At 46.2% G+C, this 72,089-nt stretch overlaps 1 protein-coding gene and 1 long non-coding RNA gene across 7 annotated transcripts; one reads left to right on the top strand and one right to left on the bottom strand.

Annotated features, from left to right (window-relative positions):
- Positions 1-35,481: 35,481 nt before the first annotated feature.
- LOC119967865 (beta-1,3-galactosyl-O-glycosyl-glycoprotein beta-1,6-N-acetylglucosaminyltransferase 3-like) lies at positions 35,482-48,234 on the top strand. 6 transcript variants are annotated; one of them, XM_038800922.1, is made up of 5 exons: positions 35,497-35,525; positions 39,992-40,014; positions 40,285-40,375; positions 41,591-42,624; positions 45,522-48,234. In XM_038800922.1, the coding sequence occupies exons 4-5, from the start codon at positions 41,845-41,847 to the stop codon at positions 46,104-46,106; spliced, it is 1,365 nt and encodes a 454-aa protein (XP_038656850.1). In that variant the 5' UTR covers positions 35,497-35,525; positions 39,992-40,014; positions 40,285-40,375; positions 41,591-41,844; the 3' UTR covers positions 46,107-48,234. The 6 variants fall into 6 exon arrangements, with proteins under 6 accessions (XP_038656849.1, XP_038656847.1, XP_038656852.1 ...); XM_038800921.1 differs by lacking the exon at positions 39,992-40,014 and having other exon boundaries at positions 35,482-35,525; XM_038800919.1 differs by lacking the exon at positions 39,992-40,014 and having other exon boundaries at positions 35,486-35,525; positions 40,238-40,375.
- Positions 48,235-52,023: 3,789 nt separating this feature from the next.
- LOC119966869 lies at positions 52,024-57,452 on the bottom strand. Its single transcript, XR_005460868.1, has 3 exons — positions 57,290-57,452; positions 56,029-56,118; positions 52,024-52,571 (listed from the first exon to the last, which is right to left on the bottom strand). It is a non-coding gene; the product is annotated as an uncharacterized LOC119966869 (long non-coding RNA).
- Between the last annotated feature and the right edge of the window lie 14,637 nt (positions 57,453-72,089).

Below are 72,089 nucleotides of genomic sequence, written 5' to 3'. Positions count from 1 at the left end.
GTGGTATATCTTTCTATGATTGTAGATTTAGGCATTATGCTCGAGCATGATTGAAAAGAACACATGTTGGAAACCAACAGAGAGCAACCAAGATCTTACCCCAACAGAATGGAGAAAGAATTAAAATACGTGTGGGAGGAAATAAAATAAATGATTTTGCGAGAAATTGATGGCTTCATTGGGAAACAGCTTGTTGTATCAGACTTTTAAACTTTTGTGTCAGTTTCAATTCAGGCAGAATCGCTGTCACTGAATGAATTGGTCGCCCTTGGACAGGATCTGTTAGTTCCCAACCCTACTGTATCTTTGGTAGGGGAGACAGAACGAAAGGATTTGGGAATAAATTGAACTTATTATTTTTCTGTGAAAGTGCATTATGCAGACTTTAATCATGATCTTTCAGAATTTGAATGCGAATTGATAAGCACCAGTCGAGTTGCTTCAATGGTCACGGCGTCTCTCAGTGCCTCCCGAAAAAAAGAAGCAAAATCCAGATCTGAGTCAATTAATGAAATATCTTTGGTTTCCATTGGTCCGTCGGCCATGGATTCCCACAATCCCTCTCAGAAACCACCTGCTTTTCTATCCATGGTATTTGCCAATGTCTATGAAAAGGTAAGTGACAAATAAAAGAGTTTTGCTCTCTCTGAAGACGATGGCCAAACTTGTATGAGGGAGTTGGAGACAGTTAATGCTAATCCCCCTGTTGGAGTGAATAGCTAATCCCCCTGTTGGTGATACATCATGTGGCGTCAATCCGCATTGGAAAATATAGTTTCAAGCAGAATTTGGAGCGAGACAGGATCAGCTGCAAACTGATCTTTTTGATTTGTGTCCGGCTTTGATTGTTGAGTCAGTTCAATTTAGTTCGCATTTTAGCTTTTTTGGGGCGTTATTGCAAGCAAGATTTTTCTTGTGTTTAATTTCCGAGCGAAAACATATTAGAAATTAGAATGGGAGAGAACTTTAAGGTATTTTGAAAGAGTCATGACCGACTACGCTTCTGTGTGACTTCAGGAGTATTTAGATCCGCCCTGCAGATTCTGCAGGAAAGTTAAACATTTCAGCAGAAAGTTGAATTGATAAAAACTGCACACAGATATTTTGATAAAGTAACTTGCTAAAATTAAATTTTAATTTTAAATTTTAAATGGCAGGAAGTATGTGCCAGGTATTATTTATATATGTTACTTCATTGTGTCCCGGGCACGTGTCACACAGATTTATGTTTTATTTCGATTCCACTTGATGCTGTTGAACGTAATAAATAAGAGACATTCCATTTTTTTTATGAAGCAAAGCCAATAAATATTTTTATTGTAACTTCAGGTAAACAAACGTTATTTTGGAGAACGATCAAATGGAGGAAAAATGAACACTGTGTCCAATAATAACATTTGAATTGATGCCAGTTTGTCACTTAAAACTTCTAGTGCTATTCAGTAATTTGGTTTGAGAACTGAAAATGACAACTAATAACAGAATTAACAAAGAAACATTTTATGCCTGAAAACAAAGGCAACCCATTGATTTCTGCTTTACAAATTATTTCCAGGATAGCTTTTGTACTGTAAGGTTTCTCCGGGGCTCACACGAATTAAGTTGGCAAGAAGTTCATATGCATAATAGTACAACGAAACAGAGTTAGGGAAACAAATATACAATCAAAGGGGAATTGGAATCATTCACATTGGATACAGTTCATTCACTAATTTGATAATGATTTGTGGTCCAATGAAACGAAACGCGAGCTGAGAGTAATGAATTCAACATATTCATTTTGGAGACACTTATGTACTTTCCCGGAACTTTTCTTTTGAGAGGATTGAATTTGATGGTCTGCTCACTTCCATTAGGACATTAGGAATCCAAATTGAAAGATGGGCAAAGACTTCAAAATATTTCCATAAGACCACCTGACAGTGAAGAATGTATTGACATGATATTCAGCTAACTCAGAATAATACAGATGGGCTAATGGGCACGAGTGAAGTAACAAACAATATGTGGAAGAGCAGTTCAAACATGGGCTCGTTCAAAGGTGTCGAGATACTTCGTCGAATTCAGTGACAAAGAGGGACTTTGTCAGGTGCGACTACGGCATGAACTGATCCCTTAAGCGAGAAGAGCGAGGAAACACACTTATATACGTAAAGCAGAGGCGCAGTCAACATGGGAAAACTTTCTTTAAAAAATCAGAATGATAATACCTGCCTTGATAAATTAATTTTGGACTCGACAAATAAAGTGGGACAATCTTGATACGGAGTAAGAAATATCCACAAATTATATACAACGTTTAGGAATGCGCACTGGAGGATTTGTTAAATTAATTTCATTCGATTTTACAGATAAGAGATAAAAACTGATATATAATTAACTTCGGCTAACGAATACATTTGCAGAAATTGTATTACTTGAGGAAAGTTTTAGGTGAGGATAATCTGTGCAGACAGAAAGTGACCAAGAGTCACATTTTTACTGAGAAAAATATTCACGTTCAAAATGCCTTGAAAGCAAACGTTGCATCAGCCCCCACCAGAACCGTTCTGGGGTGGTGGTGAGGGGGAACAGAATCTTACATTCAAAACTGAAACGCTGTGCACAGATTAAACCAGTGGGGTAATATGTCACAAGCATAAAAGGCCAACTGAAGGCAGAGAAACAAATGGTACCGCGTGGATCAGGTATACTGTGAATGAGAAAAGACTGCACTTTGTTTTCTGACAAATGAACGTCCTGGAACGCCACTTCCTGATATAGACCACCCACCTGAATTTTCATTATGATTATCCAAAGAATAGGGAAGGGGGCCCGGAATGTATGACACCTCCGAGGAGACGATCTGACTGGACCAATGTTGGCTGGACTGGACGTTGATGGAAATGTTGTGATATACTGTATAATGGTGGCAAGCTGTTGCTAATGCACGCGAACACCTCTGGGTAAGAACTATATCCACCACTTTGGGCTGATGCAAATGAAAACCAGAGTTGTGGTTCGGTTCATCAGTTGATTCCTGAGAACCCTGCCCAGGAGGCGACAAAGTTGTGCAGTTTTTTTTACTCGTAATGTCACGATTTTGTTTGTCTTAAGTAGCAGCGTGTATATGGCAGAACTTGTTTTGAAGCTTATGTTTCGTTCTAATAAAAAAATGTCCAATACACAGAAAATATAAAAGGAGGGTATTCGCTACGCGGAGAGGCAGAATAGACTCGGACTATTTTCACTGGAACAACGGATGTTGAGGTGTGACCTGATAGAGGTCACCTCGCAAGCTTATGAGAGGCAGGCACTCTTTCACAGTGTGGAGGGGTCAGTCATCAGGGCACATCGGTTTCAAGTCCGTGAAGCAAATTTTAGAGGAGGGGCAGGGTTTTTACAAAGAGGGTGGTGAGTGCCTGGAATACGCTCCCAGGGGAGGTTAGGGAAGCAGATACATTAACAGCGTTCAAAAGGAATCTCGACAAAAAAATGGATAGGATGTGTATAGAGGGATCCGGAATTGGCAATGCTGAGGGTTTTGGACAATGGTCATATCCTGACCGGTACAGGCTTGGAGGGCCGAAGGGCCTGTTCCTGCGCTGTATTGTTCTTTGTTTTTCGAAGTTATTTATCATGCCCGAGAGAAGCCCCGGCGATAATTCGAATCATGAGAGATCAATATATGTTGACATTATATATCTGACCCTCAATCTGGCCGGGAAACTTTTAAGTACCTAAGAGAAGTGGAAGCAATTTCGGGTCGTCTGGTTGGTGGGTGCAGCTTTCTGGCATCTGGGAATTGATTTTCGGACATCCCGCTACTGAAGCGCAGGAGATCGGACATCGGGGTGAGGTGTTATCCTATCGCACATCGTGGGTCTGAGGATTGGATATCAGTGTGTTGTCATTTGGAACGTGCAGTATTGGGGAGGAACCCTTTAACTGTGGGGGTTGCGGTTTGGCCTTCGGGGTGTTTTCTGTATGGACAGTGTTGGATGAGAGGGTGTTTGGTGTTAGACATTGGGAGTGGTGTTCGCAAATCTTGGGGTCACATCAAACAGGTTCCTCGCATGAACGGTATGTGCAGTTCGGAATTTGTTGTTTGGGTGACGGAAATCCACCGTTTGTAGTCTGTGGAGCTTCCGGAAGGATCAGATAGAGTGGGTATCATGTTTGAGGCTGGCTTTCAGGGCGTATCCGGTGTCGTATCGAAATAGGGGCTATGTGTGTTTGAGAGTGGGATGTGACCAGCCGTTTATTGATCGGGACCGACCGGTAGTCGGATTCTTCTGTTGAAATTCTGTGCAGGTGATATTTCGGCTGAGGGGAACACTATATCTTAGCTGCTTGACATATTTTTTAAAAATCTTAGTCATATTTCATTATGTGTCTTTCTTAACATCTTAATTTAATGAATTTCTAGTGAACACCTGAGAACTCGTCATTGCATTAAAGATCAAATAGATGCACACACAGACACGCACACGCATGTGCACAATCACACATGTACAAGCACAGGCGCGCACATACAGACACACACACAGACACACACACAGACACGCACACAGGCACAGCACACGCACACACAGGTAGTGACAGACAGAAACGCATACACACATACTTGAAAATAAAACTTGTACAGCCCCCTGGCTTTTGAAGTTCGCTGTGTAATTTATTTCGCCTCCTTCGAATGTGTTCTTCATTTGTTCGTGTGGAATCAGAGGGCTTCGCTGATTTGTAATTAATTTGTTGTCACGATGCAATAGAACTATAGATTTTTGATGGTTTAATTCAGATTATCTTTCCGGTAATATTATCTTTCCCTTTCGGTAAGGTGTGTCTGCGAATGATCTGAAAGACATGCGTCCATCATTGCCGAACCAGTCAGGTAACGATTCGGAACAGCATGCAGAGAAGGCGGAAAATTAAACTGACATTTTTGAAGCCAATCCTCACAATACTGATTTAGAAATAATTCCCTTTCCTTCACTGTCGGCTCGGTCAAAATGCTGAAACTTCCTCCCTGACAGCACTGCAGGTATGATTACACTTCAGGGACTGCAGCAATCCAATATGGCAGCTCACCATCACCTTCTCAAGGGCAGCTGGAAATGGACAATAAATACTGGCCGAGACAGTAACGCCCACATTCCGCCAATGAATTCAAGAACCGTGTTAGATGTGAGGTATGACCTGAAACAGGATAGTTCTGTCTTGCGATATGCCTAATTGCCTTCACTTGTAGATACGAAGTGGCATAATGGTTATCATAGACTATCATAGATTATCATAGAATTTGCAGTGCCATTCGACCCATCGAGTCTGCAACGGCTCTTGAAAAGAGCACCCTACCCAGGTCAACACTTCCACCCTATCCCTATAACCCAGTAACCCCACCCAACACTAAGGCCAATTTTGGACATTACGGGCAATTCATCATGGCCAATCCACCTAACCTGCACATCCTTGGTCCCCTGAAGCCGATCACAAAAGGTTTATCGTGTAGCTGTGGTCAACAGAGATTTGACGCTGTCGTTCACCCCAGTAAACAAAAATCTAAGTAAGGATAAGGCGCATTAAGCAATTATTAGCAGTTGCGAGCAGCTCGTTCATTTCAACAAGTTATGCTCACATTTACTGTAGTGCACACAATAAACCGCTAGAGGGCAGCCATAATGGAACGTGTGGCGTTGTGAGTTGATACAGCAAGTGGTGATAAACGGTTAACTGTAAACACTAACAAATAAAACATTTCATATAGGTTCTCGAGGAAAACTAAATACTTGAACACTTCAGGAACCATCGGGGAAATGCTAGCATTAAACAGATTCAGATATCTTTCACCCTTACAATATTGAGACAAATTTCCGCTCGAAATACATTCAAGAAAATATTAAATGCAAGTACATCTTCAAAGTTGATTCATGCTGATTCATAGGTGATACATTTGCTTTCTTACGGCCAGATTACAAACCTCTGTCTCCTCTATCCACCTCTGTTTATTCTGTTGATCGCCTACTTAGTGAACTTCATCCAATCGACATTACTCACCGTCAATGACTCTGTCAGAACTACTCCAAAGCTTCGGAAACCTATCAGTTTTTAAAAATGTCTGCCTGACATTACCTGTTCCGAACGGAACAGCTATTACTTCGGAGGTTTCTGCAAGTAACTGAATTGCCTCCTTCTTAAAACTGTCCAGACAATCTTCAAACCATTAAAAAATATATCGTGATATGCATGGCACAAATTCTGGCTAAGGTTTTGGACAGGTCATAAGTCTGATTCAATTCGCTTGAGAAGATAAGTGATGCTTAACTTAATTTATCTAACAGCAAAACCAATGGGCAGAGTAGTTTTTTGTGGCAGATTTTCCTGCAACATTCAAAACTGTTACTCAGTTCTCGGTGTCCCATGAAACCTCTCTTTTAAAATGACTAAAATTCCCATATTCTGCCTTTCAACATTATTTTTTGTCAAGTTGTATAAATCTATGTATTCTCTCTGAAATGCTCAAAACACGTTACAAGTTAGTCCCTGTCCTCCTGAAATATGTCCTTGCCACATCGTGCAGTATTTTTGTGTGTACTGAATTAATGATCCGCAGGTACGTCGGTGCAGCCACGTGAGTTGCCAATGCTTTTATTTAATTCTCTCATGGAATGGGGAACTCGCTGGAAAGGCCATCATTAGTACCCATACCACATTGCCCTGGAACTGAGTGGCTTGCCAGGGCATTTGAAGAAGAAAGTTAAGAGTTGACCACATTTCTGTGGATCTAGTGTCCGGTTGGGTCACGATGGTGGAGTTTCTTCCCTAAAATGCACTACGGAGTCAGATTTTTGAAACAAATTTTACAATCCAGACTTTAAAAATTAAAGTTACGTTTCATCATATATCGTGGTGATTCCACATACCCATGTCTACAGAGGATTAGTTTGGCCGTTTGTATTATTAGCCAAATGACATAATTCTACCCCATGTCCTCTTAACTCAGCACTTCCGTACAGTATTAAAAGATACGTATTCCGATGCTCTGATTTTGCTGCCCGTGTTAACATTGGACTTTTAAATTATGATATCGATATTAAGAATGGGGAAATTTAAGATTTAGAAAATTATATTTAGTTCAAAGAATAAATTATAAAGAGGACCTGTAGAGTTCAGCTGCCTGCAGTGGTTTTCATATCGAAATTGGAAAAATATTGAGAAAAGGATGTGTTTATCTAAGTCATTGGGGAAAAGCAGTTGGAGCAGAGCCAATTCCATAGGGGAGAGATTAAGAAACGGGCACATAGATAGTAAATGCCTCGTGCAAAAGTGAGCAATTTCAAACAGAAAAAATGGTAAAGCCAAAACTTTATTACAAAAACGGCACCCGGTTAAAATCTGAAACTGGAACTGTAAAGATTAGTCCTTCACTAAAACTGACTTCGTTTTCCCTAAATGTGGAGTAACAAGCTTCTGCTGAGTAAATATCTACTTAATTCATCACATAGAGTTATATTCCTATTGATGTTCATTTGGAACAAAAGGGGGGTCTCAGCGTCCAAAAAACATTGGTCGCCCTGGACGCTGGTCTTAAAGAGTAAACACCCAGGTCGTGCAAATGTATCTCTGAACCAATTGCAGAGGAAAATTGCGAAGTGTGATATAGGATAAAACGGTTTATTGAGTGCGTATGGGTTAGTACCGGAGCCGTACAGACAAAGGGCTGGAGTATCCATTCCTGAGAAAAAGTGTGGATGCCGGGGTTGGAATAATGGACTTCGACCACAGCAAAACTGGCTCTGCACCTGGACAATTCAATGCCAGTTGTAGGGATGGCACCGGCGCCAACTGCATCATGTTTGATTCCGATCAGGAATGTTGCTGGATTCACGGGGTTCTGCATTCACACGCGGGAGGCTGACTCGCTGCAGCCGCTTATACACACTGCAATCACCAAATGTCCTTATCACTGCCAACAAAATCACAGCAATATGTGCCGCACTAATGCTTACTGATGCAGAACTGTAGACCTTACTGGACACCGTATATGAGAGGTGGGCGTCCATGTACCGGACTGAAAACGATGCTGTCACCACGGCGGTACGTCGGGCCTGGACGCTGAGGTCGTCAACCACATATGCAACACCGTCAGGATGGCCGGAAGTGCCGAAAGAAACTGCAAGAAGTCCCAACGGCGGCCTGGGTCAGTAGGGAGCTCTATGGTCTAAGCACCATAATCACCCCCATACAGTGATAACCCCACCCACCCCGCCAGGATGGTGGCCGAAAGACCACTCTGCATCACATCCCGGCAGCCGTACCCTCCCCCGAGGCCGGATGCACTAGTCACTGAATCACTAGCTACCAACACCCTGGGCTGCATAAGTCAGACTGTCGACCATTGTGTATTTTCTATGCGCATGGGTGGAAGTGAGACTCCACTGTGTTGCGGTACCACACGTCTTGTGTCACCCCATTACCATATCCACACGCACCCACAGCGACCACCAGACCACGATGGCCACCCCTACACCACAGCTCTAACGCCATCACCACCACACACCCCTGTTCCACCATCATCAGACCCACACCGTCTATCCATAAGCGCACGGCATCCCAGCTCCCCTGACGCCCCCTCCCCCGTCCACCACATAACTCCTCCACCCCCAACTACCCACGGCCCATGACGCCATATAGAATTTTGTCTTGCAGGAGCGCCTCGTGATGAGGCGGGCACTTCTGGTGTCCCGCACAGCCCACCGCAACCACAACCACAACAAATGCGAGATGACAATGACGGGAGCCATCGACCCGCATCCCATGGCACATTGTAGCTCGAGACCGGGGAAGACACAGACTTCCCATCACAGTTGTATCCAACACCACCCATGAGCACAAATAATCTCATCTTTAGTGAAAAGGAAACTGGGACACTATCTCAAGCGCACCGCACACGTGCTGCGGTACATCAAGCGGAAACAAGAAACCCGATGGGGTGTAACCTTAGAAGGATGGACCGATGACAGGGGCTAACTGTAGTCCAGAAGGTTTTTGGCTTCCGAAGCGAAAGTACTCGCTGTGTGCGTGCAGAGCAGGCGACTGAAAGGATCCCGGCTATGGAGACGGCCGCAGGAAGTCTTGATGCTGGGGCAGAATTCATTTCATTCATCTCATTCACTCATTCATTCATTCAGAATCTATGAACTTCAATAACCAATAAAGTGGCGTAGGTCCCAGAACAATTCATAATCAATTAATGGGCACGAGCTACATGGAACTCAAGCAATTCCGATGACAAACAGTGTCTGATTCGCAGTGGTCGGGTTGCCACTCGAGGGGCTGACAAGCCGCAGCCACATATCAACAGTCCACGGTCCGCACACACTCATCACCGTCAACACGGTGAGAACACAAGAAGTGGCACACCGCTTCACGGTCATGGAGCTCGAGACACTTTTGGATACCGTAATGAGACGTGGGTGACCCTGTTCCCCAGGGAACGAGGAGGCTACCACTACCGCAAGGGCAACTAGATGTGCTGGAAGAAGCTGCACTACCTTGTCAGAGCACCGAGGGTGAAAATCGTAAAGATTATAGTGCACAAAGAGGCCATTCGGCCCATCGAGTCTGCACCGGCATTTGGTGGAGCACCCTACCTAAGCCCCCACCCTATGTCCGTAAGCCAGTAACTCCATCCAGCACATTTTCAGACTAAGGGTAATTTAGCAGGGCCAATCCCCCTATCCTGCTGATCTTTGGACGGTGGGAAAAAACCGCAGCAGCCGGAGGAAATCGACGCAGACACGGGGAGAACGTGCGGACTCCGTGCATACAGTTACCCAAGCCGGGAATTGGTCCTGGGATCTTAGAGCTGCGATGCAACTCGGCTAACGAGTGTGCTACCCCGCCGCCAGCAGCATGCATCTGGCACCAACTCCCGTCTCACACACCAGTAACCCCCTTCCCTCCCACCCCTGAGTGCAACCGAATCCCACCCGCACTCTACTCAAAGCCAGCGTGCATCAAATGCCAACATTCATACCGCCCGTTTTGGCTGGTTCCCCTGTCCAGAATGGACACCAACTACCAACACCTCTGCTGCATGCTTTCGACTGCCGAGAACTTTGCCCTTTCTTCCCCCATCCCCAGGAGAAGTTGGCACACTACCACAAGGTTGGAGAGATGACGGGTTGGTGTCCACCCGCACTACAGCCGGTCAGCGTAATGGAACCATAGGCAATGAAACTGGACTGTGGAGCTAGAGAGAGCGTAATTGCCATGATGGAAGTCAGCATTGGGGAAGAAAGGGCGACATATCTGGCTTTAAAAACAGACCAAAGCAGGCCAGCAGCGCGGTTCAATTCCCAACCAGCCTCCCCGAACAGGCACGGGAATGTGGCGACTCCGTGCTTTTCACAGTGACTTCATCCGAATCCTACTTGTGACAATAAGCGATTTTGATTTCATTTATTTGGATCCGTGGCACATTGCCTACCACCGCCGCACCATGCCTTCACCCAATACCACCCACCGTCTCCATACCACCACAATTCAGAATCCAAACTTAACGTCTTGTGTTTTGCAGAATAACCTGGTGATGAGGCGAAACCTTCTCGTGTCCCCCGCCGCCAGCCACAACTTTCAGCGATGAGGTAGCAATGGACAGCAGCACAATTCCACAGATACAATCCCACGACACCCCGCAGCACCAGTCCAAATATGACACTGCTGTTCCCTCACAGCTAGCTCCAACACTCTTCACCATCGCAAAGACACACAGCTCAGTTATGTACTTCAGTAAAGAGGCTCCTGCGCACCTATCTGGAGCACACAACAGCACCAGCAGTCGCTCAGATGGAGTTAGGAACTACAGAGGGGTCGGCCCGACCCCACCGACTACCTGGCATCCAGAGAGATTGCAGGCTTCTCTAAGCTCGTTGGTGGACATGCAGAAACTGAGACGGGGACTAAGGGGTGTTGTCAGCGACCGTCCAGGGCCTGCAGGTGAAGTTGGTAGGTGCCACCCGCCTGCAGCGGCAGCAAACGGTGCCGAAGATGCGTGCTACCCAGGCAAAATTCGCAAATTTGCGATCCATGGCGGAGACATTAGGAGAGAAGTTATTGGCCATGAACCAGGATTTCAAAGGACGGGCACTCTGTGCGGTGATGGCTGAGGCGCAGCATAGGACAGATCTGGCACAACCATCTATGTGCCAGGGTCATCTGGACGTAGCAAATGTGCACCAACGATTCACCCAGTGCAAACGGGTGATGGCGGCAGGCGTCGATGGCCGCTGGCTGACCTGACCCAGTCCCAGGTGATCCTGGCAAAGTCTGGATGTGATATGGCACAATCTCATTGCTCCATGGCAGCGAGCTTTTAGAATCTGGTCGGGATCTTAGTGGCCTCCTGGAATACCAGGTGATAGTGGAGCCACCGGAGTTCGCTCCAGCCACACTCGTATCTTAAGGAGTAACACCGCGATCACTAGTCAGCCAATGTCCTATCGAGGCCGTGCTGCTAATTCCGCTGGGGAGGTGCCTGAGCACCACAGTGCCTCGGAGTTCGCCATTTTGTCCCTGGAGCATTCGATGGGCAGAAGGCAGAACGTGCTGTTGCACGGTGGCTGGATCACATGAAGGAATGTTGGGCCCGTCCAGGCATTGTTATCCCAGGGGTCAGGAGCAAAAGTGTTCCAAAGACACAGGGCAGGCATCAGTAGATCGCCTCCACCCTTTATGTACAGTCCAGGGTCCCATTTCGATGTAGCGGTCGGGCCCGTAGCACAAGAGGGTTTGTCACCAGTGAGGTTGACAGGGACGCAGCCGGAGGATAGCGTGATGGGCTAGGGAAAAGCCTTGTACAAAAATGTTCACCTTTTCCCAATATGTTCCTGTGCACAATGTTTCAACTTCCCTCAGTGGTCTGTCAGAAGTGTTTGAGAGATATACTGGGCTGGTCTTGGCTCGGTGCACAAAGGGGTCACTGGAGAAGGGCGATTGGATATGCGGCCATTGGTGGTGGCAGGGGCCAAATCACCTGGTTCAGCCACCGCTCACCATCCCGGTACCCGGCGCCATCCCCATGGCTCTCCATTCCAATGCCCTCCCCACCTCCGCCCCCAACGCAGCACATCCGTAATCAGCCACCCCACGGGCCTCATGGGATCATGTGATGGATTAGTCATCTCGCATGCAGCGTCAATTCACGTGGATTGTGAAAAGGGCTAGAAGAGTCAGATGTTGGTTAATGGTGCATCGCACCCGATCTGATCTTGTAACATGTCACCATTATTCTCCATGCCATGGACCCGACCGGCTATGATTGCCGAAGCAAAGCACTTACCCCGTAGTAAGGGATGTAGGAATCAAGGAGGGGTTTGGAGGTGTGTGTGTGTGTGTGTTTATGCAGAGTATGGACATGGGAGGCGGTGGTCGGATGGTGGTAGGGGGACTGTGGGAGTGCGACTGGATGTTTGTGCCGCCATTAGGCCTCCTAGTCAGCAAATCTGTTTGTGGCGAGTGTGCCCAATGTTCGCTGGCTCAGGCGCACATGTTTTGCGGCCGCCTGTGTCTGTCCGGGCCCGATGTCTTGCCTATCCTTAACTCACCCCGCCTCTTCCCTCTCAGACAAGGTCTTGCCTTCATCCTCATCCTCCTACATGTCAACCCTCTACTGTACGATGTTTGTGAGGACGCAGCTGGCCAGCACAATATGGGAGACTCTCCGATCGAAATACCGGAGTGACATACCCCAGCGTTCCAGGTACCTGAACCGCATCGTCAGGACACCAATTGCGAGCAGAAATAGATCCGAAAGAATCAATCGACTCTCGGGTTTGTTCCAATCGTCAAACAGTTAATTGAGGTTACACCGGCGTGGAGCGAGCCTCAGTGCGATTCAGATAGTTCTCTGGGGAACAAAAAAAAAAGCGAATTATCGTTATCCAATTTCAAACAGTTACTCCGTCCGTCCTGGCTGACATAATCCAATAATACTGATTCTAATAACATTCATTGCCCTTTTGAACCAATTAAATAGTTTCCGAAGCAGCAAGGAACTACGTGATCATCCCATGGTCACTTGAAGAGTAGAGGGTGTATGAATTACTCATTGCCTTACGACATCTTCCAGGCCACCTTCTTGACCGTCCTTGGTTCTTTATGCACACGTAGTTGCATTGTGTTAATCTCATTACAGGCTGGTATCATTGTCAGTGTTATACAAGAATATCTTCCCGAGAATAGGTGATTCGGGAAACTCTTACTGAGTATGCCTTGTTGTGACGACTGTTTTTGAGACAGCCTACATAAGGAGTCGGCAAGTTAATCACCTAATTTCCTTGATGCTTTGCGAACATCTCATAATCAGTTGCAAATATATATGCTAATATAGAGATATTTAGATAGAAGTACATGTGGTTGAACGGCATTTATTCGAGGTGACTTTGAAAACGCACATCAACAATCAACCCTTTCGGTAGGGGCTAACCCTAGCCCCGATAACCGCCACAGTTCATTTGTCTACTATTATTAATAGGGGCAATTGCTAAGATGTTCACTGTAAGTTTTAAGAAGGTTAACTTGAGTTATTGAATAAACATTGTTTTGCTTTAAAAAATATTTCTCTATTTCTGCTTTACCGCACCTGAAGAGTGGGCCGTGTGGTCCCCATACCACAATCTATTAAAATTTGTGTGTCAGGTGAACTCCATGAAACACTTTGTGGTTCCCTACACCCTGGCCCATAACAATGATCATTGGTTATGCTCTGCTAAGTCCCTTCAGAGTGCAATAACCAGTGTTCCCTGTCGTTTGGCTAACTGATCCAGGTGTGGTCTATCTATTCATTATGGCACCTCCCCACTTTGGATTTAATCGGGTTCGTGTCATATCTGTCCAACCAGACATAAGCGTGACAACGTTTTTTTAAAAAAAAATTCAGAGTTCCCAATTCAGTTTTTCTAATTACCGGGCAATTTAGTGTGACCAATACATCTACCCTGCACATCCTTGAGTTGTGGGGGAGAAACTCACGCAAACACAGGGGAGAATGTAGAAACGCCACAAGAAGAGTGACCCAGAGACGGGGTCCGACGTGGAACCTCGGCGCCCTCAGACAGCAGCACGAACCACTGCGCCATTGTGCTGCCCTACAAGCGTGACAGAGTTGACCCTGCATGACATTTCCGGCATACTAATTTTCTCCATCGGTGAGGCGTTTAATTGCTTCCGTATGAGCATCTAATTTTGCGATCCCAACTATTTGTATTCCCATGCCCTCTGCTCCAAGGCTAGCCTGGCCTTCCTGATATATTTCTGGCCGCTTTAGTTTGTTCCGCCTTTCCGTCTAACCCATGCATATCCAGTGAGTTTATTACCGAAGTCCCGGTATTGAACCGGCAGCAACGTTGTTAACTATTCCCCTTTTTGCTCTCTGAATCTGCTTCAGTCCTGGGAATCGAGTGGCACCAATGACATCAGTAGGCTTCTGCAATACAATCGCACTTAATACATCATATATATTTGTTGCATCTTTTGAACAGTATTCGAACAGTTGTATTACTCAAATATTGATCAGAACAGACATATTTTCATGCTTAACATTATCATATAATATATCTCCTTTTTAAAAAAGGTACAATTCTTTCTCTGGGCACTTTTTGCAGTTCTTTTTTTAAAAATCCAATTGAGGGGAAATTGAGCATTGGTAATTCACCCTGCAGTACTTTAGGATTGTGGGGTGACACCCACGCAGCCTCTGGAGAATATGTAAACTCCACACAGAAAGTGACGCGGGGTCACTATAGAACGCAGGTCCGCAACGCTGTGAGGCAGCAGTGCTCAACTGTGCCGCCGTGCCACCCTCTCTGAACCCTTCATGGTTGAAGGCATGGCACAATTTAGTTGGCTGTCATTATGGGATGTGGCAGAGCAGCACAGTGGCACAGTAGGTTAGACCTGCTGCTTCACGGAGCCGAGGTCCGAAGTTCGATCCCGGCTCTGTGTTCCTGTCCATGTGGAGTTTGCACATTCTCCCCGTGATTGCTTGGGTTGCCCCCACAGCCCAAAGATGTGCAGGCTCGGTGGATTGGCCACGCTAAATTGCCCCTTAATTGGAAAATATTAATGGGGTCTCTAAGTAAAAAAAACAAAATATGGGACGTGGTGTCCAAAGGGAAGGACAGCATTCCAAAAACACATCTTACCTCCCCCCATCTGATGCAGTTGATCCACGTATCTGTAGAACACTGTGCACACTCTGTCTTTCCCAAGTGTAATTGACGTCATGCATTTAAATATGTCCTGCCTTTGCTCTAGTCTTTCGCTGATGGGATACATATCCCACCGCGGTAATTATTCAAAGCCTCATAATTCATGTAAATATGTTCTTCCTTCATTTGTTGCAAGTCCTGCTGCAGATCTTCATTCTTGGGTATCTGCATCTCGAGCTCCGGGTAGCTAGAGGTATCCCAAAAGCTGCTGTGACCCCTTCATTGGCGTAGGTTATCATCTGAAAATTTAGAGAGAGTAAGAGTCCTGGTCGTCACCAGCAGATAGGTTTTGGCCATGTGACATTCCCCCTGTATGAGCTGAACACGTTCTGTTAATCATCTGTTAGGAATTTGCATATTTCACAATCGTATTATTCTTACTTTTGGGCCTTCTTCTGTTGACATTGGTCCCGACACTGATGTGCTTGTGCCTGTATTATTATCCACCTTGTAAACAAAACTTTAGTTCTCTGCTCAGTACATAACCTTGTCACCGAAAGATGCTGCGTATTATACAATAACATTGATTGCTCTGCAAAAAGCCTGTGATTATCTGGTTATTTGATTACCCAGATAATGACTCCACTGCTGTGTGTCTAATTGTATTTCCTCCTGTAACAGTGTACACGAGGTTTGCTTCATCTGTGTCTCTGTGACTCACAAACCGTTTAAAACAAGCAAACTGACCAGTTCCTGTTATTAGTTTCTTGGCGCTGGAAGTGCATGGTAAAATAGGTCTCAATGAGCACGGCTTTGTCAAAGGCAGGTCGTGTCTGACGAATCTGTTAGAGTTCTAGGAGGAGGTAAAATGCAAGTTAGACAAAGGAGAACCAGTGGACGTGATTTATTTAGATTTCCAGAAGGCCTTCGGCAAGGTGTCTCATGGAGACAGTTAAATAAGTTAAGAGGTCGTGGTGTTCAGGGTAAGACCCTGGCATTGATAGTGGATTGGCTGACTGGCAGAAGGCGAAGAGTGGGGACAAAGTGGTCTTTTTCAGAATGGCAACCGATGACTAATGGTGTGTCTCAGGGGTCTGTGCTGGGACCACAACATTTTACAATACACCTTAATGATCTGGAAGAATGCACTGAAGGCACTGTTGTGAAGTTTACAGATGATACAAAAGTCTGTTGAGGGACAGTTAGTATTGAGGAAGCCGGGGGCTGTAGAGGGACTTGGCCACGCGATGACAGTGGGCAATGAAGTGGCAAATGAAATACAATGTGGAAAAGTGTGAGGTTATGCACTTTGGAAGGGGGAAAATAGGCATAGACTATTTATTTTTTGTATAGGGAAATGCTTCGGAAAGCGGAAGCACAAAGGGACTTGGGAATCCTTGTTTACGATTTTCTTAAGGTTAATGTGCATGTTCAATCTGCAGTTAAGAAGGCAAATGCAATGTTAGCTTTCATGTCGAGGGCTAGATTACAAGACCAGTGATGTACTTTTGAGGCTGCATAAGGCTCTGGTCAGACCCCATCTGGAGTACTGTGAGCAATTTTGGACACCATATCGATGGAAAGATTTGCTAGCCTTGGAAAGGGTCAAGAGGAGTTTCACAAGAATGATCCGAGGAATGAAGAACTTGTCGTATGAGGAACGTTCGAGGACTATGGGTCTTTACTCGTTGGAGTTTAGAAGGATGAGAGGGGATTGTATTTAAACGTACGAGATACTGCGAGGACTGGATAGAGTGGACGTGGAGAGGTTATTCCACTTGTAGGAAAACCTATAACCTGAGTACACAATCTCAGATCAAAGGGGCGATCCTTTAAAACAGAGATGGGGTGAATCTGTGGAACTCTGCCTCAGAAGTCTGCGGAGGTCAATTCACTGAGTGTCTTTAAGACAGAGATAGATGGTTTATTTGTTAATAATGGGACCAGGGGTTATGGGGAGAAGGCAGGAGAATGGGGATGAGAACATATCATTGAATGGCGGAGCAGGATCGATGGGTCAAGTGGCCTAATTCTTCTCGTCTGTCTTGTGGTCTTATGGTCTATCCTCGGTGTCTTAGTCCTATTCCAATCACGAGCCCTGTATATTTCTGTATCTTCATGACATCTTTTAAACAATATTCTGATATTTCAGATTCCTCAGAACACTACCCTCAGTGAAGGTCACTGCACATACCTCTGCCCCCTGATTCTCCTGGAGTTCTGGCATCCCTCTGGTGTCTTCCATCGTGAAGACTGATGCAAAGTAACTATTCAGTTTTTCTTCCATTTCTTTCTTTCCTATTATTACTCCTCCAGCCACGTTTTCTAGTGGTCTCATGTTTATTTTTGCCTCTCTCATACCTTTTATATATTGAAAAAATCTCTTCCTATCTCCGTTTATGTTACTAGCCAGCTTGCACTCATATTTCATATTCTCACCCCTTATTGTTTTTTTTAGATTTCCTCGGCTCGCTTTTAAATGCTTCACAATCCTCTGGCTTCTTACTAATCCTCGCCAATTTGTTTAATTTTTCTTTTGCTTTTATACCGTTCAAGACTTCCCTCGTCACCCATGGATGCCTTGTCTTCCCCTTAGCATGTTTCCTCCTTCTTGGGATGAATGTCTGCTGTGTCTCCCGAATAACCCCTCAAAACTCCGGCCATTGTTATTCCACTGTCTTCCCTGATAGGCTCCCTTTCCAATAAACTCAGGTCAGCTCCTCTCTAATATATCTGCAGCTACCCCTATTTAATTGTAATACCTTTACGTCTGATTCCAGATTCCCAATGTCAAACTACAGGGTAGTTTTTAGTCACAATGTGGTCTCTGCTCCCTGACTGTTCCTTCAACTTAAGATCCCTAATCAAGTCTGCCTCTTTTCACATCACCAAGCCTAGAATTGTCTGTTCCCTAGTTTGCTCTGCCACATGCTGCTCCAAAACGCATATCTTAATCATTCCACAAATTCATTTTCTTTGGATGAACTACCAACATGATTTTCCCCGTCGACCTGCATATTGAAGCCCCTCCCCATGATTATTGTGATATTGAATTTTTTACGTGCTTTCTCTAGCTCCTGATTTATTTTCTGCTCCACATCCTGACTACTGCGATGGGGTCATTACATAACTCCCACCAGTGTAGTATTGCCTTTGCGATTCCTCAACTGTATCAACTGAGATTCTATGCCTTCTGATCAAATATCGCTCCTTGCTATCGACCAAAATTTATTCCTTACTAACAATGCCAGCCCGCCACCTTTGCCCGACTACCTGTCCTTTCGATAGAACAAATATCCTTGTATAATTAGATCCCAGCCCTGATCCCTTTGCAGCAAAATCTCTGTGACGCCCACAACATTGTAACGGCCAATGTCACTGTTCGCAACAAGCTCATTTCCCTTAATCTGTATATTACGCGCATTAAGGTACGATAAACTAAGTCCTGCAGTGACCACCTCCCTTCTAACACTTGTCACTTTTTTGCTCTGTCTGAGGGTGATGTTGTTGTCTGATTTTTGTTATCTATTTGTTCTTCAGCTGTGACACCTTCTAAGCTTACACTCCGGTTCCAACCCCACTGCTGTACACGTTTAAATCCTGCGGAGTGACTGCGACGAACCTCCCAGCCAGGATATTGGTGCTTTCCGTGTTTGGATGCAACCCGCCCTTCTAGTACCGGTACTACCTGCCCCACAAGAATCCTAAATGGTCCAAAAATGTGAAAATGTTTCTTCTACAGCACTGGTTTAGCCACCTGTTAGCAGCACTATCCTCCTATTTCTAGAGTCACTGTAACTGGCCAATTACCATGGTAATCATGTCTGCATGCATTCTGATATCCATTGGCTGCAGGCGGTGAAAGGAAACCACGTTATCATGGTGCATTTCCCATGTCCGATCAGATCCAACAGTCTGGGCAGTGGCCCTAACCTGCATTGCAGCCCCTAAGCCCGCATGTCTCTCTCCCCTCCCTCCTCTCAAATCACCACGCCGACCCCCAGTGGTTCCTCCTGGCAGCCTGCTCTCCATCCGTTCCTGAAAACTTGGTGGCCTCTGGCCACAGCACCCATTTCTGTACGGTGATTGTCACTCCCCAGAAGGCTGAGGCGGCCCCCATCCGGGTCTATCTTGTAAGGACTACCATGGGCGGTCCCCTTGCATGGGTAACGTGATGTATAATTATGAATGGTGAGTGGTTTGTGGGGTGGAATTGTGTGGAGGTTGTGTTTGGGGATGGAGGGATCGGTGGAGTTGTGTTGGTGTGGAAGGATTGCTTTGGCCTGAGGAGGGTAGGGTGGTGCATCAATATGGCCAGTGTCAATTCAGCGTATTTACAGGCCACGGTGGCAATAGATAGCAAGATGGCTGTCCTACAGGTCACGGCAATGGCGGTCTGTGACTGGACACCACCACAGTCACTCGGGTGAACCAGACAGCATGGCACATCGCCTGGCCACCCTCCGTCACATCGAGCTAAACTCTCTCTCGGGCCGAGCAGACAGCATTCCCACAGACTGACATGTGAATCGCAGGACAGGCATCCAACGGTCGTGGGAACATGTCCGAACAACTCTCTCCCAGAGCAGTGACTCGCCTCCTTTCTAATTTTTAAAGTACAAGTGAAACCTGTTGTCAGGAATTCTTCCTGTCTGAGGCAGAAGATCGCAAACGCCCTACAGAATATTGGGTTGAGTCCGTTAACGATATACCAATGGTATTTACTGTGCATCTTGAGCATAATGCATTTACGTTGCTTTCCATGCACGGAAGCATGGCATTCCATGGGAATCCCGTCGCTGGCCACGATTTTTATCTCAGGTGCAATTGAGCACCCAATCACATTTCATGGTTTCGGACTCGTTGGATGTGGAATGTCACCCAGTCTTTTGAGTCAGAGTTCCATTCTGGAATCTTCCCCTCCAGTCGTAAGGTCAAGTGGGTTCGAATTGTTGCTTCACAGCGCCAGTGATCTGGGTTTGATTTCCGGGTTTGATCACTGTCTGTTTGAAAAAAGGCATAGATTATTTGATTTAGACAAAATATGGAAGATGAAATTTCAGAACGCCCGGCCGGGAGAAACGCCGTTAATCGATTCACAAGCCTGTTGGATCACGATCCGGAGGCAGAAGGTGAGGGGGACGGCGTGGGGTCATACAGTTGGCGAGACTGCCAGGGGCTTGGCTGGGGGGCGACGGGATTACGGGGGGGAGGGTTCGGGGTGGGGGATGGGAGCGTGGGAAGGACAGCACCGCCGTCCGGGAACGGCCCATAATGGCAGGCACGGACTGAAGCGACGGCCGTCATTACGGCGTCTGGACCTATTGGCAGCGACCCTGGGCGCTGGCTGAGCGCGAACCGCCGGCCGAGCGCATGGGCCCCGGACCCCGCAGGGGGCAGCTCTCGCAGCTGGTCGCACCAAACGGCTGGTACCCATGGCATCCCACAGTGAGGGCAATGCCATCCATCGGTGGCGACATCATGAGGAACGGGCACCAGGAGTCGGGGCACACATTGTGCGTCCAGGTGTGGGTGTGCATGCATGTGTGTGCCGCAGGCGTGGCGCAACCGCCAACCAGGGCGGCCATGAAGCCCATGGCATTTGGTTGTGGAGGGGGCCATGTTTAATCCTGTCGTCTACCCCCACCGCCTGCAGATCATAATGTTTGGGTACCAGCCAGCGATGTTGGCCGCCGAGGAGGGGGCGTTGCCCTGCAGGCAGCACTCTCTCAGCGTCGGCGCAGGCGGCTCAGAGAGGTGTTGGCATCGGCGGCTGCAGCAGTGGGACAGGCTGCAGAGGGTCAAGTGGCAACCGCTCAGGCTGATGGGCCACCCGACCGACAGACGCAGGAGAAGGACAGCGACATGGGAGAGGTACAGGATAGGAATAACGATGTTGATGGGGGAGAGGAAGAGGTTGAGGAGGAGGTGCCACGCGTGGGATGCATCCAATGAGGCCTTGTGTCTTCCGGCGCCGCATATGCTTCGAGGACCTGCCAGACATGGCCTGCAGGAAGGGTCTTCAGATGAGCCTGGAAACCACAAGCCATATCTGCCATTTGATGGCCCACCTGGTACCAGGGGGAGGGCATGCTTGTCTTGTGGCAGTTAAGGTGACGGTGGCCCGGAACATCTATGCCGCGGCGTCGTTCCAGTCGCTGAGTGGGGACCTGTACAGTATCGCCCCAGTTTCGGTGCACAGGTGCATCCATGCAGTGACAACATCGCGGCATGCTACATCCAGTTCCCTGAGGACCGGGTACACCAGAATGCCCGAGCAGTGAGATTCGCAACAGTGGTCCGGGGAGTGCTCGATGGGGTGCACAACACCTCCAGTGTAGAACAGCACGTGTTCATGAACAGGAAGGGGACCTACCCATAAACTTTCAGGTGATCAGCGACCACCAGATGAAGGTCCTGCATGTCTGCGGCCGGTACCCGGGCAGTGTAAATGATGCGTTTATCCTGGCACAGGTTAATGCCCGCCATGTCTGAGGGTCACCTCCCCCCACAACCCTCGCCCCCCCCCCCCCCGAAAGGCTGAGGGGCTGGTTGCTGGGCGGCAAGTTACCTGTTCCAGTCACGGCAGATGACGCCTATACGGAGGCCACAGACCAACGGAGGGAACCGCTACAATGAGGCCCATACAGCGACCAGGGATGTGGTCGAGAGGATGGGGATGGGGTGGGCGGGTGGGGTGGGGCAATGGTCGGGACAAGGACGAGGATATGAATGAAACGATGCACGATGCCGCAGTCATGTCCAGCGAGCACTGGAAGCGTTGATTGCCACGCGTTTCATAAACTAGGTGGTATGGACTTGCTAAGCACGAGCACTGACCACAATTGATGGCACCAACTCACCACCCCGTACCCCACGTCTCAAAACGCACATGAGGCTCACCACCCATACCAATCTTCGCCCCCACACGACCTCACGCACAACACCCCTCCATTGCACATCCACCCGACGCACAATGGGCTGGGCTCACATGGTTGTGTGCTGAAGCGGGTGTGCTCGATGCCATGCAGGATGGTGACACCCTGCTCTGCCATGAGATGTGAGCGCAACCTCGTTATACAATGGCGGACTCATGTCCACATTTACACCCTGTACCTGCGTGGTCCCTGTTTTGGTACTGTGCACTCCATCGCATGGCCATTTCGAATCGCTGGATGAGGGTGCTGTGGATGTCTGGTGGAGGGCTCACATTACAACCACCGGGGATCAAGTTCGTTCACCCCTCACCTACAGTGGCACTCAGTCCCCTATCCACTCCACAGGCATCGGACATTGCACGGAGGCAGTGAGTTTAATTAGAAAGGTTATATACATATGCCCTGGCCCCTATAACTAAACTGTGAACTGCACCCGTGTCAAGTTACCAGCTGTCCAACGTCCTAGTCTCATGGTCCCTCCCACTATGTCTCTGTGCTTCTCCATACAGTACAGCAGGACTGGGGGCGGACTGCTGAGACGCCTGCCCTGCGACTTGGCCTCCCGTCGGGGCTTATTTATTGGGTCGTCCCAACTTGGATGGACCAGGTTGCTCCTCGGGCATCCTGGATGGCGTGTGCCACACTGCCATACCCGCTGCCCAAAAGATGCACCAAGGATGGAACGGGGGGAGTCCGAGGTGCTGCGTTGTTCCGGGACATCCCCTGCAGGAGTTTACAGGCACAGGACCCTGCCCCTCCTCATCTCCCGGGGTGCCCGTTTGACCCCGAGGCTCTCTATGGGACTGGGATGTGAGCGACGTCAGGTCCCGAGGCACCATGGACACCTGGCGCTGCCAGTACTTGAGGGCCGCTAAGATATTGACCAGGGTCTGAATGCTAGCAGCAATGGAGCTCAGGGAGTTGACCATGTCTGTCTGCTACTGTGTCATCACCCTCTGGGCTTGTGCAACGCCACCCATCATCTGGGCCAGGCCGCCAATGGGCTTATCAGTGGCCTATTGAGACTGGGCCACCATCTGGGCAATGCCACCGATGCTCTCAGCGATGGCCTGTTGAGACACTGCCAGACTGCGGAGCACGGTTGCAACGTCCAGCTGGCTCTGGCACATGGTTGCTCTGCGAGGGCAGACCTGTCATTGGGCACGGATGACGCATGCCCATGAAGCCCCACGCCTTGTATAACCTGACCCATGATCGATACCATTGCCCCATTACCTCCAACGTGGACACAACCCACGTCGACAGCACACGGCCATCACCGGCACAACTGCCTGCTCCTGGACGCTGATGGACTCGTCCACGTGCGTCTGCAGTTGATGCAAGCCGTCCATCATCACGTTGTCTATTGCTGGGTGTCTAGCGGGTCCAGAAAATCAAAGAACCTGGGAACTGTCTGGGCGGCAGCTGGCTGCTGGCGCTGTGCTGCCCTCCAACCGACCGGCCTGACGGCTGCGCCAACATCCAACTGCTCTTGGTAAAGCTGTGTGGAGCGCACCAGTCAGTGACCCGGGGCCTCATCACTAAAGTGCCCAACCGAGGTGATAGACTCTGCGATGGTGGAAGCTGTGGGTGAATGAAATTCCGAGAAGTTAACGTAATTGTCTGAGCAAAAGTCCAGAGTGCCAAGCCTCGACCCCAGGACCAAAGGCCCCTGATTCGTCCCGTCTGTGTTTCACTGTTCGGTCTGTCAGTCCTCTGGGTTGCCGTCCTCTGTGCGTCTGTCCTCGGGAATGACGTGCTCTGTGTGTCAGTCCTCTGTGAATCACTGGCCTGGGTGTCAGTCCTCAGTGCGTTCGTTTTCTGGGCTTGAGTCCTCTGTGTATCATGTGTCGTGGCATGCGCATCAGGGTTGTGGGTATCCTTGTCCGAACTTTCGGTGTCCTGGGCGTCCGTCGACTCTGTTTCTGTCTCCTGGGTCTCCGTGTCAGTGCACGTGCTTCCATGGCGGCTGGCCTCCCCACCGTGGCATACGTACTGGGCCTTGTACAGCACAAGGGCCTGCAATGCCAGACGAGACGGGACAACCGGCGACTGATCCTGCAGGACCCAAGACAGCACGTAGCATTAGACAGGCGGCTGGTAATGCGGGGTGGTGCAGGGGGGCATGGGGTGATGGATGGGAATGGGGAGATGCGGTTCTTACATACATGTTCGCCTCCAACCGGACAGCCGGCAGCATCCGTCTACGAGGTGCAATGCACTCTGCTCATGAACGGTGAGAGGGTGCAGTATGGGTGGACCCTCTCCAGTTCATCCTTGCTCCCTATGTTTGACCTCAGTCTCCTGGGGGGACGGGGACGAAAAACATCAGTGTTATGCGGTCCGACGCAGGCAGCGCAGATTTTGGGTATATGATGGCATGGCAGGGCAGGGCACGCGGCCAAAGCGCCTGGCATGGGTGGATGCAGCCCGTGCTTCAGGTAGGAAGTTGTGTGGTCCCCCAAGGGGGGTGGGAGGGCGCCTTTCATATGTGTTGGTGGTATGCGGGGGTGGTGGTGCTAGGGGAACGTCACTGTGCACTCACCATGCCTGCCTCATAAGGTCGTGCATCTTCTTCCTGTACTGTTCGCCGGTATGTGGGCTGTGCTTCCTTCCACAAACCCCGCAAAGTGGTGCGCCGTGTTGGCGTCCACGTCTGGGGCACAAGAATCACTCTCCTCTCCTCCCGGCTTCCAGCATCTTGCACATTTGATGGTCACACGCCAGCTGCACGTTCATTGCGTCGAGCCCCTATTGGATTGTGAAAATCGGCCTGTGAATCTCAGGTGCTCGTAGGTGACATGCATCCAGTCAATCAGATCCTGGATCCGGGATATCTCGATGTTGGCAGTAAACTCCGCTGTCCGGGCATCCTGGTGAGCTTTGCTCACATTGAACTGGCTGTGTTGTGCGGACTTTGCATAAAGGTCCTCCATGACGGTGTAGATACTCCTATGCACCAAGCTGTGCCAGATTCCAGACAGGCACCCACTTGATACCTGGAAGGGCATGCGGCGTTAATATTGAGGCCACTGTCAGTGTGACGGCCACTGGAAGCGTGTGTCCTCCCGCATTTGTATACCATGGCAAGTGTGTAATGATTGGGCAGAATGGTCTCACCGTCTACTCAGCCAATGTTTTGTTGCTCGTTTTACTGGACTGTAATTAACACGCCTCCGTTTAAAGGCTGTGTGCTTAACACTACTATGGCTCTGTATGTGTAATTATGCTCGGAGTCGCCAGGTGTCGTATTGAGCCACCGTCACAAGTATATCAATGTCAGGTTCAAAGTAATAAATCCATACACCGATTAGTAAGTCCAAACGATTGGTGTTTATTATAACAAATATAATAAATACTCATGCATACGCTAAAGGGACTAACTTACTTCTAATACTAAACAACTAAATACTTATCTAGACAGGAACAGACAAGGTCAGGGAGCAAAGCCTTCGTCCCGTTCTTGGTCTGTAACTTTCTGATCGGCAAAGTTGTCAAGAGCTAGCAAGGTCTGGATCACGTAGCGATCGATGCGTTGGCACTTACAGTTCGATGGCTGATGCTCAACGGCCGGTGATGAAACTGGAGTCAGGATGCGATGTAACAGATCTGGGCCGGAGTCTGGAAGCAAGAGTTGGAGCAAACAGATCTGGGAGCAACAGCAGATCTGGGCCGGAGCAATGACGTGGGGGAAACATGACTTGCTTCCACATGTACAAATACAACAACGTTTCAAACTAATAGGTAGCCTTCCATCATGGTCTTCTCTTCGTTCTCTTTGTCCTCTTCCTTCTGTATGGCCGATCCTTGCCGTGAACCCTCCTTCGACTTTTCGAAAGCTATGGGATCAAGCACAGTATCTGTCAATACACAGTTTAATATCCGTACTGTTAGTGTATCTGTCCTCTCATTCCAATTGACCCTTAAATGACTGGCCAAGTCACTGCCTGTGATTCCCCTCATTTTTTTTTTCAAAAGCGAATTTAGGAGCAGAAATACAACTAACAACTTTCCTCCTGCGAGCCGTCTCGCAGGCTTTGCCAATTTACCATCCGAATGTTCCTGGATGTAAATAGCATGTGGGATGGTGGCCTAAGGGCTACCTAACGAAAAATGAAAGCAAGTTTTGAAACGAAAAGGTCGAATGAGTTGCATATGGGCCTCTACGGGTAAGATTTGGATGGAATCCCCGGGTAAGGCGTGCTGTGCCGTACCCGAGCTTGGCTGATCAAAGGGGGGTTCTCAGACAGGGCGGGTCCTCAGTGCCGTTTCTCCACTGCCTGAGTAACCTGGGATGAACGGGTAAGAATGTGTTAACCGTGGGATTGCAGCCTCTATTCACTGAATAGAGGGGCACCTAAAAACAAGTGTGGAGCCAAGATGCTCCAACATCTGAAAACAGGGAATAAGTCGTGAACCGTGTCGGTTCACCAGAGGAATACATGTGAGGTTCTCAGAAGTTTCTGCGGATAAATTACTGTGCGTGTAAGGCGGTCACAAGCCATACAGCGGAAAAGATCTCCAATCAAACCATTGGATTGGGAACTGAAGTTCTCAAAGGTATCGGCGGACAAGCTAAAGTGCTTGTGAGGCGGTCACAAGCTTTTCAGCCGAAAAGAAGATGGCCAACCTCCAACTGAACCATTAACATTAAAAAGACAAACAGACGCAAAATTACAAACAAAACATACGTGCAGGTTCCATCAGAAAGGAGATCGCTTCCCTCAAGTGGTTCATATTTTACATAATCTGGACACCTCACTTTTCCTCTGCCTCTGTGAACAGGGTCACAAAGGGGTTGCCGTATCGGGAGTCAGACACCGTGTTGTCCTGCTCTCCCGCATCCCACACCCTTGTGTGGATCAGGCATGCAATCTTAGAATTATGTGACCGGGGGTCACTTTCATCATTACGGACAAGTCTGCATGAATTGTCCCTGTGCCAAAGTGTGGGGTCTAAACTTGAAGGGGCATTGTCGGGGTCGTCGGGGTCGGGTGGTGGGTCTGGGTATTTAACGTAGGTGACCTCCATGGGGTCACTGGAGTCGAGGTCGTAGTCGCTAAAGTGGGGGCTGTAGGGTTGTCTGCTGTTGCTGTCCTGAAAGCCAGTGTCAGTTTTGCTGTCTCTGCTGTGGCAGCTTGTGGGGGTTTCGGGGCGTGGTCTGAAGTCAGTGGGCGGAGTCGTGGGCGAGTCCAATGAGGAACTGGTCGAGGGGGATGGTGGAAACGTGTCTCTAGTGGGCGGGGCGAGATGTTCTGCTGCGTCTAGCAGGACTAGGTGTACGTGGTTAGACTGTGTTCCATATGCCTTTAGCTGGTTGATATGAAACCACACAGTCTTTCCATTGGGGTATTTTATCCTGTAAACTGAGGGGCTAATTTTGTCCGAAATTGAGTACGGGCCGGAATATTTTGGTGCCAAAAAACTGCTGGGGTTACACACAGATAGCATTACCTGTTGCCCAACCTGAAATTCTGTGGGGTGTACATTTTTGTTAAAACAAGCTGTGCTCTGTTTTCGTAGTTTTCCCAGTTGAACTGCGGCTGCAATCTGTGCAGACCTCACAGTCTCAGCTAGGTATTTAACAGCTTTCTCATGGGTGAGGGCCGTCACTTCGGGGCTAGTCATGTCCAGTCCTAAAAGGAATTCTGTACCTTTCATAGGGCGTCCGGTCATGAGCGTGTGTGGGGTGAAACCTGCGGATGTTGAAACCGTGTTGCGGATCAACGTTAGTGCAAATGGGAGCACTGAATCCCATGTTGAATTGTTCTCCTGAACCATTTTTCTGAGGGTCGATTTTAGGGTCCGATTCATGCGCTCTACAATCCTGCTTGACTGTGGGTGATACGCAATGTGAAAATTTTGTTTAATGCCGAATATGGTCAGGACGTTCTTCATGACACGTCCTGTGAAGTGAGATCCCTGGTCTGAATCTATACATCTGGGTAGACCCCATCTCATGAAGATGTGGTTGTTCAGGACCTTCGCAGCTGTCTTAGCTGTATTGGTTCTTGATGGGAATGCCTCTACCCATTTGATAAAGGTATCAATCACAAACAGCACGTATTTATAGCCATTCCTACAAGGGGGCAATGGTCCTATAAAGTCGATCTGGAAGTTTGTCCAGGGGCCATTAACTGGTCGAGTATGCTGAAGCTGTGCCTTTTTGGAATACCTCTCCGGGTTATTCTGAGCGCAAATAAGGCAATTCTCGGTGTAATGGGTAACATCGGTCCTTAAATTAGGCCACCAACAGAGTTGCCTGAGGTGCCTCGTGGTCGGGTCGATCCCTTGATGTCCATGACCGTCATGAAACAAGGCAATCATTTGATTTCTATCCTGTTGCAGGACCACATAAAGCTGGTCCTTGATGATCACACCCTCATGTGTGGTCAGAGCGTGTCGGAACTTATCGTACTGTGGCACAACATTTCCTTTAAAAATCTCCCTGAGATCTCCATCCTGCTTCTGTGCCTCGGCTAAATCTTTAATGTCCGTCTGTGAGACTTGAACTGCACTCACAGGGGCGCTAGCTGGTGCGCTAGCTGGGGGTGTCCAAAAGTGTCCTCGCCTGGAACCTGCTTTTGCCAGTGCGTCGGCTTTTACATTTCCAGGGGGGGATGACCAATGGTGACTTCTAACTTTGATAATGCCAAAGGACCTATCCTTCACTTTGTCTAGGATGTGGCGGAGTAAAGGGGCTGATGGAAGGGGTTTCCCGTCTGCGGAGACAAAACCTCGTGTCTTCCACAGGGGTAGAAAATCCGTTAAACTGTTGCAGACATATAGATTGTCTGAATATATGTCTGCCGGGCTGGGGAAAGAATCGGGGTGGTCCACTATGTAAGCTATGGCCGCGAGCTCTGCTGCCTGCGCGCCTAAGTGACCTGGCAATTTTAATGCAATCTCCTCTAAAGCGCGACCCTGCGCTTCCTCGACATAGATGACGCATCCAGTGAAACGCTCACCATCTAAAACTGTGCATGAACCGTCCACGTATATTTTCAATGGGTCACACGTGTCTGTGTGTTGGGGGCTTTGTCTTGGGTTCCTTATCTTCCTGGGGGGGTGTCTTCGCTATGAAGGGTCCTGTGTTTTGTTGGGGTGCTACAATTTCGCAATCATGGGGCTGTCCTGGATATTGGAGGTTGTCGGCTAAATATGTGTGTGTCCGGGTCCGTTTAACCGTAATGTCCCGTCCTTGTAAAAGTAATGTCCACCTAGCTGTCCTAATCTGTCTAACTGAACCGTCCTTCAGTCGACCGTCTAGGAGTAACTGTGGGGTTGTTCTCGGTCAAAATGGTGATGGGGTTGAGTCCGGTAATGTAGGAAAAGTATTGAACTTCCCAGAAAACTGCTAGGAGGTGCCTCTCGCAGGCTGAGAATCCTTGTTCTACTGGGTCTAAAAGTCTTGAGGCATAAGCCACGGGTCGTAGCTTTTCGTGCCGTTCCTGGAGTAGTACGGCCGAGAGGGTTAGATCTGTGCTCGCTACCTCTATAGCATAGGGGGAGAGTTGGTCTGGGACTTGTAGCGCGGGTGCTGCGCTAAGGGCTTTCTTTAAATCTTCCACAGCCTCTGTATGCTGTGGAAGCCATTTTCATGGGGCTCCTTTCTTAAGGAGGTCTGAGAGTGGGGCTGCCTTTGTCGCGAAGCCATCAATATGGTTCCGACAGTACCCAACCAGTCCTAAAAACGACCGGAGGGCTGAAACATTCTGGGGAAGGGGCAATTTGACAATCGAATCAATCCTTTTGAATTCGATCATGCGTTTGCCGTGCGTGATGACTGTACCCAAATACATCACTTTGTTTTCTAATATCTGGGCCTTTCTGGGGTTAATTTTACATCCAATCGAGGTAAAAGGTTCCAGGAGCTCGGCCAGAAGCGTAATGTGCTCTGCCTTTGTGTCTGTCTGCAGTAATAGGTCGTCCACATACTGTACCAGACATTCGGGGCGGGAAAATTTTACTAAACCATTTGCCAGCTGTCGGTGGAAAATGGAGGGTGAATTGTGGAATCATTGTGGGAGGCATGTACACGTATACTGCTGTCCTTTGAATGTGAAGGCAAATTTGTACTGGCACGCCTTTGCCAATGGTATTGACCAGAAGCCATTGCTAATGTCCAATACCATGAAATATTTGGAGTGGAGTCCCTGTTTGAGCATGGTCTCGGGACGTTGCTACCGTGGGGGCTACTGCTGGGGTTACTTTGTTGAGCTCCCGATAATCGATGGTCAGATGCCATGATCCGTCGGGCTTTCTCACTGGCCAAATAGGAGCATTATTGGTCGAGGCTAGTGTTCTAAGTACCCCTTGCTCCAATAAGCTATCTATTACTTTCGCTATTTCTCCCTCTGCTTCTAGGGGAAATCTGTACTGTTTCTGTGGTCTGGGGTCAGGTCCGGTAACTTGAACTTGTCCAGTCATTCTGCCGCAGTCGTGCCGGTGACTGGCAAATGCTGTCCTGTGTTTATTTAAAACTGCTCTCACTTGTTTGTCCGTGCTTAGTGTAGTCAGGTCGAAAGAATAGTCGCCTACTGCGCTAATCCGATTAGCATACTCTCCTACTGTGAGAGTAGCGGGTGCTCTGTCTGACCTTGCCATTCGCCAGACACACTGGTTTAGTTGGTCGAACGACAGGCTATGGGCATTCATGAAGTCTATTCCCAATATGTGTTCTGTGGTACGGGGAAGATTTACTAAAACGACGGGGTGTTTGGTAGAGATGTTCCCTAGCTGGATTGCTACGGGGGCTGTAATGTGTCCCTGCTGTGAGTGTCCTGTAAAACCGCTGTGTGATGGTGGAGGTGGTCGGCCACGTGTCTGCCTGTGCCGTGGTGGTGGAATTAATTGTGGTGCGGGACCCTCCTGTGTCCCAAAGTAACTCTATGGGCTTCCCTCGAAACTTTGCTGTGACTACCGGTCTCCCGGATTGGTCCCAGAGGGTGTCACAGACACAAGTGGGGGAGCCCGAACACCGTCAGTTCATTCCGTCCACATTGGTCTGTCCTGACTGCTTCTCTATACTGTGGATAGGCTTAGATTCGTTCCTGTTCAGAGTGCCTGTCTGCTGGCCTCTCTGCGATCTTTGGGGTGCATTGCATTCCTTTGCAAAATGTCCCAATTGGCCACAGTTGTAGCATTCGAGCGACTTCTGTGGAGGGCTGTTCTTACCTTCATTTACCCATGCGGGGCTTTGGTGCGCTTTTACTGCTTGAATGTCCACTGCAGCCTGAGCTTCCTCTGGGGTCTTTATTTTACTTTTGCCCTGAACCGATTGTTCCCAAGCACGGGACAATCTTTTCAGAACCCATTTCTCGTTATGGGCCTCTTCTGAGGGGTCATAGCTATTGCAAGCACTCTGTCCTGCATCTGTGGCATGGGAGATTATGGTGCGCGTCCATTTGACCATATTGTCACGGTTCAAATGCGCTCTATCTGACTCGCCGAAAACTGCGGTGATATAGTTCCACAGCCTTCCTGCAAATGCTGTGGGATGCTCTGTCCTCTTTTGTCGGCACTTATTTAGTCCTTCGACTGGGTCTCCTCTATTGTATCCTATTGCATCTAAAATGGCGGTGTTCATTTCTTCTAGGGTGCCTCCGCCAACGTTCTGCGGGTCGGGGAGGGCTGCTACTACAGACGGGTCTAAGCTCAGAACCGTGAGCTTAACCTGCTCTCTCTCGTCCAGGCCGTACATGGTCGCCTTTTGTTTTCACAAAAATTGGTGGGGTCTGCGGTGGGGAGAAACGGAGTGATTTTCTCACACGCGTCCCTGAGTTGGGTTACAGTTAAGGGGGTGATGTAGGTGATATCAGGTGCGCATTCTGTGGTCGCTTTCCTTTGGGTGGTGACTGGATTCATAGGTGTGGTAGCGATTTGATCTGTGGGGGGTTGGGGTGCTTTCCATTTCTGCTGCGCTGCTGGCGCACATGTTCCTTGAACATAGCGCTGCTCTGTCTCACTTAATTCTTGCCAGTCTGGGGCATTCTCCTCATCTAGCTGTGTTCCAAAAGTACTTTGGAACCCATTCTGTACGGAAAGCAGAGATTGCAGATCCGCAATCTGCTTCCTACACTTGGCATGATCCACTGTGCTTTGTCTTTGTTCTGTGGTGGCAGCATGGAGTGCTCTTAACGCTGCCTTAAGGTCAGAGCATTGCCTCTACAATGCCTCTACCTGCTTTTTCGATTCCTCTCTTATCAAGACGTTGCACGTCTTGATAGGCTTTTTCATACTGGGTCTGGGAACTGCTCAGATGGGCTAGACATGACTGATGTGCCCTCTTGGCATCATCCACCTCTCTACCCTTCTCTGCCAGCTTCCCTCTTAGTTCCATGTTTTCCTTTTCTATGTTCCTGACATCGACTTTGCTCGTCCTATCTCTCTCTTATAACTCTACTCGGAGCGTCTGAACGACCTCCTCAGTGCCTCGCAACTGTGCCAAACAGGACACGATTGCCATCGGCTTGCGTGACTTACTAAGACTTTTCTTATGAATTTGAGAGAGGTTCTCCCACCAAGTATGTCCTATACTTCCGGGACCTGTCTCCTCATTCATACAGAACTCGTTCCAAAGGGGCCATCCCTTTCCTTTCAGATACTTGCGGAGTTCCAGCTCCCACACGGGTCACTGACCTCCTTGGCTACTGCTGGTTGCTGGGACCACAAACCGTTCTGGGTTCATGAGGCGTTCCATTGCCTGCATGGCCATTTTCTCTTTCTCTCTTAATTTAGGACAGGGGGTGTTGAGGTAATGTTTTACAAGACGGGTATGGCTTTCGCTATGTTCCGCTTAAAAAACTCCCGACAGTTTGTCGCAACAAAAAAGCTCTCAGGTTAACCTTACAACCCTGTTAGTACGCATGCACAAAACACACTTCCGAATTATCTTTATTGGTTTGAACACCTTGATTACTTGTGATTTTTCCTTTTTCTCAATTGGATTTCTAAACCAAATTTCTGGGTACTCGACGGAGTGGGGGTGCCACTTGTAACCGCATCCCATCAGGATGTCGCCACTAAATGTTGCTCGTTTTACTGGAGTGTGATTAACACGCCTCCATTTAAAGGCCGCATGCTTAACACTACTATGGCTCTGTATGTGTAATTATGCTCGGAGTCGCCAGGTGTCGTATTGAGACACCGTCACAAGTATATCAAGGTCAGGTTCAAAGTAATAAATCCATACACCGATTAGTAAGTCCAAACGATTGGTGTTTATTATAACAAATATAATAAATACTCATGCATACGCTAAAGAGACTAACTTACTTCTTATACTAAACAACTAAATACTTATCTAGACAGGAACAGGCAAGGTCAGGGAGCAAGGCCTTCGTCCCGTTCTTGGTCTGTAACTTTCTGATCGGCAAAGTTGTCAAGAGCTAGCAAGGTCTGGATCCCGTAGCGATCGTTGTGTTGGCACTTACAGTTCGTTGGTTGATGCTCAACGGCCGGTGATGAAACTGGAGTCAGGATGCGATGTAACAGATCTGGGCCAGAGTCTGGAAGCAACAGTTGGAGCAAACAGATCTGGGAGCAACAGCAGATCTGAGCCGGAGCAAAACAGACCGAACCATGTGCGGGACCTACTCTTATAGGTCCCAGGAGGTTCAGGCCCCCTTGGGGCAGCTCCCTCATCGATTGGGTCTTTCCCAATCGATATCTTTCAAACTCCCCAATCCTTGGGTCGTTCCTCGATGGATGGGGCGGTCCCTACAGCTCTTTGTTTTTGGTTGCTTTGGCGCCATTCTGTCTGGGCGTCTATGGAAAAGTATCCATTGATACTTAAATGTTTCTATTGTACCTGAGCCTGGGCCGGGATCACCTCATTAATATGCAGATCTGTTTCCCATTTGCACCTTTGGCTGAAACTCTGCACCTGGCTTCTGTACGTGCAAAATGTAAAACAGTCTTCTGCAAGCTGTTTGTCCTCACTATGACTGTTTTTCCCTGCAGTCTTATCAGTTCTCCATTTTGTAGCCCAGTGTCCATCTTAGATGGCTACAGTGTACAACGGCATGTCCAGTCCATCAGGTCTGTGAATGTCTGGCACTGATAGCACACTTAAGGCCTCATATGGTGCATAATTTGCGCCTCCTCCTTATCGGCCGGCTCTCCATCCTCAGTGGCTCTCTTTTGTTACTCTGGAGTGCACACTGATGTTGCAGCTTCCTGCTACTCGAGCAACTCTACCTCAGGCAGTCTCAGTGAATCCCCAGAGGCACGGCGGCGAGGAGGAGGGCCATGAATACTGTTTGAATTTCAAAACCCATTTTCTGTCTGGGATGAAAGGAAGACTGTTAGAATGGTGTTTACCTACGTGCCTAATTAGGTCCGCAAGGCAACACAGTAGCCCCGCTTGCCTCTGCGGACTCTGCCGCCACAAGTCCACCCCTTCCCCGCTCACTCCATTTCCGCGTCGCTGGCTCTGTGGGTGCCGGTCCCTCTGAAAGCCACTGGTCCTGGCGCCCGTCCCTGTTGCTTAAGGAAACATGAGCTACCGAGACCCTTGCCACTAGTACGCTCTGCGGCCCCTGCCTGGCGTCCCTCTATAGGGGCTACTGCAGGCGTTGCCCGTCTGAGGTTCGTTTGTTTCTTCCATTTGCCTTTCCAGAGAATATTGGAGACTGATTACTCAATCTATTAAATGCTGAACTCTGCAGCGTTTTACCATGCCAGATAGTTATTGCTTTTTGTGCAGTAAAATATGTAAAGCAGGATCAGCTAAGCAGTAGTGTTATTGAGGGGTGTCCTCCAGCTCTGCAGCACAGGAATTATTCTAACTCCCTACGTAATAAAATGCTGTACCTACCACAGATGACTTCCAATATATTGAACGGTGGAAATTAAACCCTCATTCTCACAGTTGCTTTTTAGCATTGTTGCTCAGCCAAAATTAAACAGGCACATTAAATATTTTCCTCATGCACAGACCGAAGTTCCTGTCGATGCCTATGATGACATTCACACTTCAACACTGGGAAGAAGTCACAAACATCAGATCAATGGTCAGTTAAGTGCACAGAGTCACACTATGATCATATCAAATCTATTTCCTGCTTCATTCAAATTCCTGAAACAGAATTACAATCAATGTTCCGAACAAAATGTGTTGCAGATTAACCTGTCGAAGCGGATGAACTTGATATCATTGGAATTAATGCACTTCCCGGTTGTGATGCAAATCAGGAATTTGTACGGGTATAGACTAGTCCTCCCTGAGGGAGGTGCTCAGTTTCACACAGAGTAACTATCTGTCTAATCTACATTTCGTGACGTTCTAAAAATACACGAACGCGCTCCTGATTGGCTATGGGGTAATAAGCAGGATATAATCTGGAAATAATACTCAGAAGTCAGAAGGAGTTTTTCTCTCCGTAGGATCGAGGTATGTCCGTGTAGTTTCTTATACATTTTAGTACATTTTATTACACCAAATCACTGTGATGTATTTTTAATTGTGTTATCCAACACTCGTGCTTCCTCCAGAAATTCGAGTACATGCCGTGTTTTTCGGTTTTGCTAATTATATCATTCAATTTTCCTTGTCTTCAATTGTTTGCTCGCCCCAGATAGAATGTGCAATATTTCTCTGGATGCAATTTTACTGGCCGATTTAGCTTTACATGCCCGTTCAGGGCACCGATCTAAATCAGAATGAGAGCTCTTCTGATCTGCTCAAGAGAGTGTAGTGTGGCCCACGTTTCGCTGGTTCCACTAACTCCACAAGCGGACTGTTAGTGCAGGAGGGGAGAAAGAAGGAAGCGAAAACGGTTGGGGAAGTGGACTAATTAGTTAGGGGAACAGACGGTGTGTGTGCCGGACCAGGCGTGACTCCACTCTGGGGCCTTCAGGGATATCCATAAACGGCTGCAGATCATCCTAAATAGCTACAGTGCTGACACGTCTGTCGGAGACACCTTGGTACGAATTATATATGTCGAATGTGGAATCAGGTTCTGCCTCAACAAATCCGGAAGATAAGCAGAAGATTAAAAAGCAGAACCTAAAAGGTTGGTATCTCTCGATTATTCATTTTGCCACCTGCTAACGAAGACCGAAGTAAGAGAATAGGGAAGTTGATTACTGGATCATTGCCACAATTATAAGTCACATGGAAACTGTGCTGACTGGAATATATGTGGAAGAACCAGAATGGAAACGATCGTGCACCTGCTATTGGGAGGAGTTTCAACTCGTTCGCCAGGAGGAGGGAATGTCAGTACAATAGGGATACAGCATACTGTCCAAAGGAGCCAAGGCAGAGGGAGTTCAGCCATTTGCGTTATTAGGGGAGTGAGGCAAGGCTGAATGACCTATATTTTAAAGTTGTGCCTATCATAGATAAAACGCATAAATTGAGGGTGTGGAATCGTAATCCGACAGTCGTTATTTGAGGGAGGGGCAGGATTGTCAATTCAACATTTCAGCTAAACAAGCTATTCAGAGCTTCAATGAAAAGCGCCGTGGCTCGTTACTGGTGTGAAAAAGAGGAAATTGTGTCGATTGTTTTTATTTAAGCAGTCAGTTTGCAGTAAGTCAGGTGATACATTGGAAGAATGCAATGGAGGCAAAATCATTGTGCACTAAGTCTTTAAGAGGTGCAGACGGTTTAGCCAAAGGCGGTATCATGACTGGTACAGGTTTGAAGGGCCGATTTCAATAACGCCTTTGACAAGGTGCCGCAGAAGAAATTTAAGCAAGTTGAAAATGAAAATCGCTTATTGTCACGAGTAGGCTTCAATGAAGTTACTGTGAAAAGCCCCTAGTCGCCACATTCCGGCGCCTGTCCGGGAGGCTGGTACGGGAATCGAACCGTGCTGGTGGCCTGCTTGATCTGCTTGCAAAGCCAGCGATTTAGCTGAGTGAGCTAAAGCAGCCCAGTTAGGAGCCCATTATCGGAAAAGTAATATCCTGACATAAATAGAGGATTGACTGACTAACAGAAGGCAGCGAGTGAGGATAAAGGGCTCTTTTTCAGGATGGCAGCCCGTGTGCCTGAGGGGTCGTTGCTGGGACGACTACTTTTCACAACATACATTACTGGTCTTGAAGAAGAAACTGAGGGCCCTGTTGCCAAGCTTGCAGTTGATAAAAAATCTGTCGAGGGAAACTTAGTATTGAGGAAGAATACGGGCTACTGGAGGACATGCACTTGCTAAGAGAGTAGGCAAAACGTAACAGATGTGGGCATCACGGTGGCGCAGAGCGTTAGCCCTGCTACCTCACAGCGCTGAAGTCCCAGGCTCGATCCCGGCTCTGGGTTACTGTACGTGTAGAGTTTGCACATTTTCCCGTGTTTGCTTGGGTTTCGCCCCCACAACCCAAAAATGAACAGGGTAGGTGGATTAGCCACGCTAAATTGACCTTTGATTAGAAAAAAATAATTATTTGCACTAAATTAATAAAAAATATATTAAAAGTAACAGATGGAAAAATATGAATTTATGCACTTTAGATGGAGGAATGGAGGGATAGTCTAAATGGAGGGATTATCTAAATGGGGAAATGTTTAGGAAACCAGGAGCACAAAGGGACTAGGAAGTCCTTGGTCAAGATTATCTTTATGTTAACGTGCAAGTTCAGTTGGCAGTTGGGAAGGCAAATACAATGTTTGCATTAATGTCGAGAGGGGTAGCATAAAATACCAGGCTCCATAAGGTTCTGCTGAGACCCCTTTTGGAGTATTGTGATCAGTTTTGGGCCCTGTATCTATCGGAGGATATGCTGGCCGTGGAAAGGATCCTGAGGATGTTCACAAGAATGGTCCCTGGACTGATCAGATTGTCGCATAAGGAACGGTTCGGGACTCTGGTCTGCGTTCATTGGAGCTTAGAAGAACGAGGAGGGATCATATTGAAACTTACAGGATACTGCGAGCCCTGATGGTGGACGTGGAGAGGATGTTTCCACTTCAGGAGAAGTTTGAACCTGAGGACACAATCTCAGACCAAAGGGACGATCTTTTCAAACAGAGATGAGGAGGAATTTATTCAGCAAGAGGATGGCGAATCTGTGGAACTCTGCCACAGAAGGCAGTGGAGGCCAAATATGTGAGTCTCTTTAAGACAGAAATTGATAGGTTCTTGATTAACAAGGGGATCGGGGGTTATGGGGAGAAAATAGAGAATGGGGATGAGAAAATGACAGCCATGATTGAATGGCTGTGCAGGTTAGATGGGCCTTGCGGCATAATTCTGCTCCTGTGTCATATGGTCTTATTCTATCATGTAATACTAACAATGCTGATCTGACACGTCAATGCCCTTTGCCACATATCCCGATATGACTCTATGGTACTGTCAGTCAACAATTCATAAATCACTGTTTAAAATATACACAATAGGTATGTTAGCTTCCACTACCGTCTCAGATACAAAAATTCTAAATTTCACAGCACTTCGAGGAAATACATTTATCTCTCTCTCGGTCCGTGTACCACCTGGTTGTGGACCTTCCAAAGAAGTGAATCATCGTACTTGACTGTACATGCAAATTATTTGAAATAGTTTGGAGGTTAGAATAAGATCACCTCACAATCTTCAGAATCTGGGAGAATATAGGCTCAGTTTTTCAAATTTCTCATGATAAAACGGTCCCGTTATCCCCAGAACAAGTCTGGTGAACGGTTGTAGCAATACCTCTTGGCAATAATATAACTTCTGCAGCAAGCATACCATAACTGTATTGCTTACTCCAGATGCGGTCGAATAAAACTCAGATGAACGTGAAGCAATACGTCACTACTCCTTGACCCAAGTAATTTTGTTTTCCTTACGGCCTGACATTCCCTTCGCCTTCCTTGCGTGCTGCACGTGCATGGTAGCATTCAGTGACTTATGGGGAAAGACACGAAGATCCTTCTGTAAATGGACCCTTTCTAACGTTGTAACTTTTCGAAATAATTTGTAGATCTGCTTCTTCAACAAAATAGATAACTCGACATTGTTTCCACGTTATATTTCATCTGCTATGTTCTTGGTCACTCAATATATCTTTTCAAATCCTCCTGTTACCGTTTTACATTCATCGCGCAAAAAAACTTTCTCCCCATGGTCTGTAGAGCCCATAAATTGCAAAGATTATATTGCATCACCACATCAAAGTCATAGATATGTATTGTGAACAGCTGGGACCCAGGTAATGATCCTCGAATTACGCCACTCGCCAGTCTCCCAACGTGCGAATGACCCTTTTTTTGCATTGTTTATTTGCTAGCTTGCGTTCATATCATGTTCAACGTATCAGTATCAGTTTGTCGGCCACTCTTTTTCCGTATTCTAAAATCCTCGAAATCCACAGAGTTTTATGCTTTTTCTGGCAACTCCATATGCCTTTTAATAAAATCTCATTCAATACATAAATTCCTTTGTCAGGCACTGTGTACTCGCTTCATAATAAAAAGGCATCCTGAAGGAATGTATAAGGGCTGCAAGCTAAGTATTTTTAAAAGAATATTCATTGTCGATGAACAGTCAGACATTTAATGCATTTCCCAATCCACCTAAACCAATGCGTTCCTCGTGCGTTCATCAGTATCTCAATCCAGCTTTAACACCTTGGCTGCTGATTGAATTTCTTTACTTTAAAACATAAAGTGAGATTCTATCGTATTGTGGTTTGTCATGAATGAAAATTCTTTTACATCTAGATTGTGAATTAGCTCTCCACAATAGATAATACTACATCCGGATTAGCTTGTCCCTGAGTTGGCTCCTCAACATACTGCTCTGCAACTTCAGAAATTCCACTGAACAGAGTCCAGATGTGGGAACGCAATGTTATTGTTTACCTTGAAAATAGAACACGTTTGATCTAATCATTTATCTTCTTCTCCTTGAAATCCTCCCAAAGGTTCCATGCCGCTTGACATGCAGGTACCTATTTCAAGATCATTTTTAGCAAAATCATATTTCAGCATCATACACGGTTTGGTATAATATCAACTGTTAACTCCATATCGTTGCATCTTTCCATAACGACATGAAATGTAACTGAACTTGAATAGCTGACGTCAAGTGTTCTGACACTGACGCCCCATCCACTGGTGGAACGTAATATCTTAAAGCTAATTCATTTAATGCACATTGTCTTATTCAGAACTGTAAATCAAATTGAAAATGCGACTCCCTTCACCTTCTATGCAGAGTGGAACCATACATTCCATCGCATTGCTGCAACACAAGAAGCAGAATTCGGCAGCACATTGCATAGACGAAACGTCCAACACCTCGAAAGGTAAGAACAACAGATGCATAGAAACACCAGCTCCTGCAACTACGGTCAAGAATTCACACCAAACAGTCTTGGAATCATAGTGACATAGAGAAATGTATTTTCCATTGGCTGGAGAAGCTTTGGGGCGGGGCTGGGTGTCGAGAGGTTGGTGGCGTGTCCAGAACCAGAAAAGGCAGCCTCGGAACGAGGGCCTCGCTATTACTGTCTGAGGCTCATAGGGTTCCATCGTTCGGAAAGCGTTAAATTCTTTGACTTCACTGTCGTTGGATCAACAGGCAACAACTCCCTCTCGACTTGCAGCAACAGAACGGTCAAATTCGGTGCACAGCGGTCATTTCTGCTGCAGAGGGAAGGAGCATAGAGCGTGGGACTGCAAGAGGCATATGGAATCCAATTGCAAGGGGGTTGGATAGGGGTTTCTGTGGCCGTAAACGAGACTCCATGATGGTATGTTGTTTCCCAGGTGAAAGCGTCAAGGAGGACTCGGAGCTATTAAGGGAGCTTTTGGGTGGCGAGGATCAGTGGCCATGGTGAAAATTGTTACCCACAACATAGATTTAAAAAACGACGTCATGGAAGCATAATATATGGAATTTGGAAGCAAAGCGAAAAGTCTTACCACAGATGCGGTGATCTCAAGATTACTACCAGTGTCACGTGCAAGTCAGAGTAGAAATAAGATGTATTGGATGAATGTGTGGCTGACCAGATGGTGTGAGGTGGACGGTTTCAGATTCTTGGGGCATTGGGACCGGTTCTGGGAGAGGTGGGACCTGAACAAACTAGACAGGTTACTCAAGAGGAGGGCAGGGACTGATCTTCATGGGACTGATCACCATGGGTGGAAGCGGTACTTGCTCGTGTGTTTGTGGCCGGCATGAAAAGACTCCAACGTGCTGCACGGCAGCTGTATTAAACAGCAATTGTAGTAGAGGTATTGCTAGCTACTTTTTAAGGTCTGTTTAAAACTAATAAAATAGGAAAAGAGGAATCGTGGATTAAGAGGTGACTTCGAGAGATTGATAAAGGACATTACGGCATTGCCGGCAAACTGAATCATTTAAAATTGAGGACGCACAACTCTTCAAATGTGACGCAGCTCTCAAATAGTTAAATGATTTGCTGGTGCGATTTGAGACAATAGGGGGCTAACAAAACAAGGATGCAACGTATTACAGTAGAATCTTATGTTAATTAACTTGTTTTGTTTTTCAGCATACATACTTTCACTGAACAGTCAACACATTGTTTCTTTTGTTCGTTTGGTGAAACCTTCAAGAAGTGGGTAGGGCTTGTTCAACCAAAAGTGTTCTACAAATATTTGCAATGCGTCAACTCAAAGTTCAACGTCGCCAAGAAAGGGGACTGAAACACAGTTAAGAAAATCAAAACGTTCTCCCGGAAGGGCATACACAGAATTACACATCCATCTTTGTACGACACAGAACAATAACGTTACATCGGCCAAAATGAAGGCGATTTTTGGACTGCCTTATCTGAAAGTTAAAGCATTGATTCTTATTCTAGCTGTTTTAATGATGTGTTATTTCGTTGTATTAAACCTGGGCGAAATATCCGGCAGCCTCTCGAAGAGTTTCTCGATACTTTCACTGACTCTCTCAATGGCATGTAGCAGAATTAATGTTGATGCGCTTGAAATCGCTGACAAGCATTCGGTTTGCTCCAATACAATGACCAATAAAACCGTCGAGAAAGTGGACAATGCAACTGGATCCGAAGACAGATATCGACCATTGACAGAAATGGATTATGCAAGGTTGACGTCAGATTGTGCTACTTTCCTTCAAAGCCGCAAGTACATCACTTTCACACTAAATAACGAAGACAGGGATTTTCCAATTGCCTATTCCATTTTAGTTCATTATAAGATTGAAATGTTTGAGAGACTTTTAAGAACAATATACGCACCGCAAAATGTGTACTGTGTTCACGTGGATAGAAAGTCTCCGAAAACGTTCCACTTGGCAGTTTCTTCTATTGCTTCCTGTTTTCAGAACGTCTTTATTGCCAGCCGAATAGAACAAGTTACGTATGGATCATGGTCCAGAGTTCAGGCCGACCTGAACTGTATGAGCGATCTAGTGATGAGCGCTACTCCATGGAAATATCTCATCAACTTATGCGGACAAGATCTCCCTATCAAAACAAATAGAGAGATTATAGAAAAGCTCCTGTCCATCCAAAATCAAAACATAATATTATCTTATCCTCCATCAGCAGCAAAAAAGGTATGTTGTCACCAGAGCAGGAATAGATGATTATTGTCTCCAGATGGAATCAGCGAGTAATTTAAATTTAAGGCAAATAAACCCTTACCGTAGACAGTGAAAATGTGTTATGCAAGGGGTGGCAGGAACGGCGTGGTATGATTGTTCGACTAGTAATCCAGAGGCACAGAATCATGATCTGGGGACCCGTGTTCAAATGCAGACTTGGGAAACGTTGAAATTGGAATTTAATGCATATCTGGAATTAGGAGTCAAGAGGTAAATTAAATCATTGGCAGTTGTGTAAAATCCCATGTGATTCATTTTTGCCTTTAGAAATGAAAACCTGACTTCCTTAGCTGTTCTGTCCTACATGTGACTCCAGATACACAGCAATCTGGTTGACTCTTAAGTGCTCTCAGAGAAAGACAATAAATGCTGGCCTTGGTAGCGAGGCACACATCCAATGGACGAATAAACAACGACTAAGATAAATTTTCAGCTCAGGCATGGTATCCAAAGTTTTGGAAACCTGGTCCGCGATATGCTGAAATAATGACTCCTACTCTTACTATCCTTTCAGACAGTACAGTAATTGCATCCATCGCCCCAATAGTCGAGGATTCCCTAAAGGTAAACATGCAGGTTGAATCTGTGATTAAGAAAGCGAATGCAATGTTGTCATTTATCTCAAGAGGGTTGGAATATAAAAGCAGCGATGTGCTACTGAGCCTTTATAAGGCTCTGGTTAGGCCCCATTTGGAGTACTGTGTCCAGTTTTGGGCCCCACATCTCAGGAAGGACATACTGGCACTGGAGCGTGTCCAGCGGAGATTCACACGGATGATCCCTGGAATGGCGGGTCTAACATATGATGAACGGCTGAGGATCCTGGGATTGTATTCATTGGAGTTTAGAAGGTTAAGGGGAGATCTAATAGAAACTTACAAGATAATACATGGCTTAGAAAGGGTGGACGCAAAGAAACTGTTTCCGTTAGGCGAGGAGACGAGGACCCGTGGGCACAGCCTTAGAATTAGGGGGGGTAAATTCAGAACAGAAATGCGGAGACATTTCTTCAGCCAGAGAGTGGTGGGCCTGTGGAATTCATTGCCGCGGAGTGCAGTGGAGGCCGGGACGCTAAATGGCTTCAAGGCAGAGATAGATAAATTCTTGATGTCGCGAGGAATTAAGGGCTACGGGGAGAATACTGGTAGGTGGAGTTGAAATGCCCATTAGCCATGATTGAATGGCGGAGTGGACTCGATGGGCCGAATGGCCTTACTTCCACTCCTATGTCTTATGGTCTTATGGTCTTAATACTGAAAGCAAACTGCATAGTTGTTACGAAGGGGCATCCAAGGATCATGCAATCAAAACAGCAACTGGTGGCACCAAGCCAAAGGTACGCGGCATGGTGTGGCAGAATATCGAAAAATGAAGTTATAGATGGCAATATCAAGAATTTCGAGCAGTCTACTTTATTCAGTGTCCAATTTTTTTTGTCCAATTAAGGGACAATTTAAAGTGAGCAATTCACCGACCCTGCCTATCTTTGGGTTGTGGGCGTGAGACCAACACAGGCACGGGAATAACCTGTAAAATTGACAGGGACAGTAATCCTGGGCCGCGATCACACCTGGGTCCTCGCCATTGTGTGTCAACAATTCTATACCGCGCCACTGTTCCGCATCAACTGAAGGTGTTACTGTCCTTCATGTAAATTAAAAATTTATACTTGTCAAACCAGCCCGTGTTTACTTAGCAAACCTCAGTTAAATACTCCCTCAGCTCCTCCTTATTAAGAAAATATGCAAAACTACCATACGCTGATCATTATTGAAATTCTCCCAGATTATCGAATGGTAAACCCGTTGCAGCGCGAAAGAAAAATATCGACCCAACAAAGTCGCTGTCGGCTTGACAATAATAATTGATTTTTAGCCAGCAAGATTCTACTGTTTTTATTCCCAGAGCCGTTTGCATTCCTCCTTTTCAAGTAACAATCCAAAGCGCCTTTTAAGGCTTTGACTGAATGTGCTTCCATTACATTCTCGAGCAGCGTTTTCCGCATCTTAGTCACTCGCTATTTTATGTCCCTTCTTTAGTAAGCCCCGTGACATATCTATACAGAGTGATAAATGATCGTCCTTGAAGGAACTCATGGAACCACTGACAACATTTTGGGAAATGAGCTCCGCTCCTCGTCCCGCCACCCACCTTTCACTTTCAGAAGGCAAGTAGCTAATTCATTTGGAAAACATCCCCGCTCATACAAACACCAAATATCCATGATACCACAACTTCGCTGCCAGATGTTAATGAGTACACAACTCCATACTCAGAATGACATGCCTCTTTCCGACGCACCAATTATTAACCTCATCACCCATTCAGAACGACTGACAGAGAGATAGTGGGCCCAAAAGAAGTTCAGATCTCCAACACCTGAGAAAACATCATGTGAATATTAGGAGGGAAATATGTATGCTTATTTGCAGATGTACAATTACCCATGCGAATCGTATAATCTTAAAACGCGCTGTTGGGATCGTTCTCATCAATTAAAATAACTTATTTTATACTGTTTAACATATGAAATTATGAAGCAACCTGCTCCTGTAACCAGCTAAAACATATATTTATTTCCTACTTTCCCATTAATTATGACATTACATTTGGTGCAGGAGGGATCAATCCAGACTCCCTTTAACCAATTGTTTTTTTGCACTAATATCTGCTTGCAGTGATTCATTAACCTGAATTACACGAGGAATTTAAAATAAATAAACACGATTTGTCCCTGCACACTCTGCAAGTTCAAAAATATGTTTTCTTCACGATTGTACACACTTTGCATTGAGCATTTTGTCGTTGATAATGTTCGATCAATCACTCCATGTTTGTGTCACTTTCAGAGACGATGGCTTTACCAATATGAAGTTGGTCGAGAGATTAAAAAAAGTGCACGATTGAAGAAGAAACCACGGAATATTACAATGTTCGTAGGGAACACATATATTGCCGTTACGAGGGCATTTGTTAACTACGTGCTGAGTAATTTTGAGATCCAGCAATTTTTCAAGTGGTCAAAAGATACCTACAGTCCCGATGAACATGTTTGGGCGACGATCCACAATATTCGCGGCGTGCCAGGTTCCAAATGGTCTAACGGCAAGACTCACATCTTGCAAGACCCGGTGATCAGCCATTTGATTAAATGGAGATTCCTTCAAGATGTCGGTGAAAATCGAGAGACATGTGCAGGAATATATCGGCATAATATTTGTGTCTATGGCACTGGAGACTTGCACTGGATACTGCGGCATCCAAACCACCTCTTTGCCAATAAATTTGATTCCGCAATGGACAACACGGCGGTTAGATGCATTGAGGAATATCTCAGACAAAAGGTTATCAAGGAAATCAATTTCTCGACGTGCAAGCTTGAAGAAACGATTGAGAATGCTACAGATAACAATGTTGTGGATACAACTGAATGATGCAAGCAGGGTGACCTTTGGTTGACTGTTTGAAATAAAATGCCGGACATTTGTGTTTTCTGTATGCATCGTACAGTTTTCGATTTGTTCGCTGATCTGCACATGAACCGCAAATTCCAATGTTATTTGATAACTGCTAAAATATGCAATTACTTCATGTATGGCTTTGGATTTTTAAAAAAAATAGAGTACCCAATTCATTTTTTCAAATTAAGGGGCAATTTAGTGTGGCCAATCCACCAAGTTTGCACATTTTTGAGTTGTGGGTCGAAACCGATGCAAACATGGACAGAATGCGTAAACCCCACATAGACATTCACCATGGATGAGCTCTAATATTTATCTATTGCATTCGCTTGGTTTCCAATATCTTCGTAAGTGGAAAACCGTTATCCTCTCTAGCCGATTGAATACTTTGTCATACTAAAACATACGATCATGCTACTCATCAAGAACTTTTGCAGAACAAAATACAGCGATGGTTAGGTGACACTGCACCGTATTGGTTAACACTGCTGCTTCGTAACTCCAGGGACCGGTTTGAATTCCAGTCTCGAGTGACTGTCTGTCTGCAGGTTACAATTTCGCCATGTCTGTGATGGGTTCCTCCAAAAGCTTCGGTTTCCTCCCACCGTATAAAGATGTGCAGGTTAGCTGTATTGGCCAATGATATCGTGTCCGATAAAGGTTAGGTTAGGTGGGGTTATTGGGTTATCCAGATAGTATGGGGGACTGTCACTATGTAGGGCCCTTTCAGAGGGACGGTGTAGACTTGATGGGCTGAATTATTACCTTCTGCATTGTAATGATTCAATGATTCTATGTACACACGTCCTACTAATTGCACAACTGTAGCTCCCAATGTAACGCCAGGATATTGTAATTAATCGTCAAGGCAAAAGTACCAAAACAGAAGCACAAGTCAATCCAATCAGGACTGATGTAACAACTGCAGTACTATTAAAGTTTTGTGTTTTAAATTTTTTCAGTTAAAAGCTGATGCTGGCAGCATGATGAACGGAGGTCCGGCTACCCTCTCTCGAAGGCAACAGTAAATTCTCGCGAGAAGGATCTAGATATCTCTCTCCAGTAGGTCTCTGTCATGGCTAATTTCCTGCACAAAAAGCCTATGGGTGCTGTTTTCCAGAAACTTTGCACGGTGGGAGGAAACCGGAGAACTCAGAGAAACCCAACACAGGCATGGCGAGATTACAACCTGCAAAGGCTTGTAGACAAATGGCGATCTTAAAGAACAGTTTTTTGCGAAAGAAGGTGCATCTCCCGGTAAAGATGAGTGACGCATTTCTAATCTTCAGACGAATTAATCTACAAAATGATCAAAAATGGTCTTGAACTCAAAGAGTTCGATTTGTCAGCTTGCTGTGAGGAAATATGTGGTAAAACCATCCTCTGGAACAAAGATCCTTTCATCTCTCAACATATGATTGGCGCTCTTTCCATCCGTCTGTGTTTATCTGGTGTGTGTGCACGCGGGGGAACGGGCAAGTTACGCAGGGAATTGGATATAAACAAATAGGTAACCAGTTGTATTGCCATAACGTAAACATTATGTCTAATGCTATGAATAAACAGTAATTGTGTTTACAGTTACAGACCTGGTGACTGATTATTGCCAACAGCCAACAACCTCATACTTCGAGTATGTTTTTCAATAATCATTGGTTGATTCACTTGTTTTGTCACTGTGGTTTCCTTAGGGCTGTACTTTATCGTATACTAGCTCAGGGTAGCGAAGCACATTTTTGACCAGGCCTCCGACACTGGAAAATCAATGATGAACTGGCAATCTCCAACATTGGGCATTTGACGGTTTGGAGGTAAATCTCGCTGATGTAAGCAGAAACCCCCTCCCAGCTCACTCCAAAATGAATGATTGAAACAGTCCTTCGAGAAAATGTTTCAGTTCCCAATTTCTGGCAAAAAACTGACTTGAGTTTTTGTGTGGATGAGAATGATTTAAATTGATTCAACAGGAAATTGTGGTTAAAGATTTGTTTTAATATTAGGCACGGCTAATATCTTCAGCATAACGTAATATGCCGTGTAGAATTTGACTACTAGGCCCATTCCTTTTCATCATTGTCATTAAATTACTTCTTGCTTTAAAGTTTGTAAGTTTCAGTTTATTTTTTACACCACAAAGGTAAGGTGTTGCCTTTCGACAAAAATACCTATTGATCTAAAGCAAAAGCCAACACACTTGCCACATTATTTGTCAAAAGGAATTCCTCTCTGATTCAACCACACTCGTGCAGCGTTTTGCGGGCAAGAGCAAATGATGGACGAATTCACCAGAGAACCAGAGTAATGCTCTGGCAGCCCAGGTTCGAGTAATGATGAAAATGAAAATGAAAATGAAATGAATATTTTTGTTTAATTAAAAAATAAAATAAAATTTAAAGTACCCAACTATTTTTCCAATTAAGGGGCAATTTAGCGTGGCCAATCCACCTATCATGCACATATTTTTTGGGTTGTGGGGGTGAAACCCACGCAGACACGGAGAGAATGCGCAAACTACTCGCGGACAGTAACCCGGATTCGAACCCTGTCCTCAGGCAGTAGACCGTAGGCAGCAATGCTAACCACTGTGCCATAGAATTTACAGTGCATAAGGTGGCCACTCGGCACCTTGCAAAACGTATCCTACTTAAGCCGACGCCTTCACCCTATATTTAAAAATTCATGAGAGAAAGGGTTTGATTTTTTAAATTTTCCGAACAGAAAATGTAGAAATTAGAATAGGATAGGTTCAAAGAGAACCATGTTGGGCTACGCAACTGTCTGACTCCGAGAATATTAAACCACGCCCTTAAGACTCCGAAGATAGTTCACCCTTTCTGCAGACAGCTGTTATAATTTAAATATATCAACAGAGTTTTAATAAATTAACTTTCTAAAATTATGTTGTTGGAACTTTTTGATCGGTATGATTTATATTTGCAAAATCATTAGACTCCTGACCGAAATCACAATTTGTTCATTTTTTGTTTCCATCTTCGAAGTATTTTATTCGACAAGAATGTTAGACAAGGAAATTTGCATGTTTATTTAAAGATAAAACAGCAAATACATATATTTACACACAATTTTTTGGAATTTTTGTTAATATTTTGAAAAAATCTATTTAATCGCAGCAAATTATAAACTAGAGATAGACAATGAGATATCTTAACAATGAAATTGTCATTTGAATTTATATCAATTTCGACTGTAAAACGTCTACTGTTATATTGTAAGTTGATTTTCAGAAATGGAAATGATATTTGGGTGAACAATGATCAAGAATAAAATGTTCTCATGCATGGAAACAAGGCGAAATATGTAATGTATAGTCGTAGAGTCATAGAGGCTTACAGCATGACACAGACCCTTCGGCCCAACATGCCCATGCCAGCTAAATGCTTTGTAAAACACAAAATTGTACTTCTGCCTCTGAAAGCTCGTTCCAGATACTTGCCACTCACGGAACCATATAATTTACAGTACAGAAGGAAGCCAATTGGGCCTATCGAGTGTACATCGGCTCTTCGAAAGAGCCACTTAATTCGCACAAATCCACCCTATCCAGTAACCCCACCCAACAATAAGGGCAATTCTCAACACTGAGGGCAATTTATCATGGCCAATCCCCACCTAACCTGCACATCTTTGTGCTGCGTGAGGAAACCGCAGCACCCAGGGAAAACCCACGCACACAGGGGAAAAGCATACAGACTCCTCACAGACATTTACCCTAACCAGGAATCGAACCTGGGACCCTGGAGCTGTCAAACAATTTTGCAAACCAGTATGCTACCGTTCTGTCCCTGGAACAATTTCCACTCACCTCTGTAAAGTTTCTCCAGGGCCCACAAATTAAATAAGTGTCTAATTTTGCTCTCGTTTTTTTGTGTGAGGAAATAGTTTGGGAATAAAAAAAAGATGCAGCATCAAATAGGAACTTGAACAATAAAAATTGGGTGTTAGTTCAATGTTTTAATTTGAAACTGGTTTATTTCCAATGAAATGAAAATGCAGATGAAAATGTTGATTTTTATTTGTTTTTATCTTCTCCAATAAAGGGTCAATTTAGAATGGTCAATCCACGCACACAGCATATCTTTTGAATTGTGGGGGTGAGGCACTAACTGGCACGTGCAGAATGTGCAAACTCCACACGACAGTGAGCCGGGGCCAGAATCGAAACCGAGTCCATTCTGTTAGAACATAGTAAACGTAATATAACCTTTTCTCCAGACTGCCCCTCAGTCTAGTGCTTTAGAAAACGATCCGTAATGCACATCAGGAACTCGTTCAGGCAGTACGAGTGCTTATTTGTTTTTAACGATATTATATACAAGTTGAGCAAATCCAATGCGGAATGAATCTCTGATCTCCTAACAAATGCCACAGAGATCACCCCTGTGAAATCGAAAAAATATCTTCAAGCAGTGTAAATTTTTAAGTTACAAAAAGAGATAGAGAACGTATTGCACCCTATTATTATATTGTTCTTTTCTGACAACTACTTGGCCAGTCAGATTCAGCATGCCAAGCATAGGACGAGCCGAGCATTCAGCATGAAAGACATTCAACATGCCTAGCAATCAACAGCTATGTTATCAGATTGTTTTCATTGTGGCCATCGTTTGAAATATGGTTATTGTGCTTCTATCAATGAGTGCAAAGTAGAAAGTTATTTTCAACGTTTTACGGTTTCATAGTAAACACTATTTCACAGATCTCGCTCTCTCACAATTCATGTTTGGCAGAGCAGCTGTTTTCATGTTTTCACTCCGGATTGAAACAATTTACTAATAACAACGTTACTTTGCCTAAAATCAGAACAAAGTCGTTCTCGCTAGCTAAACAGTTGAGCTCAGTTGCATCCAATTTGGTGATATATGAAACAAAAATAGTAGGGACTCAGAGCAATGAATGCAAATCTCCACATTTTTATTTTAGCGTGTGTACTATTAATGATAGAAAACATCCAGTTCGAGTATGGGTACATCATCAGCACAAGAGCATCAATCTGCGAGATGTTGAAATTGCTTTAAATGCATAACGTCCTGTTGCCCCAACCTAGGGTCACTGGGTACTCCAAAAAGGCGCTGGTAAATTCAGAGTAAGGATTTACCCAGCGATTGCGTAGAAGTGCTTACTTCCACTGGTAAGTTCAGCTGGGTTGTGAACCATCCCACAGAAGCGATTTCAGCCTCTAACTTCGGATGATTCTCCCAATTGTACCCTGAAAATTATGCTGAAAGAGTTAGAGGATAAATTATATCTTATCATTCCATTTTATGTATATTAGAACCCCAGATCCAAACTAAACGGAGAATTCCCCCACCAAAAAAAAGAATTACTCCTTTTGACCGACCAGCTACCGCCGCTTGCTGACTTTGTACCCCCGGTGCCACCTGAGCCATTTTCGTATCGACCCAAGCCTCCTCTCCCCCCCCCCTCCCCTACCCGCCCCCTCTCTCTCCTCTCCAACTCAAAAGGCCAATCAAGTCCCAAGTCGCCGGACAGATCTGCTCTTAACCTCCGTCCAAAACCACCGGGCAAAGACACCTCCTGGTATAACTGGTTCGAATCCGTCTCCAGGTTCGACCGCGTTCGACACCCATCTCACCTACTGACATCTCCATTGTCAAAAACAGCATCGCTGCGATCCGGCAACCTCCCATGCCCGGACAGAAGCAATCCCTTCCTGGACTAACCACCGCCCCAGGTCCAATCACCACTTCAGACTGAATTCGGATCGTCCCCCGCTCCTCCACCTCTCAGACCCGATTTCCCCTCTCGATGCCCGCCACTCCCCTAACCTCCGGCTTCACCAATGCAATCTCCGCGATTGACAACCCCCCTTGCTAATCTACGCCCCATACCCGCCCGATCCCATCCCTCCTGGTTGTGTCTCCCCGAATATCCTTTGAGCTAAGCCGACACAACACACCCTCCGGCAGTTTTCCCTTAATATATGTGAATGCTCTCTTCCAATTCCCGATACCTCTCCCCTCCCCACGCTTTCCCACCTCTCCTCCACCCCAGGTCTGTACTCCGCACTACCCTCCCGTCACCTTCACCCAGGTCAGCCACAACCCCTCACCTCCGAAACCCCCTGCCCCTCTTGGTTTTTTCCTCGATCACCCTTACTACTTACTTGTCGGATTTTACCGCTGCCCTTTAACTGAGCCTTTGAACCTAGTTTTCTAAGAATGCTAAATTATGATGCTGCGCTCCATGTACTTCACGTGATTTTCCGGGGGCAGGCTTTGCTGCTACAATCTCATCCAGTCTGAGTGAAGAATGTGCGGCGCGACAGGACCATCGGAATGCCAGCGAAGGTAAATCTGTCGAGTGATGTAAGGAGACGGGCATCACCAGCCTTTATGCTTGCTGTTGAGCTGACTTATGCCACTGCCAGCAGATTTGCTTCCCGAGTTTCCTGTCAAACTGATGTCAAAAATAGAAAATAATGAGTAACGGAGCAAATGTATTTTGATGCGAGATCGTTAGCTCCTTTAAGAACATAAAGAAGCAAATAGTTTTAGCAAATGTATGCAGATATTTCACTATCACCGCGAATTAAGCTCAAATGTGATGAACTTTAGCATTCGAGCAGAGGATTATGAAGTGGTATCCGATGGACCATCCGTTCTACACAGCTCTCCATAATCCATTCCCAATAAGACAATTGACAATTAAGGTGGTTGAGCGTGAAATTAGCAATAATTCAGCATCGCTTGTTTCAATTTACCGGACCAGACCAATTTCGTCCGGAAGTACGTATCATATGTATTAACAATAGAGCAACACATTAATGCTGTGACTTTCTATGGTTACTGCGAATAAATAAATACTATAAAATTGATACGACTAACATCCGCATGAGCCCTCATTCTCAGTGTCTTTCCGGACATTGGAAGTATCTCCTTTAAAATATATTGTGAGGCGAATCATGGAATATTTTTAGAACAGATATAGATAGGTTCTTGATAAGGATAAACAAGGTCAAATCTCCGCAGATCCACAGGGAATGGGCGTGGTTACAGATGAATATTTCACTTCAGTATTTACTGTTGAGAACGCAACAAATGTTAGTGAAATTTGGGAAATACAAAAATTGCTGTCTTCCGAAGCGTTCATATTACAGAGAAGGAGGTGCTGGAGATATTAAAACGCATCAAGATATATGAATCCCCGGGTTCTGACGAAATCTTTTCCAGAACGTTGTGGGAGTCTATGAGAAATTGCCTGCCACCTGGCTGAGATATTTCAATCATCGAAAGTGACAGGAGAGGTCCATGAAGGTTGAAGGGTAACAAAAATTGTGCCCTTGATCAAGAAGAGCTGCATGGATAAGCCTGGGAACTAGAGGCCAGTTAGCCTTACTTCTGCAGTCGGTAATTTGTTGAAAGGTATTCTGAGGGATAGGATCTACCTGTATTTCGACAGGCAAGGTCTAATTTGTGAAATTCAGCATGGCTTTGAAAGGGTAAATCACGTTTCATCAATTTGATTGAGTTTTCTGAAGGTGTAACCACGAAGGTAAATGCAGGCAGTACAATCGACGTTGTCTACATGGACTTCAGGACGACCTTTGACAAGGTACTGCATGGTAGGCTGTTTCAAAAGTTTAAATCTCACGGACTCAGGGTGCAATAACCATTTGGATACAAAATTGGCTTCGAGACCGAAGCGAAAGCTGGTTGTGGAAGGTTATTTTTTCAAACTGGAGGCCAATGACCAGCATTGTGCCTCAGGGAAAGCTGCTTGGTCCACTTGTATTCTGGATATATAGTAATGATTAAAAAAAGAATGTAGGAGGCATGGTTTGTAAGTTTGGAGATTACATCAAGATTGGTGGGCATAGTGGATAATAATGAAGGCTATATAAAATTGCAACAGGATCAATTGGGATAGTGGACCGATGAATGGCAGATGGAGTTCAATTTGGATACCTGTGAGGTGATGCATTTTATTAGGTCAAATTAAGGCAGGACCTACTCAGTTAATGGTAGCCAGGTGGGGAGATGTTCAGAACAAATAGATCTAGCAGTACAGGTTCAAATGTCCTTGAAGGTGGAGTTGCAGATGGACAGGATGGTGAAGAAGGAATTCCACATGCAACGTTTTATCAGCGAGAATATTGAATACAGGAGTTGGGGACGTCTTGTTGAAGTTGTACAAGACATTGATAAGACCACACATGGACTATTATTTTCAGTTCTGGTTACCCTAATAAAGGTAGGATATTATTAAACAAGAAAGAGTGCAGATGAGATTGAAGAGGATGCTTCCACGTCATAATGATCTGAGCAATAAGGAAAGGCTGAATAGGCTGTGACACGTTTCCCCTGTAGCGTACGAAGTTGAGGGCACCGGGCAACACGGTAGCATTGTGGATAGCACAATGGCTTCACAGCTCCAGGGTCCCAGGTTCGATTCCTGCTTGGGTCACTGTCTGTGCGGAGTCTGCACATCCTCCCCGTGTGTGCGTGTGTTTCCTCCGGGTGCTCCGGGTTCCTCCCACAGTCCAAATATGTGCAGGTTAGGTGGATTGGCCCTGATAAATTGCCCATAGTGTCCAAAATTGCCCTTAGTGTCGTGTGGGGTTACTGGGTTATTGGGATATGGGGAGGTATTGACCTTGGGTAGGGTGCTCTTTCCAAGAGCTGGTTTAGTCTCGATGGGCCGAATGGCCTCCTTATGCACTGTATATTCTATAATTCTATAAGTGCTGATCTGATAGATGTTTATAGAATAATGTGGGGCATAAAGAAACGGAGAGAGTGAATATATTTTCCCAAAGGTAGAGGGATATAGAACTAGAGGGCATCGATTTAAGGTGAGAGATAAAAAAGAGATCAGAGGGGAATTTTATTTTCACACAGAGGGTGCAAGCAGCTGCCAGAGGCAGTGGTAGAGGTGGTACAATGTTTTCCTTTAAAACACAGTTAGATAGTTACATTGGCAGAGTTGTTGTCGATGGATATGGGCCAAATGCAGGCAAGTGGGACTAACTTTAGGATAGAAACTTGGCGGCATGGACATGCTGGGCCAAAGGCCCGCTTTCTGTAATGTAAATATCTCTGACTATCTAAGAAAGGGATGAAAGGTTAGCGAAGATACGGAGGCATGCTGGGTTGAGATTTAAATCAGACCTGCCACGGCTTATTGAATAGCGGCGATGGCATTTGGCCTACTCGTTCTGCTAATGTACATGTCTGTGTCTATGTTCCAATGTTCGTTGGGTTCACATTGCACATGAGGCATTAACACTGATTTTCTCTCTACCTATGCGTCACCTGTTTTCCCGCACTTTCTGTTGTTACCTGGAACATTGAAATTAGTGTTAATTGTTTGGAGGAATGTGCAACATATAAATAAACGTTCTTCAGAACTCCAAATTTGATGGGGGGCCTCCAAAGCTTTTCAAAATTTTATTAGTTTTGTTTCAATCTCTGAGTTCTGGCATCCGCAGTTATTAACTCGTGATGCATATTTACTGACGCCTTCATATTCAAACATCTGGGGCTATGTGTATGCACGGGAATGTGGTGGTGGGGTTGGCGCTCGGAGCAGGGTGCGTTTAATAAGAACAACTCAAATTTGGAATGAATGATAAAAGCATTTCCCATTACAAATGGTAGTGAGGGATTTTATTATTAGATAACAATTTGGGTTACCTCAATATTGCTCAAAGTGATACATAGTCACACGCACATTCCTCCCTGCGAATAGTACAGGCAGTTTGTTCGTAGCAAAGCTTCAATGATGGTGGGTGAGGACTAGTATGTTTCGGCAATATGAATGCCTTTTATGTTTTATTTCTGAATTCGACACTTTTTTACATGGGTCCTGTGGCATTAAATATTTGAATACATTTCAGCGGTGCAGGCCCACTTACCAGATGTTGATCTGAGAAGTGATTTTTTTTAATGTATCCTCGGGAGTCTTCCGGAGTGAAATTTGGCTCTGTCCTCAAACCGTATTCCACCTAAAACATTGAAAAAGTTTGCACAGGTTCATCGAGGCTCCCAGGAACGTCAAGGAGAAGAAATAATTTGTGCACACATTGTAACAAATCCCCGATTATTATTTCCGCCGCTCGCTTGCACGGTGGCTGGTATGGCTGCCTCACTCAGCTAGGAACACGGGTTCAATTCGGATATCGTTCTGCAGTTTGCATTTTCACCCATTCTTTACATTCCATTCCTCCGGCTGCTCTGGTTTCCTCTCGCAGTGTAAAATGCGCAGGTTCGGTGCATTGGTCCGAGAAAATGCTCCTTTATTTGCAACAATGTTTGGGTTCGGTGTGGTAATTGGTTTAGGGCCGTGTACTGAGCATTGGTAGCTTATCATAGAATGTACAGTGCAGAAGGAGACAATTCGGCCCATCCAGTCTGCACCGGCTCCTGTAAAGAGCACCCTACACAAGGTCAACACCTCCAACTTATCCCCATAACCCAGTAACTGCACCCAACACAAAGGGAACTTTTGGACACTAAGGACAATTTATCATGGCCAATCCACCTAACCTGCACATCTTTGGACTGTGGGAGGAAACCGGAGCACCCGGAGGAAACCCACGCACACACGGCGAGGATGTGCAGACTCCGCACAGACAGTGACCCAAGATGGAATCGAACCTGCGACCGTGGAGCTGTGAAGCAATTGTGTTGGCCACAATGCTACCATGCTGCCATAAACATTGACCTTTTGGCTTCCAGGCTTTTCATCTCTGGACTCGTGTCTCGTGAATTTTCTCAGCGTTACAATTTACAATTTTTTTTATTGAATTCAAATTTCACCACCTGCTGTGATGGGATTTGAACCTGGGTCCCCAGAGCATTACCCTGGGTCACTAGCCCAATGACAATACCTCTACACAGCCGACGCAGGTCCGATGGGAAATTCGCCGTTTTTCTGCACTCTAGGAATTCCATGGTTTTATGAGCTGACTATTGCAATACTCGAAGTTACAGAGACCATGGTGTCTTAGGTCACCGTCAAAAAGAGCGAAGCAACAAGCAAGTTAGGAGATACATTTTTTACCATGGATCATGTCAGGGAATAAGATAAAGACTGAAAGTGGACGGAAGCCGTACAATGAGCTTCACAGAGAACAGCAGAGTAAAACATGAACTGAAAAATAGTATATCTTTTACCTTGATTCAGCAACACTGTGCAATTAACTTACATGCAAGTCGAACTTCAGAGCTATTGCATTGAATCAAATCGAAGTCCTTTCAATTTTTCAGCAAGCTGCACACTGTGAAGTTGATCTGATTTGTGATTTGTGGAAGTTAGAACTGCAACCTCTCTGTGAAATCTGACTCCTGCCTTTGGGTCGCAGTTGAATTCAAACAAGCCTCCTTTGTCTTCAGAACAGGGAGCGGCTCCGCGAGTGAAAGCCGTTCGAACCAGTTTGACAGCCACTGCCATCAGAATTTGCAATTATTTTACTTGTTACAGAGCGCTTTTGTAAAGAGGAAACGAGTTAAAACGAATAGTTATATTTCCATCGCACACAGCATTTGTTTACAGAAATGTCCTTCTGATTTGTCAATGATTGCCCATCAAACATAATCGGTGACCTGCGCGAACCTACATGCAAACCGAGAATATTAACCATTTCGCCACTGAATAAAACGATCACTGAATAACACCTAATTGCAAAATGACAGAAAAACAGAGTGCAGTAAATTCCCTTCAGCCGATCAACCCTGCACCCTCACATGAAAGGCACGTGATTTGCCAACGCCAATCCCATTTTCCCATTTTCCAGCACTTGGCCCCCAGGCTCTAATGTGTGAGACTTTCTGGCTTTTGTTACAACTCGTCTCAGGGCTGCTCTCATGCACGAGGTAACCTCAACATTGTCAATCGACTGCAGACGCAAATGTTACTTTCTCACATAGACAAGAGCTTACCCGTCTTCTGTGCGGCGTGTGGAGTCACAATGTTCTTCGCAATCAGAGCATTTTGCAGAGAATTTATTGCAGCAAACGTTATGCGAATATTTTAGAGGGAGGGAATGCAATGACAGATTTTCTCTCCAGTTTATCCTGTGTATCTTTCTCTGCAAGTATTAAATGTTTACGTGAGCCAGCGACACAGCCTGAAGGAGCGGTCCGAAATATTTTCAAAATATTTATCTTGCTAGGAACTTTGGTTGTTTCTTTCAACTTATCATGGCTTTACGATGGAAATGTTCCACTGCAACCACACAACAACGAACCGAGAACGTCGATCTCTGCCATTGCACTATTAAATGAAGAAACATCAGTTGGGGGGGGGGGGGGGCGTATTTAATGCAAAACGAGACGGCATATTTGGTTATTATAGATGTGTTAAGTCAATGTTCGCTCAGCCTTGACTATATTTCATCTCATACCCGAACGTGTGAATAAATATTCTTCATTCCGTTTTGCACAACTGTAAATTGTCAACGAAGCGGTACATCCCACCTTTCCGGACGGGACGAAGAGGTGGATGTGAGAGGACTCATATATCTGATGGAAACATAAAAGATTAAGGGAAGGATTCTCCGCATGTCTACAGCAAATTCGTTTCGGCACATAATAGTCTTCGCGACAAAATCGCGGTAGCTCCTGTTTAACTGCAAATCCCCCAAAATGGCCTAAATGTTTCGCTCGTTTCGCGGCATTTAAGAACAGTAGACACATCATTAGCCGACCTGATATGCTATGCTACGGTGCCACCAAATTTCACAATCTCCGATGGGCAGTGCCAGTCCTGGCGTCACGCTCTGGTCTCAAACAGGGTGTGCAATCTCGTGGCCATGGAGCACAGGGAGTGCATCATCTCGGTCTGGGACAGCACCACACTGTCGGTTTTTGCCTCATCAGCCATTGACTGGGCCACCTCCCTCTGAAAAGGGCCACTCCGCCCAGTGTCTGGGCAACGCTGCCGACTTTCCCAGCTATGGTATGCTGTGACAAGACTCTGCTGAAGAGCGCCGCTGCAATATCCCATGGTGGTACATGGCTGGCTCTAAGAGTGCAGCCCTGTACAGGCCTCAGCCACCACCTGCACAAAATGCCACCAGACATTGGGCACGCAGATCTGTAGCCTCAACCGCCCCTCCCCCCATGCCTCCACCACGGACGCCACTGGTGCAGGTATGGCCTGGGTGTCAGGCAGGTCCGGATCCACCCCTGCTCCTGGACATGGATGAACTCCTCTACCTGCATGTGCTGGATTCTCGCCGTCATCCCCTCTTGCAGTTCCTTTGTCTCTGACTGCAAATAAACTAAGGCTGAGGCTGAATTTTCAAGAAGGACAGGACCAATCTGGACAGCAGTTGGTTCTTTGGGCCAGCCTGCCTTCCGACTTGGCTGCTTCTAACTGCACCTGCTGTACCGGATGTGATTTGTGTTGTGCATCAGATAGTGTGCCAGTAGCCTCTTCACGAAGTGCCCAACCGAGGTGATGGGCTCTGGAATGGCGGAGTGTGCAGCAGCCAGCTGTGATTTAAAGCCAGTGTCATCCTCTCAACCAAATTTCGGGGTGTCCTGAGGCTCGGGCGGACGGCTGGTGTTCGGGCTGATCGCCCCACCTCAGCTCTGTTGTCTGCAGGTCACTGTCTGGCGGCAGGGTACTGCTGATTGACTGGCTCCATCTTCGACAGATCCTCCAAGACACAACATGACATGTCTAATTGGATAGCTGGCCAGCGAAGCGTGGTGGCCGGATACGGGGCTGAGGGAAGTGAGCAGGTGGTTGTGGTGACGGGGTGAGGGGTGGTAACGTGGGGGTGCTTGGGCCGCGAGTTGGTGTGGGATATTGGGGTGATGGGGGTAGGGGGTTAAACCGGTGGGTGGAGTGGGTAGGGTGAGAGGGGCTACACTGCGGGGTCTCACTTGTTCGCCCGTGAACACACTCCAACGCGGCAATATCTCTTTAATCTGGGCCACTGGCCAAGTTCAGAGCCCTGTGCTCGGGCATGGTGAGGGGCTACAGTTCTCGTGGTCCCCCTCCAGTCTTCTCCCGTTCCATCGATTGTGCGCGGTATTCTCCCAGTGGAGGTGGGGGGGGGGGGCACATGCAACTACATTGTTAGATGGTCCGATGCATGTAGTCCAGGGTTTGTATGGATGGTGGCTGTGGTACCCAGGGCATCCAGCCAAGGTATCTGGCATGAATGCTGGAATGTGGGGCACGGTGGGTGCTCGACCATCCCCCGGGGAGAGGGCAGGTTACGGATGTGTGGGGAGACGGGGATAGTGCCAGGGACACGGAGCAACCGGCTCACCCTGTCCACCCTGAGAAGGTCATGACCTTTCTTCTGGCACTGCATGTCAGTCCGAGCGACGTTTCCCACGGCGCTGGCCGCCACTGCCACCTACGGTCGTACACGGCGAATGGTGCCACCTGCTTTTCAGCCCGGGTTATTTGGTCATCCTTCTCTCATTCACAGAGCAGAGGAGGTTGCGGAGCTCAATATCCCTGAACCGTGGCGCTGCTCTCATTGCAGCCACCTTGTTGACTGGAAAGGCGTGTTGTGTGTGTGTGTGTGTGGGGGGGGGGGGGGGGGGGGGGGGGGGGAGGATCGTTTATGTCCAGCTGTGGCGTGCGTGCCAATCACGGACCCGGCGAATCCGGCGCCGTTTTCCATGGAATTAATTGTTTCCACGTGACGACGGTGCTAGCCCACCTAAAGTAGTTGAATCAGAGCAGATGATGCGCCAATTGTTCTGTCATAATATGGCACAAATCCTACGCTCGGGTCAGCACTTAGTCTCAGAAATGGAGAATCCAGTCCGAAGTGTCTTGTTCAAAATTAGTACCAAGATGACAGCTTGACATTAACAGCTCGAAGTCATCAATGACAGCTGAATTCGAAATGTTGCCTATGTAATGGAGAAAGGCGCCAGTTCTCCCGCACTGATCTCCCGCTCCAGGACTCACCCTCTGCTTGTGTAAAGTCTTAAACTTTGGCCCTCTGTCTATTTAACATCTGTACTTTATGAATTGAAACAATGGCCCAAACTCCGGGATCCCCTCGTTACACATTATAGGTTTCTCAATTGTGCATTGGAGAACCCCTCCAAGTACCAGATTAAAGGGAAAGTACCGACACACACGTTTCCGCTGGACAATTGCACAGGGCTGGGAGTCATCAGGCATAAATTATTAAAACCATTAACGTCCAATTGTACCATCGGTCTTACGCTTGTAGTTCCCCTCAAAGGGGTAGAGCGAAAGAATGTCTTGAATTACTCCGGAGTAACAATTTAGAATAAACAAGACATAGAATGTAGAACATAAAATAGACAGTGCAGAAGGAGGCTATTTGGCCCATCTAGTCTGCACCGACCCACTTGTGCCCTCAACGTCGACCCTATCCCCATAACCCAATAACCCCGCCTAAACCTTTTGGATACGAAGGGTGATTTAGCATGGCCAATCGACCTAACCAGCACACCTTTGGAATGCAGTGTCTTACAATCAATCGCACAAACAAGTGCACCCCTCCCGTCATGCGGAGCCACAGCACCTCCTCGTAACCCGAACCTCCGAGTTGGAACTGATATCCCGAAGCAACGGAAACTGAGCACCCATGAACGAAACGGTCTCCGGCGCAACCTAACTATACCCTTCACTCTGCGATCCTGTCCGGCTCCCTCTGCCACCCAGGTACATCCTCTTCCGACCTCCATCCCCATAACTACCCACAACCCATTCCACTCACTTCGATTGATCTCCCGCTCCAGGACTGACCCTCTCTCACCGCCCCGCGACTCCGCCACCCGTAAAACTAACCATATAACTCCCGGACTGACCAGCCAATCTATAATGGACGCATCTCCGATTAACGCCGCTTCTGGCCGACGACCACCCCGTTTCAAATGCACCCCCACATTGTTACCCCTTTCAAGCTTTTTCATCCTCTTATGCTTAGCGCCTGTGGTCCGACCTGACCATCCCGGACAGAACATTTATGCTCTAATCACCCTCTCGTGGACTGACTGACATACTCTGCGCTCAACTGCTCCACACTCCGGTCCAACACAAGCACAACAAAATCACCGAAAGGACCCGGCCTGTGCTCCTATCCAACCGATATTCCACTATGCTGTCTGAGCCGAACACCCAATCCTACCAGACCAACCTCTCAGGTTCAGATCCCACCCTCATTTCCATCACAGATTTGCGGACAGGAGCAGAGCAGCTGGCCCCTCGATACCCACACACATGTGCAAAAATCTCTGAAAAACATAAATTTAGCTTTTGGCTTCAGCGGCGCAGCGGATGGGGAGCCACTCTTTCACCCCGCGAAGCTGACAGTTTAGAGTTCTGGGCACACGACGTAAGGTCTTGGAGGAAAGAACGGTGTACCGTGCAGTCCAAATGAAACATGCTGGACGCGCATAAGTCCACTGGGGTACCTTTTTCAAATCCGATTGCTATTTTGGAATCTGATGAGGGCGTTCGGTCCACAAGTAAGTGCACTCGAAGACATGTCCCTAGTGACACGAGCGGCCTGACTGTTCAGGAGGGAGAAAAGGATGTACGATGGAGCGATAATGTTAGGTGATTCATTATTTAAGGTATTCTTTAATAAGGGATCAGGTCGGCATTGCCGGGGTTGCAGGCGTGACGCCAGGATGCTACCTCACTGGGGCAAGGGTCAGCGATTTGACTGAACGATTGCAGGATTGCGAGAAGTTGATAAGTCAAAGGGTGTGGCACATGATGTTGCCTAATATATAAGTGAAATGAAATTTGAGGTCCTGCATCAATAATTCAGGGTGCTAGTGAGGTTAAAAGAAACAAGACCTCAAAAGTTGTAATCTCTCGATTACCCTTGGTCGCATGTGATGACGAGTGCAGAAATTTCAGAATATGCCCACTGGATATCTGGCTCAAGAGCTGGGGCAGGAGGAAGCGATATAAATTCCTGAGTCACTTGGACTGTTTCTTTGAGAAACGGGACCAATACATCGGTTGTATTAGTAAATCCCTACGTGCAAATTCTAATGATGTGGCATTCGTTAGAAGAACGTTGTCTTCCAGTTCTGACCTTAACACACAGCAACTGTCTTTCGGAAGCGGTTTCAACTCTGTGCAGGATCCTAAGCTAGATCGATTCAGGCTTAACTCGTTTGCTCTCACTGGGGTGGTTGTGTGCACCTCGTCTTTATGGAAAAGTGGAGGGGGACAACAGTGGCCGTGATTCTATTTAGGGGCTATACATGATGGTACATTTGTGTACATAGCTTCTATTCCAGTATTCATTTCTTCTTAATGGGTGAGTTTCTTCTATCCCGGGAGCGGAGATCAGATAGTCAGTAATAGTGAGTAATGCTCACTTGGCTTTCGAAACGGATTCTAGTCACCCCACGCCGTGGACTCTCGATGCAGCGCTTTTGGCAGACAAGGAGTTTTCTGAGCCAGGAACATTGACGACACAAAAAGCAGCGACTCTATCTCTCCCCCCACATTGTTGGAAATCTTAAGCCGGTTGTAAGAGGACAGACCATCTGCTTTAAAGCGCATTTAGATCGGACGGTGATGGTAGTGGCAGAGATTTATAGATGCTATTCTTTAGATGGATCTCCAATATTCGTCTGACCCATCCCCGGAGTTGTTTGTGAATAGTAAGAAACTGCAAATACAGTTGACGCAGTTGTGCACTAGGAAGACACTGAGAAAGCACCGGAGCTAGACCATTTTTCTATGAGTCTGGGAGAAGGCCAACCAGCTTCTCACACATTAGATGAGACAATCCTCATCCTAGTTTCTATCACCAAGATCGTCCCACTTTTTTTTTTGATAAATGTTTTTTATTGAGTTTCCATATTTTATATATGACAAATTACAAATTATTAGAGAGAAAAAAAAAAGAAAACACAAAAATTTAACATTAATATTTACAGGTAAGCATCTTCATAACAACAATTGTGGCCGCCCCCTTTAGCCAGCATACATATTTTACATTCCCCAATATGGCCGAGGCACATGTTTATAGGCATTTATTTATAGTTTGGTTTAGGGCCTTGGCTTGCCAGCAAACCCCCATAACGAGCCCGTAACCCCCCCACCCCCCCGGCTACCCTCCCCCGATTCCCGTCCATTTTCCCCTGATTCTTGGCCACCCGACTATTCTACCTCTACGTTGGCCACAAACAGGTCCCGGAACAGTTTCATGATTGGCTCCCATGTTCTGTGGAAGCCGTCGTCTGACCCTCGGATGGCGAATTTGATTTTCTCCATTTGGAGAGATTCCGAGAGGTCGGACAGCCAGTCTGCAGCTCTGGGCGGTGCTGCTGACCGCCAGCCAAACAGGATTCTACGGCGGGCGATCAGGGAGGCAAAGGCAATGGCGTCCTCCCTCCTACCCAGGAATAGATCTGGCTGGACTGAAACCCCGAAGACCGCCACCATCGGGCATGGCTCCACACTCACCCACACCACTTTGGACATAGCCTCGAAGAAGGCTGTCCAGTACTCCACAAGTCTGGGGCAAGACCAGAACATGTGGGAGTGGTTGGCCGGGCTTCTTTGGCACTGCTCACATCTGTCCTCCACCTCCGGGAAGAACCTACTCATACGGGTTCTTGTTAAGTGGGCTCTATGTACCACTTTTAGTTGCGTCAGGCTGAGCCTTGCGCACGTCGAGGTGGAGTTGACCCTATTCAGTGCTTCGCTCCAGAGTCCCCACCCTATCTTCATCCCCAGGTCGTCCTCCCATTTCCTTCTTGTTGCGTCCAGTACGGTGTCGTCCCTATCTACCAGTCGGCCATACATGTCACTACAGTTCCCTTTCTCTAGGATACTTGCGTCCAGTAGGTCTTCAGTAGTGTATGTCGTGGCGGTTGTGGGTACGTCCTTGTCTCCTTTCGTAGGAAGTTTTTTGAGCTGCAGGTACCGTAGCTCGTTCCCCCCAGCTAGCTGAAATTTTTGGGTGGGGATGGGAGTGCTGCCGTCGCGAGGGCCCGGAGGGAGGTTCCCATGCAGGAGGCCTCATCCGCATGCACCCACTTGGCTTCTGGCTCCTGGATCCATCCCCTTACTCGCTCGGCTGTTGCCGCCCAGTGGTAGAATTGTAGATTCGGGAGGGCTAGCCCCCCCCCCCTGGATTTTGTTTTTTGTAGGACCTTCTTTGGGATCCTAGCATTTTTACCCCCCCCCCCCCATACGAACGCCATGATAAGTTTGTCCAGCGCTTTGAAAAAGCAAGATCGTCCCACTTGCCTGCAGTTGGCCGCTGGCAATGTAAATGTATGACTGTTGAAGGACAAAATTGTAACCGCCTCTACCATTGCCTTTGGTAGCCCTTTCAAGGTGCTCCACCTTCTGTGTGAAGAAAGTTGCCCTCTGCTCTCTTTTCTCTCTCTCTCCTCTCAACTTACACCTCTGCCCTGTTGCTCTCCAGTCCTCTACCTTTGGGAAAAGGTGTCGACTTTCTACCGTATCGATGCTCCTCATTACTTTATCGACCTGTATAGGTACACGGATAAGCCTCCTACACTCAAGGGCAGCACGGTGGCGAAGTGATTAGCACTGCATGCTCCTCGGCGCCGAGGTCCCAGGTTCGATCCCGGCTCTGGGTTACTGTCCGTCTGTAGTTTGCACATTCTACCCTTGTTCCAAGGTGTGACGGGTAGTTGGATTGGCCACACTAATTTGCCCCTCAATTAGAAAAATCTAATTGGTTACTCTAAATTAATCTTTAAGAGACCAAAGTCCCAGCCTATCCAGTTTATCCTTATCACCTCAGACCATCAAGTCCTGGTCGCAGCCTCATTAACCTCTTCTGTGCTCTTTCTAGTTTGACAATGTCCTTCTTATCATACGGTGGCCAGAACAGAACACAATGTTCCCCAGTGTGGTTTGACCAATGTCTTGTACAACTTCAACATGATGTCCCAATTCCTGTATTCAATATACTGACCAATAAAACCTAGCATGCTGAATGCCTTCTTCACTACCCTGTCCATCTGCGATTCCACCTTCACGGACCTATAGAACTGTATTCCTAGATCTCTTTGTTCCGTAAATGTCCTCTACTCCCTGCCATTAACTGAATAGATCCTACTCTGATATGATCGACCCAAATGCATTGCCTCACATTTAACCAAATTATATACCATCTGCCAGTCATCGGCCCGCTGGCCTAATTGGTCAAGATATTGATTCAATATTATATAACCTTCTTCACTATCCTTTATGCCACCAAACTTAGTGTCATCTGCAAACTTACTAACCATGCCTCTTACATTATCATCCAAATCATATATATATATAACTATCACAATTAACAGTGGACCCAGTACCGATCCATGTGTCACACCGCTGGTTACAGGCCTTACGTTTGAATAACAACACTCCACAACTCTCCTTATACTTTTGCGCCAAGCCAATATTGTATCCAATTGTTCTTTGTTATCTCTCCTCTTTGCGCTGGCGATTGAATGATAACTGGAAGGGTTAAAATGAGGGGGGAGGAAGAATAAGGTTCCCTTATGCGCAGATGACCTGCTTCGGTACTTCGTGGCTATAGTCTCCTAATGGAATGAAATAACAAAGCCACTGTGGAGCTTTGGCTCGTTTTCTCGAAACAAACTGCAACTGGAAAAAGTGAATAGTTTGAAAAAATTAGGGGGCATTACGTTTTCATATCGCTGGAGGGAAAACCTTTTATCTCAGTATTTGTATATTTTGGTGACCCATGACCTGCCATCGGTCTACTTGCAGAAGTGGGTAACATCCGTCTGTCCTTGACACGCAGGATCTAGACTAACAGTCTCCCGATATTTCGATTGTTTGTTTCAGTGTCTCCCGATTTTGCTCCACAAATGCTTTTGTGCTCGGAGTAATAAATATGTGGTCTCCTTTATTTGGGTGTATAAGACGCAAAGTGTTTGTAGGACATTTCTTCAGAGGGCAGTTCGTCAGCAGGTCTGGAGTCAACTTCATCGTTCATTGCTGGGCAGCATAAATCAAGCTAGTTTGCTTTTGGGAGCTGAATACCACGTGCGGATGGTTAGCGACACACTCCTGTGGGGCCTCTACTCTAAGGACTTTGGCAACGACCTCACCACTCTTCTCACTGATGCGGTATTCTTCGAACCCTGTGGTGGTATTCACTCTTAAAATATGAAGGCAATTTATGCAGCATTATCAACTGTGTTCCATGCCATTGCTGGCCCTTATCTGCAGCAGCCAATTATTTGCTCCGTCGATATGACGTGTATGTGATGAGAGGGCAAGGGCATTGGGAGTTTTCTGGATCGATTTATGGAGTGACGGTTTGCTCGTTTGAAGACTTCCCCGGGTTAAAGCGCTTTGTTGCATCAAAGAATGTGATTTCGCTCGGAGGTCTTCACCCACATTCCACTTGGCTCAGCAAACCGCCTTGTTGAGTCGCATTCTATTACTATCAGATTATGTTTGGCGAACATTTCCAGAATCAGTGGGCAAACCTTATCAATGGAGATCCCCCCCCCCTCCCAAGATGAGGTATGGGCATAACGGGCGGACGAACTGCGACCTCTTTTAGATCGGGACGCATTGTGTGAAGCCCTGCGTAGGGCGAACTCTACGCCCTACTGTGCATGACTCAATCTAAATCAGCTCAAGATCGTACGTCGGGCTCACCTAACTAATCCGACGATCAGTAGTTTCTTTCCCGGAGTGAAGGAGAGTTCTGAGCTATGTTCCTTGGCGCCTACTAATCACATGCATGTGTTCAGGTTGTGCCCTAGGATGGCAATTTCTTCCGTCTGCTTCTTTCACACATGATGTGGAGATGCCGGCGTTGGACTGGGGTGAGCACAGTAAGAAGTCTTACAACACCAGGTTAAAGTCCAACAGGTTTGTTTCAAACACGAGCTTTCGGAGCACGGCTCCTTCTTCAGGTGAATGGAAAGGCTTGTTCCAGAAATGTTTATATAGACACAGTCAGAGATGCCCCGGAATGCGAGCACCTGCAGGCAATCAAATCATCAAAGATGCAGAGATGATCTTTGATGATTTGATTGCCTGCAGGTGCTAGCATTCCGGGGCATCTCTGACTGTGTCTATATAAACATTTCTGGAACAAGCCTTTCCATTCACCTGAAGAAGGAGACGTGCTCCGAAAGCTCGTGTTTGAAACAAACCTGTTGGACTTTAACCTGGTGTTGTAAGACTTCTTACTGTCTTTCACACATGCCAGCGATTCTTAATATTGATATCCTACGATGGCCAATTTTGGGGTACCGAACTTGTCGGCGTTGCACGTGGGTTTGAAAGCGGATGTTCTCACGTTTACCTCGCTAATAGTCTAGAGTTGGTTCTGGTGGGAAGTGGACCATCTGCTGAGCCCAGTGCCTCGCTACGGTTGGGTGGCGTCATGGACGTTTTCACATCTGGAGAAGCTCAAGGACACCTTCGGGTCAATCGAGGGGTTCTCCCGCATGTAGCGGCCATACATTTTCGACTTTCAATGATCAATTACCATTATGTTAAGTGTGGATGGGACTGTTATTTCCCATTGTTAGGATGGGGTGTTTGCCTCCTGGGACGGCTTTGCCTAATTTTTATGCTTTACTACCAATATTGCATTTTGTAACTTCGTTTTACATGTTGATACTGTATTGTGCATTTTGTTTCTTTATGAGTGAAAATCATTTGATCAAATATTTTATAAAAGATAAATGTATTCGATAGGTGGTATTTCCAAAATAAACGGCATCGGCAGAGGAGTCCAGGGATATGACATTATGGATGAAGACATAACTGACAGAACGGAAAGATCACATTTCCGAACACCTGTTTGTTAGACTGATATTTCGTGCTCTTCAAGTCAATGAACGAAACATCAGTGGATCGGGAAAAAAACAAATTAATTCATTGCGACAATATTACTACGCAAGGGAAGTTAAACGTCACATAATGATCTGAACACGAGCGGCGATGCTTCACTCAAATCATGAGCGTTTTCGCTCGATGGTTAGTTAATAAATAGACCTCTCCCAGCACGAATGTTGTGCATGATCCGTCATTTGAAATATTCCTGATTATCAGAGTGAAATATGTTGGCAGGTGAAACGGTGAAGCCATCTGGAGAGTGCAGGGGTCTATGTCTATGACTCATAGATAATCCCAAATCCGTTTAAAAGAGGAATGGAAAATTGGTGTTCCTGAATTGGAAATAATATGTCAACTTTATTCGCTAAATCTGGTTATACCATTCTATTTGGTCTGGGTACAGTTATAGGCAATTTCTCAATTATTAGGAAAACGCATTTTCTATAAATAACTGATGTTGAATTTTGTATCGTCATTCTAATGTATCTTGTTAAATTAGATCCACGAGTAACACGTCGTCCACCAGCACAGAAACACACACACACACACACATACAGCTTCAGACTATTAATTGAAATGAACTCAGCCCAAATGATTTATAATAGCGATTGTGTTTATTATTTCATGGGATGTTGTGTGCCAATGTCTTGGTCAATAGTTTTATTGCCGATCCCAAATTGCCCTTGAGATAGCAATGGCGAGCGTACTTCTTAGAATGCTACAGTCTATGCAGTGATGGGACACTCGCTCTGTTGTTTGGAAGGGACTTTCGGGATTCTGACAAAACGTCTTAGAATCATAGAACTTACAGTGCCAACGGAGGTGATTCGGACCAGCACCGGCTCCTGGACAGAGCACCCTACTTAAACTCGCACCACCGACCTCTCCCCATAATCCAGCAGCATCAACCTGCCTAAGGGCAATTTAGTATGGCCAATCCACCTAACCTGAACATCTTTGGACTGTGAGAGGAAACCGGTGACCCGACGGAAACCCACGCACAGAAAGGGGAAAAGTGCAGACTTCGCGCAAACAGAGACCCAACATACGACATGATGCTGCGTTCTTTACGAGTGCAATTTACAGGTGGTGGTGTTCCCATATATCTGCTGACCTTAACACTCAACTTTGTAGAAGTTATGGGGTTGTACGTTGCTGTCGAAGACTTCTTGAGTTAATGCAATGCTGCTTCTGGATGATACACAGGCCTGACACTGCAGCGGGAGTTGATGATTAAGATGACATATGGCATATCAGTAGAGCAGGCAAGATTATTTTGTTCATTCATTCAAGGAATGTGGGAGTTGCTGAATCTCAGAGCATGTATGTTGCATGGAGTGCGGTGACCTGTCTTATGTAAACACAGTAGCCCCTTTGCTGTATCACACCCACGGTGCTGATGTGTAGTGTGTACCACGATATTGATCCAGCGACTTTGAGCGAAAATCGATGTATTTCCAAGTCTGGATATTAAATCTCTAAGAGACAGCATCCATTTAATGGTAATCAATGTCTCTCCCGCCCTATGAAGCGTCGTGAGGACTTTTGGAGAAGCATTAATCCACGCAAATGAAATGTTCCAATACACTGCAACGTATACATTATAGAGAGTGAACAGGTCTTGGCGAGTCAGCAGCTGAGTTACTCACCTGGATAATTCTCAGTCTCTGGCGTTATTTTTCAGCTGGATCACTTAACTTGTTACTAAATGATTGTATGATATTGATAAAGGGGCAATAATCGATTTTAATACATTTGAAGACGCAGTGCTGAACGTATTGATTGTTTCGTTGCTGAGATGGTCATTGCTGTCACTTGTGTGGCGCTAATTGTTCATGCTGCATTCATAACACGAGCGATGATGATTTCCAGGAGTTATTTGCATAGTCGCAGACTGTGGAGATAACTGGAAAGCTGCGCACGGTGCTGGACTTTGCGCAATATACAGCAAACAGCCGTATTTCATGGTGGTTGAATTGAGGTTGTAATAAGGCAACGATATAAATGGACATTATGAAACCCGGGCCTTTTCTAGCAGTTTTCATCTCTTCACATAAGTTCTTTTGAGTCTTTGCTTAAATCAGGGCACCGGTTAAACATAACTGAGAGGCTAGGATATTTTAATAATAATTTTTACTGTTCCAAGCATGATTATATTTACACTGCATTGAAGATCCTGTAGGAAGCCCTTAATTGCCAAATCCCGGCGCCTGTTCGTGTACAAAAAAGGAAATTTCAAAATGGCCATATTATCTAACAGCACATCTTTCACAAGTTGTGGGAGGAAATTGGAGCACGCAGAGGAAACCCACGCAGTTAGAGGGAGAATGTGCAGACTCCGGATATACAGTGACCCAAGCCGGGAATCGAAGCTGGGCCACTGGCGCTCTGGAGCCACGAATCTACACCATGCTGCGAATATTGCCGAGATTCAGAACAATATTGAACATAATTTACTCCAAAGAAACATAGACCTCTGATAAATTTATCATGACGTGGATCTTCGGAAACAGTACACGGACTTTCCAAATTTAGCGCCGAGCAGGGCCACATATTTCCGTCGTATCACCATTTCATGATCATTGTTGAACTTCGCTTGAGAGCCGGATTCGTTGCTGGTCACTAAATTACAATTGACAGATGCAGAATCAGGCAGCTCACGCCAGAGAAGTAAAATACTATCTTAACGATACGGTCGGTAACATCCGCACTATCACAGAAACAGAAAATAGTTACGATGCAGGCAATTCGACCTATCATGTCTTCGAACGAGCAATATGGCTTTTTGACACTCTCTAACCTTTATACGTATCTCTGCTACTTGCTTCTATCTATTAAAAAAATATAATGCTCTCTAGCATGACTCATTGAAAACTCCCTTCACCTATGTTCCAGGCAATGCATCCTTAGCCAGAATCCTTGCTGGGTAATTTCTTGCTCACACGACAGTTGCTTCTTCGGAAAATCATTTTAAATCTGTATCATCTCCTTTTAGCTCTCTTTAAGAGAGGGAAACATTTTTCTGTTTCCACTCCACGAGTCCTCGGCATAATTTTGAACTCTTCGCCTTCTTCTCTACAAGCTGGATTTACTTAACCTGGCAAAGCTATCCTAATAATTGACGTTTATCATCCATGGGACCAT

Source organism: Scyliorhinus canicula, chromosome 6, assembly GCF_902713615.1.
Source record: "Scyliorhinus canicula chromosome 6, sScyCan1.1, whole genome shotgun sequence".
NCBI classification, from domain to species: Eukaryota; Metazoa; Chordata; class Chondrichthyes; order Carcharhiniformes; family Scyliorhinidae; genus Scyliorhinus; species Scyliorhinus canicula.
Note: the sequence above shows the minus strand (reverse complement) of the source record. Positions and strands in the feature narration are given on the sequence as shown.

Excerpts from the sequence above, each read along its gene's own strand:
- LOC119967865 (XM_038800921.1), top strand. The coding sequence starts at position 41,845 with ATGAAGGCGATTTTTGGACTGCCTTATCTGAAAGTTAAAGCATTGATT. Across the intron at positions 42,625-45,521 it reads CTCCATCAGCAGCAAAAAAG|AGACGATGGCTTTACCAATA; the intron begins GTATGTTGTCAC and ends TGTCACTTTCAG.